The 70539-nt window shown below is 47.9% G+C and overlaps 3 protein-coding genes across 3 annotated transcripts; all 3 read left to right on the top strand.

The window, feature by feature from the left end:
• Positions 1-6381: 6381 nt before the first annotated feature.
• cnpy4 (canopy FGF signaling regulator 4) lies at positions 6382-17393 on the top strand. The gene is made up of 6 exons (XM_078533841.1): positions 6382-6508; positions 9374-9500; positions 11606-11702; positions 13022-13144; positions 13447-13564; positions 16175-17393. Exons 1-6 carry the CDS (start codon positions 6385-6387, stop codon positions 16363-16365), a joined length of 780 nt encoding a protein of 259 aa, XP_078389967.1. The 5' UTR covers positions 6382-6384; the 3' UTR covers positions 16366-17393.
• An 8282-nt stretch (positions 17394-25675) lies between these two features.
• mblac1 (metallo-beta-lactamase domain containing 1) lies at positions 25676-29220 on the top strand. Its single transcript, XM_078533842.1, has 2 exons — positions 25676-25775; positions 28485-29220. Exon 2 carries the CDS (start codon positions 28563-28565, stop codon positions 29217-29219), a length of 657 nt encoding a protein of 218 aa, XP_078389968.1. The 5' UTR covers positions 25676-25775; positions 28485-28562; the 3' UTR covers position 29220.
• Positions 29221-44314: 15094 nt separating this feature from the next.
• Positions 44315-65718, top strand: tm4sf21b (transmembrane 4 L six family member 21b). Its single transcript, XM_078533843.1, has 5 exons — positions 44315-44584; positions 53572-53637; positions 59591-59748; positions 62304-62505; positions 65419-65718. Exons 1-5 carry the CDS (start codon positions 44405-44407, stop codon positions 65428-65430), a joined length of 618 nt encoding a protein of 205 aa, XP_078389969.1. The 5' UTR covers positions 44315-44404; the 3' UTR covers positions 65431-65718.
• Positions 65719-70539: the final 4821 nt, after the last annotated feature.

Here is a 70539-nt window from a genome sequence, read left to right as displayed (position 1 = left end):
AACCCACCCCCAACCTGATTGACTCCCCCCCCCCCCCTCCGCGTCACGGATTGGTTGCGCCCCCTCCCACCTGATCGCCTACGCGTCACGCATTGGATGCTCCCGCCTACGTGGTCCCCTCGAGGCGGCTCCGACGTGAGCACGTCCTGGCCTCCGATTGGCCGATCCTCACGTGACTTCCACCTACCCTTGCTCCCCTGGAGTTGTCTTCATTTGGAGTTGGGATGGCGCAGGGTGTGGACAATAGTGGGAGCCGCTGGTAGGGAGGCCTCAGCAGAGGGAGAGAGATACCCAGCCTGGCTATTGAGGAGAAAGCAGACGACAACACTCAAGAAGCTTTAGAGTGCTGACCCTTGCCCTGCTATTATCACATTCTGCATTCTTACCTTTGCCGCTATCAACACCTCCTTTAGTCCTTAACACCACCATTGACACCCCCTTTGTCCTTTAGTTCATGACGTCTCTGTCAATCTCTCCTTTTGCCCCCACCTAGCACTGGCCTTACATCCAGCTCCACACCTGCCTCCTCCCCACCCCCCCCAAAATTATACTTTCATCACATTCCTACTTCCCTGTAACTCTATAAGAGAAGAATCGTATGACGTGGCAACGTCAACTCTTGTTTTTTTCTCTCCGCAGGTGCTGTCAGACCTGCTGAGTTTTTTCCGGCATTTTCTGTCTTCCTCTGCGGATAAAGGGGAACCTGTGGATGTGGAGTGCTTAGATTTCCAGAAGGTATTTGACAAGGCGCCACGTCAAAGGTTGCTACGCAAAACAAGAAGTTTGTGGGGGGAGGGGGGGGTTAACACGTCAGTGCGGATAGAGGATTGGTGAGCTAACAGGAAACAGGCATAAATGGATCATTTTCGGGTTGGCAAGAGGGGGCTCGAGGTGCTGGATCGGAGACCCGCCCAAAGGTTGGAATTATTAAATACCCACCTAATCCCACGGCTACATCGTGCCCTGACCCTGACTGAAGCTTTGCATGCGGCACTTGCAGATCCGGGCACGTTGACTAAGAAGTCGATAAAAGAGACACTGCCCCTGACTGATGGTGTCACCAATGGGATCCTGTATGTGGATAACAGATGTCCGGGGGAGGGGTGGGAGGTATGCCAAAATTGGAGGTGCAAGTTCCGCTGGCAATCATCCAAAAATGTGAATCCTGCAAAGCGTTCTCGGCATGTGCTCGTTCAGTTTCGGTACTTTGGTAAGAGGGGTGCTGGTCAGATTGCGGTGCTGGTCAGATTGCAGAGCTGGAGGACACGCAAGTCGTCAGGGAGGTTGAGTGATTCCTCTGGTTGGCACAGAAGCCCCCAGCCGGGACAGTGACCGATTAAATCCGGTTACGATGCCAGAGGAGAACATGGGTGTGGTGGCAGCGCCCAGCAAGGACACAGAGTTGGGGAGGTAGTGGTGGTGAGTATGAAGACTGGAGGTGGGCAGAGTTGGCAAAATGGGTGGCCCTCCAGGGGAAAGTCCTTCGCATCAGGTATTACCAGAACAACAGGACATCCAGCTGTAACACTGGCACCTACCCAGCAACGTGGAAAATCTGCCAGGTATGTCCTGAGCACACAAAGCAGGACAAATCCAACCCGGCCAAATGCCAACCCATCAGTTTACTCTCAATCATCAGTAAAGTGATGAAAGAGGTAATCAACAGTGCTATCAATATCAAGCGGCACTTGTTTAGCAATAACCTGCCCACTGACGCTCAGTTTGGGTACCACCAGGGCCACTCAGCTTCTGACTTCATTACAGTCTTGGTTCAAACATGGAAAAAAGAGCTGAACTCCCGAGGTGAGGTGAGAATGACTGCCCTTGCTCAAATGTTGCCTTGATGTCGAGTTTGGTATTGAGGAGCCCTAGCAAAACTGGCATCAATGAGAATCAGGGGAAAACTCTCCGCTGGTTGGAGTCATACCTAGCACAAAGGAAGATGGTTGTGGTTGTTGGAGGTCAGTCATTTCAGCTCCAGGACATCACTGCTGGTGTTCCTCAGGGTAGTGACCTCGGCCCAACCATCTTCAGCTGCTTCATCGATGACCTTCCTTCCATCATAATGCATGTTTCTTTCATAAGATGATAGTTTATTCAGAAACTGAACTGGACTAGCCATATAAATACTGTGGCTACAAGAGCAGTCAGAAGCTAGGAATCCTGCAGCAAGTAACTCACCTCCTGACTCCCCAAAGCCTGTCCACCATCTACAAGGCATAAGTCAGGAGTCTGATGGAATACTCTCCACTTGCCTGGATGAGTGCAGCTCGAACAACACTCAAAAAGCTTGACACCATCCAGGACAAAGCAGCCTGTTTGATTGGCACACCATCCAGAAACATTCACTCCCTTCACCACAGTGGCAGCAGTGTGTACCACCTACAAGATGCACTGCAGGAACTCACCAAGGCTCCTACAAAAGTACCTTCCAAACCCATGACCATTACCATTTAGAAGGACAAGGGCAGCAGATACATGGGGAACACCACCACCTGCAAGTTCCCCTCCAAGCCCCACACCATCCTGACTTGGAAATATATTGGCCGTTCCTTCACTGTCGCTGGGTCAAAATCCTGGAACTCCCTCCCTAACAGCACTGTGGGTGTACCTACACCACATGGACTGCAGCGGTTCAAGAAGGCAGCTCACCACCACCTTCTCAAGGGCAGTTAGGGCTGGACAATAAATGCTGGCCTAGCCAGCGATGTCCAAATCCCGAAACTAAATTTTTAAAAATCTGGATGAACACTCAACAACTCTCAGTCCCAGTTCATTAATGGAGTTTTGCTTTGGTGCACCCTATATCCACCCGAATTCAGAGCAGGAGTAGGCCACTCGGCCCTTCAAGCCTGCTCCACCACTCAATAGGATCATGGCTGTTCTGATTGTAACCTCAACCCCACGTTCCTGCCTACCCCCGATAACCTTTCACCCCCTTGTTAATCAAGAATCTATCTAGCTCTGCCTTAAAAATATTCAAAGACTCTGCTTCCACCGCCTTTTGAGGAAGAGAGTTCCAAAGACTCCCACCCGCCTGTGAGAAAACCCTTCTCATCTCTGCCTTAAATGGGTGACTCCCTTTTTAAACAGTGACCCCTGGTTCTAGATTCTCCCACAAGAGAAAACATCCTCTCCACATCCACCCTGTCAAGTCCCCTCAGGATCTGAAAGGTTTCGATCAAGTCGCCTTTTACTCTTCTAAACTCCAGTGGATGCAAGCTGAACATGTCCCACCTTTCCTCATAAGACAACCCTGCCCATTCTTGGTGTTAGTCTAGTAAACCTTCTGAGCTGTTGCTGGTGCATTTACATCTTTCCTTAAATAAGGCGGGGCCATACTGTTCAGCACTCCAGATGTGGTCTCACCAGTATCCAGATGGCTCGACCATCGGCTGCAGTGGGGATGATACGCCAACATTATGCAGGTGAGAGAGTCTGTACCAAGGGACAGAACCGGATCCTGCATTTCCATAAGGATAAAAGTGTCCAGTTACGGCTGAACTGCTTATGTGGAGCCCAAAACGAAGACGTAGGACAGGACCCTGGGGAAAGGGCAGCAGTGCTCGTCACGGTGAGTTACAAAGACAACAGCGTGCCCCTGGACGGGACACGGGACGAGCAGCACAAAAAAAAATATAATGAACCTTCTCGGATTGTCAATCTGACTGACTGATCGAATTCTTTGGCTTCGAAAGGGGAGCCAGAGGGAAATGGCTCAAGAAGAATTACGAGCTCGTGAATTACTTGTGACTCGAGAGAGACGAGGCCTTCGCGGCACATTTCCTGCAACACCCTCTCGCTCACTCTGGAAATGCCGGGTAGATCCATGACTTTGCAACACCTGCCACACTAAAACAGTCAAGAGAAACGCACTGGGCACACAGCAGTGACCAATCTTTTACCAAATTAGACGGACTGGATAGAATTCCCAAGCAATTCCAAAGGGTTGGGAGCCACAAAGAGGTCTTCCAGTCGGACGTTGGAGAGAGAGTGCATGTCCAAAAGTGACGCATTACTGTAGTATTAGAGCCCCTGACTGTGGGAAGAGTGGACGAGAGTCCCTGTTTCTGGGTATAGTACCCCGTGTTAATGTGAGAGTTAGATTCTTTTTATTGCCTTTTTTCCAATGTTTTCTATAATAAACCATCAATGTTTCAATGGATAGCAGTTAACTGATGATGTTTTGATGGGGAATAGTGGAAATGCCGCTAACCATTTGACAATGACAGAGTTGCCTCCCTTGTTTGGTGGGTGATCCTTTTCTTGCTGAAATCTGAAGGTGGCTGGTATCACAGTCAAGATCTACCCAGCCTCCCTGAGAAGCGACAGCCCTCCCTTGGCCTGTGATGACTGGCTGGACCAGCCATAAAAAGACTGGAAATAGGGAGCTGAATATGCCATCTTGGGTTGCCTGTGTTTGAGTCCCCGATTCACACATTGCAAAATCAGAGTGCATCAGGAGGTCTCATGGCGCAGTGGGTAGTGTCCCTGCCTCTGAGCCAGAAGCTCCCGGGTTCGATTCCCACTCCAGGACTTGATGGCCAAGGGAGGGGAGTTCGTTACATGGTCAAACAGGTCAAGTATCGACCTGAAAATCCTTCCAACACATGCCAATGGCAGGTGGTAAAAGCAGGAGAGACTCCTGGTCAGTCATGTGATGGAAAGAACGTTGGATCCTCTACTATCACTATCCATAGTTCCAGACTACAACATGCAGGTTGCTACAGCAACTCGGACTCCCTGAGTGATCTGTAACACACCAAAGGGGCAGTGGGCCAAGAAGGTTAAGATGAGGAGTTGAAAGCAGTTTCAGTAATTCCACAAGGCTGAAAGGTGTCCTGAGCTGCATCTGTATCTCCTCCAGCCGCACAATCCTCTGGCTCCTTAAAAGTTATGAAAGGATTTGATAAGGTAGAAGTCAAAGTGTTCCCAGTGAGATCAGAACATGGAGTCACGAATAGAAGGCAGTCACTCAAATTCAAAAGGAGAATTTTCTCTTCTACCCTATCAAATCCTTTCATAACTTTTAAAGAGCTCTGTCGGGTCACCCCTAGTCAGGTAAACCAGACTAAATGTTGTGTTGGGTGATAAATTGGGTAAACAAGTTTCTCCAGAATCCTCAACTGGATTTATTAGTGACAATATATTGATGGGAGGCCTTGTGGTCCAGTGGGTAATGTTTCAGCCTCTGAGCCAGAAGCTCCGGGTAAAATAAATTGCAGCACTTGATGGCCATGGAAGGCACAATCATAACACCAGCAAACAGGTTGACCATCAAACTGCAAACACCAATGGCAGGTGGAAAGCGTGGGAGAAAATCCTTGTCAGTCGTGTGCTGGAAAGAACGCTGGAGCCTCTGCCATCACTATCCATAGCTCCAGACTATAGCATGCGTGTAAAAGTAAATGTTGTCACAGCAATTTGAAGTCCCTGAGTGAACTGTCACATCACCATACTCTTATTTATGCACCGTACCTAATGACCATTTTTCAAATGGAGTGAGTTTTGGATTTGGATGGATATATGATCAGTTGTTGAGCCAGTTAAGAGTTTATAATCACAACTGGTGAATGGTTGGGGAATGACGACCATCTGAATTATTTATTCGGATAGATGGTGGTGTAGCGGTAATATCACTGGACTAGTAACTGAGAGGCCCAGGCTGATACCCAGGGGTAAGGGTTCAAATCCCACCATGGCTGCTGATGGAATTTAAATTCAATTAAGAAAATCTGGAATTAAAAGCTAGCCTCATGGTGACCATCGGTTGTTATAAGAGCCCATTTTGGTTCACGAGTGCCCTTTAGGGAAGGAGGTCTGCCCCCCTCACCTGGTCTGGCCTGCATGTGATTCCAGACCCACAGCAATGGTGGTTGGCTCTTAACTGCCCCTCTGAAATGGCCAAACAAGCCACACAGTTCAAGGGCAATTAGGGATGGGCAATAAATGCTGGCCTTGCCAGCGATGCCCACATCCCATGAAGGAATAAAGGAAGCTTCAGAATGATGAAGGGAATCAGCAGTACATCTTATAAAGAAAATAAATTGCTTTTATTCATGTCTTGAGTATGCAGCACTTCCGGTTTCCAGAAGGGCGGGAGATTCAAATTGAAGCAGCAGCCAATAAGGAAGCGGGTCTAGCGGGGTAGGAGGTGGAGGAGTGGGAGCAGGCCACGTCAACTTGAACGTGTTGACGCGACGACGCAGGCGGTGGGGTGGGCCACGTGGGGCTGGGGAGGGCGTGGTTAGCGTCGCCGCGCTCGGTGATTGGCTGCTGCCAGGGGGGGGGGGGGGGTGTGGTGGTTGGCGGTGCTACGCTTGGTGATTGGCTGCCGCCTGCCAGCTCGAGCCGTGGCCCCCTCGGTAGGGGGAGAGGTGGGGGATGGCGTTGGGAAAGATGCTGCGTCGGCTGCTGGTGCTTTTTGTCCTGTTGCTCGCCGGCGGAGCGGCAGCGGAGGAGGAGGAAGAGCAGGGGGAGGCTGAGAGGCTGCCGACCAAATGCGAAGGTGAAGGAGGGAGAGAGGAGGAGGAGGAGACGCCGGTCCCCGGGCTGGTTCAAAGGGTGTGGGAGGGGTGAAAGGTTAGACCTGGTTGCCCCCAGCAACTGAGCATCCAAGATGGCGGCCACTGGCTCCCATTGGAGAGAGACTCACCCTGAGAACCAGTGACTCAGGGGGTAACACTCTCACTCAGACGCTGCTGGGTCTGAGTCCCAGAGACCTGAGCACAAACATCGAGCCCGATACTCCGGTGCAGCGCTGAGGGAATGCAGCACTGTCAGAGGGTCAGTGCTGAGGGAGTGCTGCACTGTCAGAGGGTCAGTGCTGAGGGAGTGCTGCACTGTCAGAGGGTCAGTGCTGAGGGAGTGCCGCACTGTCAGAGGGTCAGTACTGAGGGAGTGCCGCACTGTCAGAGGGTCAGTACTGAGGGAGTGCCGCACTGTCAGAGGGTCAGTACTGAGGGAGTGCCGCACTGTCAGAGGGTCAGTACTGAGGGAGTGCCGCACTGTCAGAGGGTCAGTGCTGAGGGAGTGCTGCACTGTCAGAGGGTCAGTACTGAGGGAGTGCTGCACTGTCAGAGGGTCGGTGCTGAGGGAGCGCCGCCCTGTCGGATGGTCAGTACTGAGGGAGCGCCGCACTGTCAGAGGGTCAGCACTGAGGGAGTGCTGCACTGTCGGAGGGTCAGTACTGAGGGAGTGCTGCACTGTCAGAGGGTCAATACTGAGGGAGAGCCGCACTGTCAGAGGGTCAGTGCTGAGAGAGTGCTGCACTGTCGGAGGGTCAGTACTGAGGGAGCGCCGCACTGTCAGAGGGTCAGTACTGAGGGAGAGCCGCACTGTCAGAGGGTCAGTACTGAGGGAGTGCTGCACTGTCAGAGGGTCAGTACTGAGGGAGCGCCGCACTGTCGGAGGGTCAGTACTGAGGGAGTGCCGCACTGTCGGAGGGTCAGTACTGAGGGAGTGCCGCACTGTCGGAGGGTCAGTGCTGAGAGAGTGCTGCACTGTCGGAGGGTCAGTGCTGAGGGAGTGCAGCACTGTCAGAGGGTCGGTACTGAGGGAGTGCAGCACTGTCAGAGGGTCAGTACTGAGGGAGTGCTGCACTGTCAGAGGGTCGGTGCTGAGGGAGCGCCGCACTGTCGGATGGTCAGTACTGAGGGAGCGCCGCACTGTCAGAGGGTCAGTACTGAGGGAGAGCCGCACTGTCAGAGGGTCAGTGCTGAGAGAGTGCTGCACTGTCGGAGGGTCAGTACTGAGGGAGTGCTGCACTGTCAGAGGGTCAATACTGAGGGAGAGCCGCACTGTCAGAGGGTCAGTGCTGAGAGAGTGCTACACTGTCGGAGGGTCAGTACTGAGGGAGCGCCACACTGTCAGAGGGTCAGTACTGAGGGAGAGCCGCACTGTCAGAGGGTCAGTGCTGAGAGAGTGCTGCACTGTCGGAGGGTCAGTACTGAGGGAGTGCTGCACTGTCAGAGGGTCGGTGCTGAGGGAGCGCCGCACTGTCGGATGGTCAGTACTGAGGGAGCGCCGCACTGTCAGAGGATCAGTATTGAGGGAGTGCAGCACTGTCAGAGGGTCAGTACTGAGGGAGTGCCGCACTGTCGGAGGGTCAGTACTGAGGGAATGCCGCACTGTCGGAGGGTCAGTGCTGAGGGAGAGCCGCACTGTCAGAGGGTCGGTGCTGAGGGAGTGCCGCACTGTCGGAGGGTCAGTGCTGAGGGAGCGCCGCACTGTCGGAGGGTCAGTGCTGAGGGAGCGCCGCACTGTCGGAGGGTCAGTGCTGAGGGAGCGCCGCACTGTCGGAGAGTCAGTGCTGAGGGAGTGCCGCACTGTCGGAGAGTCAGTGCTGAGGGAGCGCCACACTGTCAGAGGTGCCATCTTTCAGATGAAGCATTAAACTGAGACCCCATCTAGCACTTGGATGGACAAAAAAGATCCCACAGCTGCTATTTCAAAGAAGAGAAGGGTCTTCTCCCCATTATCCTGGGCCAATATTTTTCCCTCAATCTGCATCACTAAAACAGATTATCTGGTAATTATCACATTGCTGTTGGTGGGAGCTTGCTCTGTGCAAATTGGTTGCTGCGTTTCTCACATTACAACAGTGACTACACATGATGAGAATGTGGGACTGCCACTTCCAGGAGTAGCTACGGTGAATGGCACAGATGCATTTAGAGCAAAGCTTGATAAGTGCATGCGAAAGGAAAGTAAGGAGATGCTGATAGGCTCAGATGAAGTGGGGTTGGAGGTGGCTTTTGTGGAGTCTAAACACCAGCATGGACTGAATGGCCTGTCTGTGCTGTAAATTGTACAGATGTGAGATTTTGATATATCGGTCAGATTAAATGTCTCATGTACAGCATGCGCCTCCCGAGCGAGTTTTGATGGAACTAAATGTAATTTACCAGTTGGCACGGGTTAGTAGCCCTGTACCTAATGCCATTATTGTTACTAAACAATAAAAACAGAGGTTGGGCCTTTCTCCTTTCTGAAGCAGAAGCAGATTTCAGACCCAAGGATCGAGCTCTCCCCATCCCCCGACCCCCCACTGTCTGCAATAATTCTTTCATAGTTTTGAAGATTAAAATAAAAATGCAAGTTTTTTTTATGTTATGGGAGTAATTTTTCCAGGCAAAGACTCCATGTTGATTCAGTGCTTTTAAGTTGTGAGGTGGAAAGAAGGCAAATCTGTCAGGAACATGTTAGGTGCATCCTGTAAATCTCCATATGGGTTTTAATTGCCCCCTTGCAGGGCTCACACCTCTCGTTTGGTCAGCGGTGGTGGACCATGAGTATGTGGGAGGTGGGCATTTTAAACCGTAAGCACGATATTGCGTGGTCCCTAACTCCTGTTTCTCCCTCGTGTGTGAAGTGTGCAAGTTCCTGACAGTGGAGCTGCAGTCCGCACTGGACAAGACAAAACGTTCCAAAGAGGTACTGGAGCTCGGAGAAGTGCTGGACAGTGGGAAACGCAAGAGAAAGATAAAGTACAACACATCGTGAGTATGGCGCGATAATCTACTCTGGGCCCACTAGCCCACATTCTGTGTTTTATGCTTTCCTTTCAGTCTTTAAAAAGTTTCTCCAAAAGCTCGGTTTATGGTTTACAAGTTCCTTGGTGGCCTAATGATAAGGGATCGGTGCTCTCAACACCCCAGCATGGGTTCAATCCACAGCCCGCTTTAGGGGCTCGACAGGGTACGCAGCTGACAGATTGGTTCCGCTGGTCGGGAAAGCTAGAACCTGGGGCACAGCCACAGGATATAAGGGGCCAGTCATTTAGGACTGAGATGTAGAGAAATTTCTTCACTCAAATCTTTGGAATTCTCTACCCCAGAGGGTTGTGGATGCTCCATCGTTGAACACATTTAAGGCTGAGATTGACAGATTTTTGATCTCGCAGCGGATCAAGGGACCTGGGGAACGGGCGGGAAAGCAGAGTTGAAGCCCAAGATCAGCCGTGATCATGTTAAATGACAGAGCAGGCTCGACGGGCCGAATGGTCTACTCCTGATCTTATTTCTTAATGAGACAATCCAATATATCACCAAGACATGGAGCGTTTTTACTTCTCTCCTGCTGACACGTGGCTCTCCAGTCAGCAAGACCCCCCTCAGCAGCAACTAAACCAGCCTCCATCCCTTTTTTTTTCGTGACCCTGCCAGTCAGCTTCTGGGACATAACTGCCCCCTCGGGGGGTATCGGCATGCTTGCATCATAATGTTTGATAATGCACCCCTAGGCCCCTTAGGCATCACTTTCCCATAACCCGGCTTTTAATGTGAAGGAAAGGTAAGGCTCCCAATCCGATTCCCAGTCGACCAGCCAGAGGCAGGACAGGGTCAGGCCTGGCCACACATGAAGTCCAGGCATTTGAGTGAAAGTTATTGGGATCCCAACAAATGTGATGGCCTTCCAGCGTGGGTGAAGGGAAGCGTTGGCATGCCGCTGTGATTTTTTTTTTTAAACAGGTTTCCGAATGCCCCCCCCCCCGCCCCAAAACCATGTGAGTACTGCATGTTCCCACCCCCTTGTGAGGCACTGGGACATTGGCCTGGAGTTTGGCAGGGGCGGAGAAGTGGCTGTCTCTTCCTCCCAGGTAGGAAAGGCTATTTCTGGAAGGTTCTGGAATGCTGCACAGAGAAGCCTGGGAAGGTTCTGGAATGCTGCACGGAGAGGCCTGGGAAGGTTCTGGAATGCTGCACGGAGAGGCCTGGGAAGGTTCTGGAATGCTGCACGGAGAGGCCTGGGAAGGTTCTGGAATGCTGCACGGAGAGGCCTGGGAAGGTTCTGGAATGCTGCACGGAGAGGCCTGGGAAGGTTCTGGAATGCTGCACGGAGAGGCCTGGGAAGGTTCTGGAATGCTGCACGGAGAGGCCTGGGAAGGTTCTGGAATGCTGCACGGAGAGGCCTGGGAAGGTTCTGGAATGCTGCACGGAGAGGCCTGGGGAGAGTTTGCCTGATTTTCATATAAAGTTAGCCTGTAGGTACAGGAAGTAACTAGGAAAGTAAATGGAATGATGGCCTTTATTGCAAGAGGGTTGGCATACATGAATAATGAAGTCTTGTTACAACTGTACAGAGCACTGGTAAGACCACATCTAGAGTACCATGTACAGTTTAGGGCTCCACTGTTAAGGAAGGATAACATTGCATTAGAAGCAGTTCAAGGGAGGTCCACTAGGCTGATTCCTGGGTTGAGACGGTGTTTATGTGTTTATCCAGCTTCCCCTTAAACGCATCCATCTTATTTGCCCTAACCATTCCCTGTGCTAACTAGTTATCCGTTCTCGCCATTCTCTTAAATGAGGCAGCGGAAGATTAATGTCACTCACGAATTTGGACTTCCGTTAGAGTCAGCACCTTCAGGAGAGGGAGAAAGGTGAGGGGAAAAGAGGAGAGAGAAAATTTGAGAACGATTCTGACCGCGGCTAACTTGCGTAAAGCAGAGTGAAGCAATAATTTGGTTTTTTTGGTCACAGCCTAACGACACTGCTCTTTGAGGGCTCTATGCGGTTCAGTCAGTGGTGAGGACTGTTCACTCAAAGTGACTTTCTGTTTCTCTCTCTCCCTCTCTCTCTCTCACTCCCCCCTGCTCTGATAGGGAGACTCGGCTAGCGGATGCCATGGATAACATCTGTGAAAGGATCCTACAGTACAATGTACACGCTGAGCGACCCGGGAGCTTACGCTACGCAAAGGTAGAAGCACGATATTTTCGAGAGCGAGAAACGCCAGCGGGTGGCTGAGAGCGTGTGCAGCTCAGCGTAGCCGAGATGCGCGGGATCCCTGTTTAAAGGGGTACTTGCGCGTGTTTTGACCAGGCTTAACGGCCCTTGACCAGCTGAGTGGGTAAATCGAACAAGTTCATTAGAAAGGAAAGAAAATGGGGGAAGTGGTTATGGGCGAGGTGCTGTTTTCGCAAAGCTACCGGCAATCGGACAGCAACTTGGATGACCCTGCGTCTGTCCCTTGTCTGACTTTGCTGTACAGTTTACGTGAGCACCTTTAGCCTTGCCGTTATTTTGACTGAAAATTCTGGCCCAATAGCCTTGATATTCATTGGCCAGAGATAATTGCAGGATATGACGCGTCAATGATGCGCCGGGTAGAAGCCGGTTGCTCCAATCCCTGTGCTCTCCTGCATTGTGTCCATCTGATGGCACCAGAGTGTTTAGCGCACTGCTCATCGACACTGCCTTGCAATCTAGACCACACTCGCCTACTGTTAACCAGGAATATTCTGAACTCATTTAGACCATGAAAACTGCTTGCCACAATTAAGTAAGGAAAATGAAAAGAAATTATAATTTATGCAATCTCTCAGAATAAAGTATTAATATTCATAATGGTATGACTTAAATGCAGAACACAGTGTACTGTGTTTGTGTGTATCCTCACCACAGTGTATGTGTGTGTTTACTGGTGTAACTTTAATGAGCAGTCATTCATTGGTATGACTGTGTGGACTTTCACTGCTGTCCTAACTCGTACCATTCACCCCGTGCTTGCTGCTCTACATCAGCTCCTGGTTAAGTAATGCCTCGATTTTAAAATTCTCATCATTATTTTCAAATCCCTCCATTGTCCCCGACTGCTCCCTATCTCTGTAGCCTCTTCCAGCACCAAGATCTCTGCGCTCCTCCAAGTCTGCCCTCTGATTTTATTCCACTCTCCCTCCCGCCATTGAGCTGCCTGGGCCCTAAGCGCTGGAATTTTCCTCTCTAAGCCTCTCCACCCCTCTCTCCCCCCTCCTGTAAGACACTTCTCTAAACCTGCCTCTTTGAACAAGCCTTTGGCGACCTGTTGTTAATATCAGCCTTATGTGGCTCGGTGGCAAACTTTGTTTGATAATGCCTTGGGACGTTTTGAAGGCGCTATACAAACACAAGTTCTGGTTGTTTTAATGTTTGTGTGTATAAAGGTGTCACTGCAGTCAGGAGCGGGAAAGGCTTGTTGCAGGAAAGCTGGAGGCCACCTGTGCTGTGTCCCTTCAGCGTTTTGTTCTGTTGTTCTGCAGGGCACCAGTGAGACCATGATGGCCCTGAAGAATCTGGTGAACAAGGGTGTCAAGGTGGAGCTGGGGATTCCGTTCGAAATGTGGGATGAGCCCTCAGCCGAGGTGACGGATTTGAAAAAACAGGTAAAAGGCTCTTACGCCGTTTGTATGGGTGTCCCTTTTCATCTCCCCTGTCCCTTCATTTCTCTGCTGAAGGCGTTAGGTCCTCGGGCACTGGACAGGTGACCAAACCCCGCACACGTTATCCTTGACAACAAGAACTGTCAGACTATTCAACTGCAGGGGAAACAAAATGGGGGGGAAGAGATTACGATGTAAAATTGTTGAACTCGATGCTGAATCGAGAAGATCACATTCTGACCCAGCACCGTCTGACACAACTGTACTCGACCCAATAACACACGGCTTGGTGTCTCTCCTTCCAGTGTGAGAACATGTTGGAACGGTACGAGGAGGTAGTGGAGGATTGGTACTTTCACCATCAGGATCTCAATCTGGAGAGGTTTCTCTGCATGTCCCATGTGCTGGCAAAAGATGATCAAGGTCAGTCTGGGGTGGGGGGGCGCGGTTTAGTTTTTTTTTCGGGCTTTTTGCCCTTTCCTCCTCATTTTGGGGCACTGACTCCTGGCTGCGATACAGTCCCATCGATGGTTTGTGCTGGTTAAGGTGTAGTTGGTTTTGAAGCGGGATGGATGACAAAGGCCAAAGATGCGAGAGCAAGAAGAGAGCTCAAGGGGGCATGTAACCTCTCCTCGCACAAGAACCGACCAGTTAACGAATGACTGACTGTGTTTGTGCGGATTTTTAATTTTTTTTTTTGTTGTTTTAAGCGCTGCTTCTCCCTTAGCCTTTTGCTTTCCCTTTTCCACCTCCTTTGCCTGGCACTGAATTCGCCCCAGTCTCCTAGAGGCTGTCCTTACTCGAGGACTCTGTGGCATGGGTCACCCTCACTCCGAGGGACTGCCATGAATTGTGCAGGTGAAGGAGGCAACTGGGCCCGTTTGTGTCTGCATCCGATGCCCCGCGCCCCCTTTGTTCTGTTAGAAAACCAACTTTGCTCAGTCATTAGGACTCTTGCACCTGGGTTGCAAGACTGGCTGGCTGTTCAAAGCCTCCACCCTAGAACTTCAGCACAAAGTGTCAGCTGACACTTCACTGCAGCCCAGAGGCAATCCTGGAGTCAGAGAGAGAGCCACCCGTGGGATAGTATGCACAGAAGGAAGTCATTCGGCCCTTCGAGTCTGTGTCGGCTCTTTCGAAAAGCACTCCCTCGCTCTTTTCCCCCCGCCTTACCCCTGCAATTCCTTTCCTTCTCCTTGAAGTATTTATTCAATCCCTTTCTGAAAACTCCTATCGAATCATCTGCAGGCAGATTCCAGATCCTAACCATGCGCTGCATTAAAAAAAGGTTTCTCCTCATGTCACCTCTGACTTTTGCCAATCCATGTCCTCTGGTTATCGATCCTTCGAGCGATTGGAAGCAGCTTCTCCTTATTTACTCTATCAAAGCCCCTCATGATTGTGAACACCTCTATTAAATCTCCCCTTAACCTTCTCTGCTCCAAGGAGAACAATCCCAGCTTCTCCAGTCTCTCCATGTAACTGTAATCTTGCATCCCTGCAACTGTTCCAGTAAAATCTCTTCTATACCCCCACCCCGAAACCTTTCACATGCCCCAAGAATTGGACACAATAGTCTCGCTGGGACCGAACCAGTGATTTATAAAGGTTTCATATTACTTCCTTGCTTTTGTACTCAGACTCTTTATAAAGCCTGTAACCCATACACTTTATTAACTACTTTTCTCCAACAAGAGAAAATCTAACCATCGCCCCTTGGCATTCAATGGCATCACCATCACTGAATCCCCCACTATCAACATCCTGGGGGTTACCATTGACCAGAAACTGAACTGGACTAGCCATATAAATACTGTGGCTACAAGAGCAGGTCAGGGGCTAGGAATCCTGCAGCAAGTAACTCACCACCTGGCTCCCCAAAGCCCATCCACCATCTACAAGGCACAAGTCAGCAGTGTGATGGGATACTCCCCACTTGCCTGGATGAGTACAGCTCCCACAACACTCGAAGCTCAGTATCATCCAGGACAAAGCAGCCCGTTTGATTGGCACCCCATCCACCACCTTCAACATTCACTCCCTCCACCACCGCACAGTGGCATTACAAGATGCACTGCAGCAACTCACCAAGGCTCCTACAAGAGTCCCTTCCAAACCCATGACCATTACCATTTAGAAGGACAAGAGCAGCAGATACATGAGGAACACCACCACCTGGAAGTTCCCCTCCAAGCCCCACACCATCCTGAAAATATATCGGCCGTTCCTTCACTGTCGCTGGGTCAAAATCCTGGAACTCCCTCCCTAACAGCACTGTGGGTGTACCTACACCACACGGACTGCAGTGGTTCAAGAAGGCAGCTCACCACCACCTTCTCAAGGGGCAATTAGGGATGGGCAGAAAATGCTGGGCCCAGCCAGCAACGCCCACATCCCATGAAAGAATTTGTAAAAAAAAATACTTTGTTAACCTGTCCTTTGTGCACATACGTATTAAGCAGATGCTGAACTGAGACCCTTGTTTGAGTGAATGTAAAAGACCCAATTGCAACATTATAATAATTGCATCCATTTTGACATCAGAAAAATGATTAAAACCCAGGTCTCCCCATCAGTACTTGGCTGCTCTTAAAAATAAAATGTTCTTTGGTGTGCGGTATTCCATTTTCTTGGAAGTCTAAACGCATCCCAGTTGAAAAGATAGAAGTTACCTGGGTAACCGCAGCTTCCGATCTTGTAAAGTCGCGACTCGAGTCGCCAATTTAAAAATTAATTCACAGGACATTGTGAGCAAGGTTCAGGAGAACAAACGGCAGGACCACTAGAACAACTGCGTGGTTTTCATTTCCTTCATTTTATTTTTTTGCTTGTTTGTCAAAAAATATTCATATGCAACAAACAAAACTGTTCGACTGGGTGGGGGCGGTTGGGGACAGGAGGTCACGTCGTAAACCCTCCCCCCCCCCCCCCCCCCCCCCCCACCGGAATCTGTCCGATCGCAGTTGGCAGCCCTCGCGGCATTCCAACTTTAATCCCTGACCCTCCGCCAGCTGAAATGTCTTCCGTTTGCAGATTGCCTGACCGAAGTGTGGACAGGACGGAAGGGGGACCCGGCTGACGGCCAGGAGACGAGGAGACGGGCGGCCGCAGAGGAGGAGAAAACGCGGGCCGGTGACCTGCCCGGCGAAGGAGACGTGCCGGCGAGCGGAGAGGCTAAAATGGCCGATCGGGAAGCCGGGCGCCACGACGCTGCTGAACTCTGACCCCCCGTTGCCTCACGGCGCTGCTGAACTCTGACCCGGAGTTGCGAACTTGGATCGGAAAACCCTGGCGACGCCTGTCACTGGCGTCCAAAACGACGCGAGCTCGGCTATCCTCATCAGTACAGTAAACGGAGACCATTTTAATCTTAACCCAGGGCTGGCCAAACACGGTGCAGCCTGTGCTCTGACACTCCGGCCTGCAAGGTCTGCCTGTAGTTCTGCCTCTTATACTCAGCAACACGGGAGTATTGGGGAATGAATTTATGATTTTAAACTTCCTACGTGACCCATTCAGCTTTGAGCAGCCCCCTCCCCCAAAGATTAAAAATCATGGACACTCATTTTAATAAGTAGCCCCCCCTCCCTTTTCCTACCCCCTGTAGCTCAGGTTAGAGTCTCTCAAAACTGTCAGCTAGCTGGAGATGTTTTATCCTCATCCCAGGATACAACGTGTGTTGTTTTTTTAATCTTCCCTGACTCAACAGTGGAGATAGACAGGGAGCAAGGATGTTCTTGTAATGACTATTTCAATCCGCAAAAAAAACTGTACCAAATCTGGCTCAGATTTACCGCTACCCGGGGAATCCACTTGATCCCAGATCCCTGTGAAACAGGTGTCCTCTGAGACCAACTCTGCTCTGCTCAAACTCCATATTAAACCAACAAACCCGATAGGCTCGTGTTTCTGGTACAATCTGGAGAGCTTCATTGCATCCCGGCCTCATCGGACTCTGCCAGCAGCAAATCGACTTATTAAACTAGCAACCGTGCAGAACGAAATACACCTCTGGTGTCAGAAGAAAACGTGTCCTTTGTTAAATGCTGAGCTTCTCTTGGCTGCTCATGACCCCCCCTGAACAATGCACTTGACAAGGTGAGCAACCTTCTCCCAGTGCTGTCCTTAGACTGCTCGCTGGGGTCTTCCCCCCAGCCTCGAGGCTGCTCGCTGACCCCACCCCCTCCCCCCGAGGCTCTCGCTGACCCCACCCCCCCGGCCTCGAGGCTGCTCGCTGATCCCACCCCCTCCCCCGAGGCTCTCGCTGACCCCACCCCCCAGCCTCGAGGCTGCTCGCAGACACCACTCCCCGGCCTCGAGGCTGCTTGCTGACCCCACCCCCTCCCCCGAGGCTCTCGCTGACCCCTCCCCGAGGCTCTCGCTGACCCCACCCCCTCCCCCGAGGCTCTCGCTGACCCCACCCCCTCCCCCGAGGCTCTCGCTGACCCCACCCCCTCCCCCGAGGCTCTCGCTGACCCCACCCCCTCCCCCGAGGCTGCCCGCTGACCCCCAACCTCGAGGCTGCTTGCTGACCCCACCCCCTCCCCCGAGGCTGCTCGTTGACCCCCACTCCCTGCCCCAGCCTTGATGCTGCTCACTGGGGTTCCCCTCGGCCTCGCTGCTCGCTGGGGTTCCCCTTGGCCTCGCTGCTCGCTGGGGTTCCCCTCGGCCTCGCTGCTCGCTGGGGTTCCCCTCAGCCTCGCTGCTCACTGGGGTTCCCCTCAGCCTCACTGCTCACTGGGGTTCTCCTCAGCCTCATTGCTCCCTGGGGTTTCCCTCGGCCTCACTGCTCACTGGGGTTCCCCTCAGCCTCGCTGCTCACTGGGGTTCCCCTCAGCCTCGCTGCTCACTGGGGTTCCCCTCAGCCTCGCTGCTCACTGGGGTTCCCCTCAGCCTCACTGCTCACTGGGGTTCCCCTCAGCCTCGCTGCTCACTGGGGGTCCCCTCGGCCTCACTGCTCACTGGGGTTCCCCTCAGCATCGCTGCTCGCTGGGGTTCCCCTCAGCCTCGAGGCTGCTCGCTGGGGTGCCCCTGGCCTGAGTTGTGGAAGACCCTTTCTTCTCCCACACCCCCACCCATCCCCACAACCCGAACCTAACCTGCTACAGTATCAGGTGGGCTGGAAGAAGTACAGTCCTAAATCCGAGGTTTAAATCCAACGTTAAAATCAGCATCAGCAGTGCCAAAAGCCATGCAGCAAGTTTTGAAAAGGGGTGAAGAGCATCTTCTGTTTGCAGAGTTTGCAACTTCATCCTATTTTTTTTAACTTGTTCATGGGATGTGGGCATCGCTGGCAAGGCCAGCGTTTGTTGCCCATCCCTAATTGCCCTTGAACTGAGTGGCTTGCTAGGCCATTTCAGAGGGGCAGTTAAGAGTCAACCACATTGCTGTGGGTCTGGAGTCACAGGTAGGCCAGACCGGGTAAGGACAACAGATTTCCTTCCCTAAAGGGCATTAGTGAACCAGATGGGTTTTTACGACAATTGATGATAGTCTCAGTGATGGTGACCATGAAACTAACTTTCAATTCCCGACATGTTATTTAATTATTTGAATTTAAATCCCACCCCTCTGTCCCCAGAGGATTAGCCTCAACCTACTGGACTACTGGTCCAGTGACATTACCGCTAGGCCACACAGGAACAGGAGTGGGCCAATTGGCCCATCGAACCTGCTCTGCCATTCAATTAGATCATCTACCTCAATGCCACTTTCCCGCACTATCTCCACGTGCCTTGATGTTACTAGTCTATTGATTTCTGTCTTGAACATGCTTAATGATTGATCTTCCGTCCGGGATACAGAATTCCAAAGATTCGCCACCCTCTGAGTGAAGAAATTCCTCCTCACCTCAGTCTTGAATGGCCTGCTCCTTATCCTGAGATTACATCCCCTGGTTTCAGCCACCCTCTCCGCATTTCCTGGATCGGGCTGAGGTGATACCAATGCCTTTTCATAAGCAGCAGTAAGTTACTCACCGGCAGAGTGTGAATTTATAGTGACCTGCGTTTTCTGCAGTGCCCTTCGGGAAGTAAAAGGCTCCACTAAAACGATGGTCAAGCAAACCTTCACACTGTGCCGTGTAGAGAGGGATTAGGACAGGTGACCAAAGAGGACTGGAGCTTTAAGGAGGAGGGTTACAGTGTACTGGCGATAGTGTGTCCAAGCCAAACCACAGATGAAGTAATACAGTCACTAAAGAGGCTCCATTGTGTCAATGACGAAGAAAGCATTAGTGACCTGCCTTATTCACCTTGCAGTCATAGCTGTTGTTAGACTTGTTCATAATGATTATTTTACACTAATCTTTTTATATCAGACACTCAATGAGCGAGTGAGTGAAATCCAGATCCTTGCTCTACCTGCACATGTTTGGCTTTGTGTTTGATTATACTTTTTTTTTTAATTCTTGGCTGGGTGCCAAGTTGCTGCTGCTGGGTCTTGAGTGACAGCAGCATTGGGACAGGTACTTTCTGTAACTCCCAGCATCACTCACCCTCAGATGAGTTGGCCTGTTTAAGACGCTGGTTTATTCCATAACGGTCCGCACCTCGGAAAACTTATTTGGAAACTCACTCCTTCGTCAGACAACATAACAATTGGCAGCAGGCGTAGGCCATTCGGCCCCTTGAGCCTGCTCCGTCATTCGATAAGATCATGGCTGACCCTGATTGTAACCTCAACTCCATTTTCTTGCCTGTCCCCCATAACCCTTGACTCCCTTGTAGATCAAAGATATAACTCAGCTTTCAGTGACCCAGGCTCCACTGCTCTCTGTAGAAGAGAATTCCAAACACTAACAACCCTCTGAGAGAAGAAATTCCTCCCCCTCTCCATCTGAAATGGGAGACCCCTTATTTTGAAATTGTTCTCGCAGTTCTAGATTCCCCCATGAGGGGGACATCCTCTCAGCGTCTATCCTATCAAGCCCCCCCTCAGAATCTGATACGTTTCAATAAAATCGCCTCTCGTTCTTCTAAATTCCAATGCGTATAGGCTGAACCTTTCCTCAGAAGACAAACCCTTTGAACCAGCCGAGTGAACCTTCTCTGAACTTTTTCCAATACAAATCTAATGCAGACTGACTGATGATGTTCTCTGACCTCGTTGTGTCTGAACATTCAGTGAGCTGAAAGAACATAGGACGCAGGAGTAAGCCCTTCAAGCCAGCTCTGCCGGTAAGATCATGGCTGATCTGATTGTGTTCTCAACTCCAAAAAGGAGAGAGGAGATTGCACTTCTTTTCTTCCCCTCTAACTTTGACACTACAAACCTGAACTGTGTGTGTGTAGAAAGGCAGATATCCTGTTGCTGGATCCTAGATATGCTACCTCATTCACCGGAGCCTTTTAAATGGGCCGGTAAGGCCCATACTGGGCTGCTCCTGGCTCACCAAACACGAGTCAACTCAAAAGGGTGAAAGCAAAAGAGTGCGGATGCTGGAAATCTGACAAAACAAAAAGTGTTGGAAAACTCAGCATCTGTGGAGAGAGAAACAGAGTTAATGTTTCCAGTCAGTGTGACTCCTCTTCAGAGCTCTGAAGAAGAGTCCTACGGACTCGAAACGTTAACTCTGCTTCTCTCTCCACCGATGCTGCCAGAGCTGCTGAGTCAACACGCGAGGGCCCTGTTTTAAGACACCACTGATATAGCTAAGAAACACGTGCTCCAAACTAATATAAGCTAAATTAAGCAACCAAGCCCCCAACAGAAGTAAAGGGAACCGTTCCAGTTTCATCACTGAGTTGTCAAGGTCTGCACGACGCTCAATGCTCTGCGGTGACTCACAGAAGACATCAAGCAGCACCTTCTGCGGGGACATCCTGGGCGTGGACCTCACTGGCTTAGGGAGCTGGCGGGCACAGTGAGTCAGCACGCGACGCCTTTCGCCTTTTTTTTTTGTTTTAAGCTCTGAAGCTATCTCTTCAAGGGATCTCTCCGAGAAACACATCTTCAGAAGGAACGGCCGGGTACACAGTAGGGAAAAACGTCTCAGGAGGACCCAGCGGTAACCATGTCCTCCGCAAGTCCAGAGCCTTATTTCGTCGCGGTGAAACCATTATCAGTGCTCGTTTACGTCTGTCCAATGAACGCTCAGCAGTATCTGCTTCATTGTGTAGCAGTGTGTGGTGGTCCAGCTAAACACATTGTTTAGACCCACATGGTACCACGTTACATTTTTATAATACCTTTCCTTATAGCCACCGGAATTTTATATTTTGTATTTTTAATATGTGTTTTCTTAAAATATGTTTATACTTATATATATATATAAACAATAAAGGGTTTCTCAGAATATATTGTGTCTTTTGCATACACTTTGCTTTTGAAGTACTTGGACTAAGAACCGAAGGGTGGGTATATCCAACAAGCTGTTCACTTGTAAATGTAGCCAATACAATTACAATATTTAACACAATTAACAGCAGAAAATAAACGCCACCGATACCAGAATCGTCAAATAGTATAAAGCAGGAGGCCATTTAGCCCATTGAGTCTGTGCTAGCTCTTTCGGAGAGCAATCCAGTTAGTCCCTCAAGTATTTATCCAGTTCCAGTTTTGATAGCAGTTGCTGAATCTGCTTCCCCTGCCCAATCTGAATCTAATGGTTATTTGAGACGCGACGAGAGTATGAATGGGAACTATTTATACTGGGATCCAGAAAAACAGTTTTTTAAAGAATGATTTGGAAATGTGGTTGTACAATGACGATGCCCATCTGATGTAGAACCCCGCACACCGAAACCTGTCTGCTTCTCGTGGGTGCTGTGATGACTCTGCCCACTTCATAGCTTCAGGTGTAACTTCACTGCCTTACGTAGAACTGCGCGTGCGAGTACGGTCCCAGGTTTGATTTGGACTGAGTCGCCGAAAATCATAAGAGCGGTTACGGCATAGGAGGAGGCCATTCGGCCTGATGTGCCCATTCTATCCCATGGCAGGATCGGTTCACCTAGTGCCACATTTTTATTCTTTTTTCCCTTTTCAGATTATGATACAATTCCCTTTTGAAAGCCTCGATTGAACCTGCCTCCACCACGCTCTCAGGCAGCGCATTCCAGATCCTAACGGCTCGCTGCTTGAAAACACGGTTTTCCACATTGCTTCCTTTTTCCTTTGGTTGGTCATGAAATGTGGGCGTCGCTGGCTGGGCCAGCGTTTATTGCCCACCAACTAATCTGCCAATGATCTTAAATCTGTGTCCTCTGCTTCTCGATCCTTCCACCCGTTGGGAACAGTTTTTCCCTATCCCTCATGATTTTGAACACCTCTATCAAATCTCCCCTCTCCAAGGAAAACAGTCCCAACTTCTCCAATCTATCTACAGAATTGAAGTTGCTCGAGCCTGAACGTGGTGAGGATGATCCAGTTGGGCTCTGTGTCCTCCTGGGAAGCGTGGGCAACACTGGTCTTGTGGTGATCAGGCTTTTGTGGAGCGAGCTGTCCAGTAATTTTAACCTTGGAATAGGAGATGGCAGCTACCTGCGTGCACAACTGGATTCATTTAGCATTGAGACCTTTTGGCCCAGTATGATTAGAACCCTGTATGATTCCCACCTCAGTCCCACCCCTCTCCCCTTAAATGTATTCACTTCAACCACTCCCTACGGTAACGGGTTCCACATTCTCACCACTCTCCAGGTAAAGAAGTTTCTTCTGAATTCCCTATTGGATTTCTTGATGACTATCTTATATTGAGGCTGGCTATCTCAGTTGGCTAAGTAGCTGGGGGTGTGGTTCTGACTAATGCCAACAGTGCGGGTTCAATCCCTGTCCTGACTGAGGTGGACTTGGGACTTAGCGCCGTGCCGTGCCCTGCCCTGGAAAGTGAAGGCAATGGCAAACCAACACTGACAACAAACTGCCGTGAAAATGGCTCAAGATGATGCATCAGCAGGCAATGAGCCCAGGACCTGCTTTCAGGCAGAGTTAGGGTTGCCAACTCTGGCTAGATATATTCTGAGAGATGTCGCAGAAAGCTGGTCGTGTGGGTGTGAGCAGGTTCTAAGGCTGCGCAAGAGAGAAAACACACACTCAAGGCCTCTATCCAACCCACTCAAGAGACCATTTCATACCAGCTAATAACTTCCTTTATAAGTTCACACAATAGTTCCATTTTTTTGTTAAATCAGCTAGGACTAAATCCATCTCTATAACTTTCAACCTACCTTCTGCTCGTCACGGGCTTATGTAATTTTTCTAGCAGTTGGTCCTTTTATTCCTCAGCTCTGGAAAAAATGGGCAACGACCTTCAGAAGCGCAGTACGTGCGGTCATCAGTACTATTTTACATTTATCACAGAATCTCAGAATTCTAACAGCACAGAAGGAGGCCATTCGGCCCATCGTGCCTGCACCAGCTCTCCAAATGAGCATTGTGGCCTAGTGCCACTGCCCTGCCCTCCCTCCCCGTACCTCTACACATTGTTTCTATTCAAATAATCATCCGATGCTCTCTGGAATGCCTCGATTGAACCTGCCTCCGCCACACTTCCAGGCAGCGCGTTCCAGACCCGAGAAACTCACGGTGTGAAAAAGTTCTTTTCTCATCTGCTTCTTTTGCAAAATCACTTTAAATCTGTGCCCTCTCGTCCTTGACCCCTTTACGAGCGGGAACAGCTTCTCCCCATCTGCTCTGTCCAGCCCCCTCGTGGTTTTGAACATCTCTATCAAATCCCCTCTCAGCCGCCTTCTCTCCGAGGAGAACAGTCCCGGCCTCTATAATCCAACCTCAAAACTGAAGTTTTCTCATCCCTGGCACCATTCTGTGATCACTCTGCCAAGCGGCACACAATCGTTTTACAATGATTGAACAAATTACGTGCGCTACATTAACTTATTTGCTTAAAACACTGTTTCGAAATCTCCCGGATTGCTTTCAATAGCCACTGGGAGACAGATGCCAATTCTGGTAGACCCTTGACCATCCCAGAAGGGTTGGCAACCCCCTGGCAGAGCACGCACGACAGGAGATCCTTTCTTGACAGCCCCTAGTTGTGCTCTTCCCCCCACAAGAGAAAATGTTCGCTCTGTATCCACTCTATCAAAACCTTTCATAGTTTTAAAAAATCTCTATCGGGTCCATTTTTGCTCTGAGAGGAGACTCAATCCTTTCCTGATAATGCATACCCACGCATTTCTGGTATCACCCTCACAAATCCTCTCTGCACCCTCTCTATAACCTTTTTATAAGACAGTGACCAGGACTTGCACACGCCACTCTATAAAGCGCGGTCTAACCAAGATTCGATGCGAGTTCAGCGAGTCCCTACTTTTCAATTCTATCCCTTTGGAAAGAATGCCTGTTGCTTGGTTTGCTTTTTTTTTTCGTGCGGCCTTGCTAAACTAGAAATCAAAGCTGCTCATAAATAATAATCAGGTTCCGGCGCCCTCCCGCTTTTCAATGGATTATGAACCAAATTTCAAGAGTTTGGCTGTCAGATGGTGGGGCTTGAGTCAGAGTAACTTGTATTCATCAAGCACCTTTAACCATAAGACCATAAGACATAGGAGCAGAAATTAGGCCATTCGGTCCATCGAGTCTGCTCCGCCATTCAATCATGGCTGATAAGTTTTTCAATCCCCATTCTCCCGCCTTCTCCCCATAACCTTTGATCCCCTTACCAATCAAGAACCTATCTATCTCGGTCTTAAATACACTCAATGACCTGGCCCCCACAGCCTTCTGTGGCAATGAATTCCATAGATTCACCACTCTCTGGCTAAAGAAGTTTCTCCTCATCTCTGTCCTAAAAGGTCTTCCCTTTACTCTGAGGCTGTGCCCTCGGGTCCTAGTCTCTCCTACTAATGGAAACATCTTCCCCACGTCCACTCTATCCAGGCCTTTCAGTATTCTGTAAGTTTCAATAAGGCGTCTTAAGAGGGGCGCTAACGAGACAAAATTTGACACCCAAGGCACTCAAGGGGTGTGGGGTAACGTTTAGCGATTGATGTATTTGTGTTCCGTGATCCAATTGTTCCTCTACCCCGCCTAGATTAATTGTTTGACTCTGAAAGAGTTACCCATACCTAGACTCGCACCTTCCAAGTGAAAAGTGACCTTCCTATTCTTCCGGCCAAAATGTACTGCCTCGCGTCTATCTGTGAAATTTCATTTGCCAATGATTTGCCCATTCTGCAAGTGTATTAAAGGTCCTGTACTAATTTGTTGCAGTTCTCCTCAGTGTTGACTATCCCCCCCACAATTTGTACGGTCATTGACCTGAAACATTGATACCCTTGTTGCTGCCAGAACTGCTGAGTATTTCCAGCTTCCACTGTATTTGGCTCTGCTTAAGTGCCTTGGTGTCAAGTTTTGTCTCATTAACGCCCCTCTTAAGATGCCTTACTCTGTTGAAGGTGCTCGATGAATACAAGTTACTCTAAGTCAAACCCCACCATCTCACAGCCAAACCCTTGAAATTTTGTTCATAATTCATTAAAAGGCGGGAGGGCGCCGGAACCTGATTATTATTTATGAGCAGCTTTGATTTCTAGGTTCACCTTTGGATTCCCAGACTGGGTAAGGCGGGCGGGCGGATTTCCTTTCGTGTCTTCAGGCCGGCGCCCAATTTCGGACCGGGAGCAGGAACAGGCGGCGAGGGCGCCAGTTTTCAGGCGGGACCCGGGCTCAGGTCAGTCCCTGGGGCGGGGAGGGGGGTGTTTTATCTGATGGGAATAATCTTTGGTTAAAGTTTGGCCTCCGGCCGGACCCGAGCCCCGGCTTCAATTTCCCCCCAAACCCCGCCTGAAGGAGCCGCTTCCCGGGGCATCAGGAGGGAAAATAACCCCCAAAAACACCCCAAATCACCCCTAAAACAACCCAAATAACCCCAAAAACACCCCAAATCACCCCTAAAACAACCCAAATAACCCCCAAAACACCCCAAATAACCCCTAAAACACCCAAAATAACCCCTAAAACACCCAAAATAACCCCCAAAACAACCCAAATAACCCCCAAAACAACCCAAATAACCCCTAAAACACCCAAAATAACCCCCAAAACACCCAAAATAACCCCCAAAACAACCCAAATAACCCCCAAAACAACCCAAATAACCCCCAAAACACCCAAAATAACCCCCAAAACACCCCAAATAACCCCCAAAACACCCCAAATAACCCCCAAAACACCCCAAAAACGACCCAAAATGACTCCCAAAACACCCCAAATAACCCCTAAAACACCCCAAATAACCCCTAAAACACCCCAAATAACCCCCAAAATACCCCAAATAACCCCCAAAACACCCCAAATAACCCCCAAAACAACCCAAACAACCCCCAAAACATCCCGAATAACCCCCAAAACACCCAAAATAACCCCCAAAACACCCCAAACACCCAAAATAACCCCTAAAACACCCCAAACACCCAAAATAACCCCTAAAACACCCCAAATAACCCCTAAACCACCCCAACTAACCCCCAAAACACCCCAAATAACCCCCAAAACACCCAAAATAACCCCCAAAACACCCCAAAAACCACCCAAAATGACCCCCAAAACACCCCAAATAACCCCTAAAACACCCAGAATAACCCCTACAGACCAAAACTCGTCTATTTCTTCCTCCCCCTCTTCCCCTCCCTCTTCACCCCATCCCCCCCTCCCCCATCTCCCCCTCCCCCCACCCTCTTCCCCCTCCCTCTTCCCCTCCTCCCTTCTTCCCTCCCATCTTCCCCCTCCCACTTCTTCCCCACCCCCTCCCTCCTTTCCCCCCTCCCTCCTTCCCCCCTCTCCCTCCTTGCCCCTCTCCCTCTTTCCCCCTCCCCCCCTTTCCCCCTCCCTCCTCTCCCTTCCTCCCCCTCCCCTTCCCCCCTCCCCGTCTTCCCTCCCTCCCCCCTCTACCCTCCCTGTCCCCTCTCCCCCTCCCCCCTATCCTCCCCCCTCTCTCTCCCCCTTCCCCCTCTCTCTGCCTTCCCCCTCCTCTCCCCCTCCTTCCCTCTCCCCCCCCGTCCGCTACCTCTCTTTCTCCCCAAGTATAGAGACCGAGAGTGAAGGGAGAGCTGCTCTTTCCTTTCTCCCCCCTCTCACTCCTCCCCACAGAGATTAATGCAAAGGAGCTGAACAGTTGAGGTTAGCTAATTCAGCAAAGAGCAGAGGTTGTGACGATCCTGCTGACTGTGGCTCTGACCCTCAGTGACTGATGTATTCGGTCTAATCTTTATGGTAAATCTAAATGAGAAAGAAAATGATGAAGCGAGCAGCAAGTTGCCTTCTCACTGATTCGAGGGCATCGAACAAGTAGAATCCTGGTTAGACCCCTCCACCTGTGTCTAGAAGCCCCCGCTCCCATTCCAAGGTCAGATGAGATGTTAAACAGAAGCCTCGCCTGCCCTCTCAGGTGGACGTGAAAGATCCCACACAGCCATTATTCAAAGAAGAGCAGTGGGGTTTGACCCTGTATCCTGGACAATATTCATCCCTCATCACCCAAAACAGAAAATATCTGGTTCTTATCTCACTGTGGGATCTTGCTGTGTGCAAATTGGCTGCTGCATTTCACAAGTTACAGTGGCGACTAAGCTTCACCAAGCACTCCGTTGGCTGCAAAGCGCTTTTGGGTGTCCTGAGGCCGTGAAAGGCGCTCTATAAATGCAAGCCTTCCGTTTGAAGAGGAAGGCTACTGAAGCCTCACAGTGAGTGGGGCAGTGACCAGGGATTAACCGCTGGGCCCACCCACAATCCCATTGTTGGCGGGTGTGGTATCGCAGAGACCTGTGCAAGTTCCATGTCTGCTACTCCTGGCAATGAGCCTGCGTGGCTCAGCTCTGCAACACGCTGTCCCCTCGCCCAGAAGGGCCTGGGCTCAAGACCCCTTTGCAGGACTTGAAAGGCCTCATCGGGCTGAATTTCGGGAAGAAGGTGACGTGGCGCCTAATGTGAACCGGACGAGTAACCCAGAGGCCCGGGCTAATATCCTGGGGTCGCGGGCTCAAATCCCAAATCGGCAGCTGGTGGAATTTAAATTCAGCTAACAAGCCCGGAATTGAAAACTAGCCTCGGTGATGGTGATTGTCGCTAACACCTGTCTGGTTCAGTAATGTCCCTTTAAGGAAGGGGATCTGCTGCCCTCGCCTGGTCTGGCCTCCACATGACTCCAGACCCACAGCAACTTGGTTGATTCTGAAGTGCCCAGTGGCATCCCTCAGCTGAAGGGCAATTAGGGATGGGTAACAAATGCTGGCCTTGCCAGCGACACCCTCATCCCACCAAGGAATTTTTTAAATGCCATTGGTCCCGGGTATGTAAACAATTAAAGTACATTTAAATGTGAATATGTTCAGTTTTGAGCAGTGAATCCATTTGTTTTTGTTTCCTTTTTTTTTTGTTGTAGGGTAAGAACCGGATCTCGACGTCACTTCGAGGTTTCTCTCGCTCCTCGGTTATCCCGGGCCGCCGCTGCCACTCGGCCATGAGCGTCGCCTCCGGAATACGGACACAGCCCCTGGGCTCATCCACCATCCGTGGAGACCCTTACTCCGTCTTTGTGATCAAAGAGGGCTACGCTTACCCAGACAGAGACGGCAACACCAAAGCCGATGGCTCGATAACGCTGCTGAAGGGGAGGCAGGCCGTTTTGGTGGACACCGGCAACCCCTGGGACAAGGGGGCGATCTTACAGGGCCTGGGAGGCCACGGCCTGGAGCCCGAGGACGTCTCATTCGTGGTGTGCACCCACGGCCACTCCGACCACGTGGGAAACCTCAACCTCTTCCCCCAGGCCACCGTCATCGTCTCGTACGACGTCTGCCGCAGGGACGTCTACCTCAGCCACGACTTCCGCGCCGGCCTCCCCTTCAAGATTGACGACGGCGTGGAGGTCTTTGCCACCCCCGGGCACTGCAGCAGCGACGTGAGCGTGCTGGTGAGGGGCACAGAGGAGGGCACGGTGGTGGTGGCCGGGGACCTGTTCGAGAGAGAAGACGACGACGGGAGCTGGCAGCCCCTGAGCGAAAACCCCGAGCTTCAGGCCAAGCACCGGGACAGAGTGCGGAGCCTGGCTGATGTTATTATTCCTGGGCATGGTCCACCCTTCAGAGTAATAAAGGAACGTGAGCCCATTTTATGAAGCAATCCACCCTCCTGTCTTTATTCCACTGACCAGAAACTGAACCGGACCAGCCACATAAATACTGTGGCTACAAGAGCAGGTCAGAGGCTGTCACCCAGTGTGTGGTGGGGGTCTGGAACTCACTGTACGAAAGGGTGGTAGAGGCGGAAACCCTCATCGCATTTTCAAAAAAAAATATTTGGATAGGCACTTGAAACGCTGTAACAGGCAGGCCGACAGACCAAAGTGAGACTAGCCCGCATAGCTGGGCCTCAAGCCAGCACAGACATGACGGGCCAAATGGCCTCTGGGCCATAAATTTCTATTGATTCCACAAATCCATTGCAAATCAATGACGTTTTATTGTACCAGTGTCAGCTGGTACCTGGTACACACGCAGGGAGTACTTTATCGTGTAACTTGTCCAGGTGAGACCTTTTCAACAGCAAACTTTAATACGAATAGGGGGGGGATTGATGTGTGTGTGTGTGTGTGTGTATCGATACGAGGCCTCCCCCCCTCTTTTAAGAAAGGGGATTTTGCTGCTTCTGCGAACGCACAAGTTGTAGGAACAAAACTGGATGTGGAAACCTTAGGCAATCGAATGATAAGATTTAATGACTTTAATGGACTTTAAGTGGGCAATGAAAGTTACCAGTCCCAGGGGACACAGATTACTGTTTGTGACACTGCCATAGTTCTTTTGCGTATCTGTGGAGGACTTTCCCTCATTTTATTACCTACTGGCCTTTTAACATATTTCGAACTTCCTCCTACCCTCTCAAAGGTGCTGGAACTCGGTGGGAAACCCTCAATGGATTTAGAATTGTTGGGAAGTGTGGTTCTGGGTTGCAGCACAGTGTGTGTGCATGTGTCTGCCGAGACATTTGAGTAAAAATTAAACTTCAAGTTCCATTTGATCATCGATCCTTTTGAACCTGCTCTGTCACACCTTTCACTTTGATGACTTACTGTGGTATCCCCTCAGTTTCTCTCTTCTGGATTCTCTTGCATCTCGTTGGGGAGCAATTCAGATTAAGGCGTTTCGGATCAAGACCCCCTTCAGCATCTTTGGAAAGGACAGATTGACAGGTCACCTTGGAACCTCTTTTCAATGTTACCTGTGGTTCAGTGGCTAGCACTCCCACCTCTGAGTCACAAGGTTCACGGTTCAAGTCCCACTCCAGAGACTTGAGCACAGAAATCCAGGCTGACATTCCCCAATGCAGCGCTGAGGGAGTGCCGCAGTGTCTTTCCAATGAGATGTTAAACTGAGGCTCCCTCTACCCTCTCAGGTGGACGTAAAAGATCCCTTGACACTCTTTTGAAGAAGAGTGGGGTGCGGTTAAGGTGGGGGGCGTTCAGGATAGTATGAAATTGAAAGAAAAAACATACATTGTGGCAAAGATTAGTGGTAAACCAGAGAGTTGGGAAAGTCTTGGTAGTAATCTTTCAAGAATCCTTAGATCCTGGAGAAGTCCCAGAGGATTGGAAAAAGGGAGGGAGACAAAAAACAGGTAACTATAGTCCAGTTAGCTTAACATCTGTCATTGGGAAAATAAGGTCCTTAGGGAGCTTGACAGGGTAGATGCTGAGAGGTTGTTTCCCCTTGTGGGAGAGTCTAGGATCAGAGGGCATAATCTCAGAGTAAGGGGTCGCCCATTTAAAACAGAGATGAGGAGGAATTTCTCCTCCCAGAAGGTAGTTAATCTGTGGAATTCTTTACCGCAGAGGGCTGTAGAGGCTGGGGGTCGTTCAGTATATTCAAGGCTGAGGTAGACAGATTTTTAATCAGTCAGGGAATCAAGGATCAAGGGTTTTGGGGAAAAGGCAAGAAAGTGGAGTTGAAGATTATCAGATCAGCCACGATCTCATTGAACGACGGAGCAGACTCGATGGGCCGAATGGCCTACTTCTGCTCCTACGTCTTATGGGGTGTTCTCCCTGGTTTGTGGGCAAATACTTATTCTTCAACCAACATCACAGAACAAAAGTATCTGGTCATTATCATGTTGCTGTCTGCGGGATCTTGCTGTGCGCAACTTGGCTGCTGCGTTTTCTACACTACAACAGTGACTGCACCTCAAAGAAAGCACTTCGTTGGCTGTAAAAGGCTTCGAGACGTCTGGTTGCTGCTAAAGGCGCTACAGCAATGCAAGTTTTTCTTAACTCTTGATACCTGCCCTGCGTGGGGGTTTCATGAGTGACAGTCAAAGGGCAGCATGTTCATCCTCTTTATTTGTTGGGTTGACCCTCGAGAGAGAGAGAGAGAGAGAGGGAGTTTACAGGCCCTCACCCCATCCACAATAACCTACTGGCCCTTACCAATGCAGCAGCGACTGCCCCATGAACACTGAAACCTGGGCGATCCCAGCTACCGGGTGTTATTTTTACTGAACTCGGATGGTTAAAGAGTGACTGAGCAGCATTACACAGACACGTTCCAATCAGTTTGTGCCTTGCAGAAAGCAAAGTGGGTCAAAAGATGCTGAAGGTGAAGCTAAAAGCGACACAGGATCAAATACGATTTAGCGCACTTTCCCTTGAAGAGGCCTCCTACCACCCTTCATAGGTTTCTGTCAATAACCACCGGCCTGGCTATTTATACAGATGAGATGAACAGAAGGAAAGTGAAAACTAGAAATCGCATAGGCTGCAGCAAGATTGGTTAATTGTTACTGAATCTCAGTAAAAGATGGGAAAACATTCCCTGGGGTTGCTTGTGGCTGGAAACAACTCCTGTTAGTAACAACTTGTAGTGACATAATACATCCCAAAGGTGCTGCACAGGAGCAGGATCAAACAAAATTTGACACCAAAGTACCTTTTCCATTCTCTCAGTGGGCGTCGCTGGCTGGGCCCAGCATTTATTGCCCATCCCTAATTGCCCCTTGAGAAGGTGGGGGTGAGCTGCTGCCTTCTTGAACCGCTGCAGTCCCTGTGGTGTAGGTACACCCACAGTGCTGTTAGGGAGAGAGTTCCAGGATTTTGACCCAGTGCATCTGCCATGCACATGAAGGGGTATTAGGGCAGATGGTTAAAAAGCTTGGTCAAATAGTTGGAGATAGTTATAAGGAGTACCTCAAAGGAGGAGGGAGAAGGGGAGAGGTTTAGGGAGGGAATTCCACAGCTTAGGGTCCAGGCAGCTGAAGGCACGGCCGCCAGTGGCGGAGCGATGGAAATCAGGGATGCACAAGAGGCCAGAATTAGAGAAATGCAGATATCTCAGAGGGTTGTGGGGCTGGAGGAGGTCACAGGGATAGGTTTGAAAACAAGGATGAGAATTTTAACATCGAGGCGTTGCTTGACTGGGAGCCAATGCCATGTCAACGAGCACTGGGGTGTTGAGGATTTGGTGCATGACAGAATACAGGCAGCAGTGTTTTGGATGAGCCACTAAGCTTACAGAGGGGTAGAACAGAGGAGGTCGGCCGGTGGAGGGGTAACAAGGGTACGGATGAGGGTTTCAGCAGCAGATGAGCTGAGATGGAGCAGTGTCGGGTGATGTTGCAGAGGTGGAAATAGGCTGCCTTAGATATGGTTGGAAGCTCGTAAAAACGAAGCTCAATATAGTGAAGAAAAGCAATGATTGTTAAGGATCAGCACTCGAGTCATTCGTTTTTGCATCCCAGCACTATATGTAAATCAATTACATCAGCAGCTCTGATAATGACTGCAATGTTCTCATTCACAGTGATTAGGTACTTAGTAAGGTGTATATAAAATGTATTAATAGCTCACTGACATTTCAAAAAAAGGCATTTCATAAACAAGATTATAACGTGCAATTATTTGAAGCGATTCAGTGTTTATGGACAAAGACAAAGAGAAGAAAGAGTCTTAGGTTGAGTAAAATAAAAGCAAAATACCGCGGACGCTGGAAATCTGAAACAAAAACAAAAAATACCTGGAAAAACTCAGCAGGTCTGGCAGCATCTGCGGAGAGGAACACAGTTAACGTTTCGAGTCCGTATGACTCTTCAACAGAACTAAGGAAATATAGAAATGTGGTGAAATATAAGCTGGTTGAGGGGGGTGGGGGGTGGGACAGGTAGAGCTGGACAGAGGGCCAGTGATAGGTGGAGGCAAAGAAGAGATTGCCAAAGATGTCATAGACAAAAGGACAAAGGGGTATTGACGGTGGCGATATTATCTAAGGAATGTGCCAGTTGTGACACTAAGGGTAGAAAGCAGGACAAGCTAGTGGCAAATGGCCCTGGTGGGGGTGGGGGGAAGGGATCGAAATGGGCTAAAAGGTGGAGATAAAATGATAGATCGAAATACATTTAAAAATAGGTGGGAAAAGAAAAATATATTTTTAAAGTTATAAATTACTAGAAAAAGGGGGGATTGGAAAGGGGGTAGGGATGGAGGAGAGAGTTCATGATCTGAAGTTGTTGAACTCAACATTAAGTCCGGAAGGCTGTAGAGTGCCTAGTCGGAAGATGAGGTGCTGTTCCTCCAGTTTGCTTATGTGTTTTGTGACCAAGACTCCAAGATGGATTACTTGACTTGCTCGTGCCCTAATACACTGAATTAAAGTTAGTAAGCCAAACTCTGTCTGGTAAGTAAACGATGGACCTTTTGAAATGTTGCCGTATAAAAAATAAGACATTTTCATCTGTTTGGCAACACAAAAGGACAGACCGTCAGTGTGATACAGTCGATAAAGCTTCACAGAAACACAGCACAGGAGGAGGCTATTCGGCCCATCGCTAACTGTGGCGCTGACTCCGCACGTATTGAGAGTGGGGACTGGGCTGTTTCCCTCCTGTCCCCCCCAGGGAAGGAGGTTGTTAAAGTGTCACCCTGGCTGAAACAAGGCGGCACTTTGACCTGGAGGGGAGAACCTAGGGGAATTGGTTCTTAAGTGGCTTAGCGGGACACACTGTGGCATGATCATCTATTGAACGATGGGTGCTCATCGTTAATAAACACGCAAAATGAGCATCAAAGTGGCAAATTTATTTTGATGTAGATGAGTGTAAGGTGATGCCTTTTGGTAAGAGGAATATTGCTTGGAAGATGTGTCAAAATGGGGTGGAGGAACAGAAGGAGCGAGGGGTACAGATATACAAATCAATAAATGTAGCAACGCAGGTTAACAGGGCCATAAAAATAAAGTACTGGGGTTCATTTCTCAAAGAATACAATTGACGGAGAGGGGGTGGGGTGAGGGGTTTGGGGGATGAGGGGTTGGGGTGTGAGGGGGTTGGGGGTGAGGGTTTGGGCGGTGATCTCATTGAAGCATACAAAATTCTTACAGGGCGCAACAGGGTAGATGTAGATGTAGGAAGGACGTTTCCCCTGGCTCGGAGGTCTAGAACCAGTGGACACAACCTCCATAAGAGGCAGGCCACTTAGGACCAAGATGATGAGGAATGTTTTCACTCAGTGGGTGGTGACTCTTTGTAATTCCCTACCCCAGGGGGCTATGGAAGGTCAATCTTTGAGCACATTCAAGTTAGAGATTGATAGATTTCTCGATATTAAAGTATCAAGGGATATGGGGAGAGTGCAAGAAAATGGCGTTGAGGTAGAAGACCGGCCATGATCTAGTTGAAAAGTGGAGTAGGCTCGAGGGGCTGAATGGCCTACTCACTCCAATTTACTATGTTCCTTTGTACTTGTACAGAACCTTGGTTTGACCACACTTGGACAGTTTTGACCTGCTGGGCACAAGTGCTGATCTCCATGACTATGAAAAGGACATAAGAGGCACTAGAAAAGATGTAAAAAAAAAGTGCTACCAGGACTATTAGGTTATTAACTTACCAAGAAAGACGAACAATCTGAGGCTATGTTTTTCCCTTTTAAAAAAAAAGACAGGGGTGAACTGATGGTGACCTTCAAAATTTTGAAAGGATTTGATAGGTTGGATGTAGAAAAATTGTTTCTGTTAGCGGGGAGGCTTAAACTAGGGATCATAGGTATAAGTAAATAAATACTTATTTATTTACCACTAGTAAATCCAATAGGGAGTTCAGGAGAAAATTCTTTACCCAGAGGGTGGTGAGAATGTGGAACTCGCTACCATTGGGAGTGGTTGAGGTGAATAGTATAGATACATTGAAGGGGAAGCTGGATAAACACACAAGGGAGAAGGGAATAGAAGAAATGCTGACAGGGTGAGATGAAGAGGGGGTGGATGGAGGCTCCCACCAGCATGGACCAGTTGGGCTAAATGGCTTGTTTCTGTGTGGTGCATTCTATGTAATGTCTAGAGAACATTTATAACGGTTTCAAAGGGAGATGGGCACACAATCACTTTCGAACAGTAAATGCCCTTTGAACAACAACCACCCCTCAGCATGTTGCAATACTCAGGTTCAGCTCCACCCCAGAATGGCCTTTATTCCAGTTCCTCTAGAAAGGCTAGATTGAAAAGAATGAGGAAGTAGTGGAACCGTTTTACAGTAAGTAATGGACTGTCTGTTTGGAGCTAGAGGGTAGAGTTACAGGAAGGCCGTCAGCCTTGAGGAATGCTACAGTGAGGTTTCATGAGGATCTATTTCAGGACCAAAGCAAAAACTTTCTGTTTCTGTTTTTGCTTTTGTTTTGGATTTCCAGCATCCGCAGTTTTTTTGCTTTTATTTCAGGACCTCGTTAGTTAAATACAAATGATCTGAAGCTAGGAGTCATCAGCAATAACTAAATTCGATACAGAGCCAATGGTAAGATGGATACAGCACAGAAGGAGGCTATTTAGCCCTTCTTGTCCCTGCCGGCTGTCAGCAAGAGCAGCTCAGTTAGTCCCCACCCCCCCTTCCCCCATCTCCACCTTTCCCAGGTAATCAACCAATTCCCTTTTGAAAGCCACGATTGAACCTGCCTCCTCCACACTCTCAGGCAGTGCATTCAGACTCTAACCACTCACTGTGTTTATAAAAAAAAAGTTTTTCCACACATTGCCTTGGCTTCTTTAGCCAATCATCTTAAATCGGTGTCCCTTGGCTCTCTAGTGGTAAGACTCCAGAGCTGAACTGGATAATCTACAGGAGGATTTGAATATATTTGGGCCTCGTATTGAGCCACAATCGCAAAGCTAATTCTGCCACTTGTTGCATTCTTGGCGTGGCCACATTGCAATACTGAGTCACATCAGAACAGAAGGGATAAGGTAGCTATTGAACGGATGCAGAGGAGAGTAACAAAAATGATCGAGGACAATGGAGGGATTGGATTCTTAGGAGTGGATTATGTAAATTGGGCATCTTCTCACTGGAACGCAGAGGCGACACAGTGCTGATTTTAGGATTCTAATCAAGCTAGATAATGTTGACTCTGACAAGCATACAAATTAGGAGCAGGAGTAGGCCACTCGGCCCCTCAAACCTGCTCCGCCATTCAGTAAGATCATGGTTGTTCTGATTGTAACCTCAACCCCACATTCCTGCCTAGCCCCGATAACCTTTCACCCCCTTGTTAATCAAGAATCTATCTAGCTCTGCCTTAAGAATATTCAAAGACTCTGCTTCCACCGCCTTTTGAGGAAGAGAGTTCCAAAGACTCTCAACCCTCTGTGAGAAAGAATTTGTCTTCATCTCTGTCTTAAATTAGCAACCCCATATTTTTAGATTTTCCCACAAGAGGAAACATCCTCTGCACATCCACCCTGTCAAAATCCCCCAGGATCTTAAAGGTTTCAGTCAAGTCGCCTCTCACTCTTCTAAACTCCAGTGGATACAAGCCTAACCTGCCCAACCTTTCCTCATTAGACAACCCGCCATTCCTGGTATTAGTCTAGTAAGCCTTCTCTGAGCTGCTTCTAACGCATTTACATCTTTCCTTAAATAAGGAGACGAGTACTATACACAGTACACAAGAACTAAGAGCTGGAGTTAACCATTCGGCCCATCGAGCCTGCTCCGCCATTCAATGAGATCATGGATGATCTGATTGTGACCTTAGCTCCGTTTTCCTGTCTGCCTCCTGTAACCCTTGACTCCCCTGTCGATCAAAAACCTGTCTAACTCAGCCTCGGGTATATTCAATGACCCAGCCTCCACTGCTGGCTGGGGAAGAGAATTCCACAGACTGACAAAAATTCCCCTCATCTCCGTCTTAAATGGGAGACCCCTAATTTTTAAACTGTGGCTCCTGGTTCTGATTCGCCTTGTCCGGAACAGTGGGGCATGGCCTGTGCTTGAAGTGAGAGTAAACCCAGGACTAATCATAGGATCATGGAAATTCAAGGTGTGAAAGGAGTCAGGAATTCAGTCCAACCTGGCTGAGAGAGAACCACCCAGCCTAACCGCTCTTCCCAGCTCTTGGCCACGGCCATGTAGACTATGGCACTTTGTTTCGGCGCCCTTGCGATCTTTGGGTCGGCGCACGGGCGTAAAGGGCAGGCAGGTAGGACTCATTTATATAAACCTCATCCACGGGCGGGATAAGAGGGCTCAGTGGGGTCGCGAGTGTGCTCTGTCAAATATTGTTTTACAAAGTTACTGATACTTGCCCTTGTGTCCTGTGATACTTCAAAACCAGCTCAGGTTCAGCTCCTTGGTCTGGACTCACAACCTTCCGGTCAGCACCCTGCAGTGAGGAATCTTTTTTGGGTCTGCAGGTTTTAGGAAGCCCTCCCTTAGCCTGGGAATGGGAGCTGAACTGTCCACTGGAGGTACCTCCTCTGAGGAAGGGAGGGCTAGAATGAGGAGGAGGCCAGGAGTGCACATTCAGCCTCCAGGGGATCCACCTTTGGGAGGACAGGCACAGGCACAAGGGGTGCAGGGCCAAGAGGTAGTCCAAGGTGGAAGAGGTTGCAGAAGATGCCACTATCCTGCTGCCAGGGTATACAAGTGGCAAAGCAGCTACCTCAATATGTCTGAGGTGCAGTGCCGAAGGAGGCTCCATCTCTCAAGGGAGACAGTACACTACATCTGTCAGATGATTGGGCCTGAGATCTCCGCTAACTGTGTGGGTGGACACCCCATGCCAGTGGCTCTAAAGGTCACAGCTGCCCTCAACTTCTATGCCTCTGGCTCCTTCCAGGGCTCGGTGGGTGATCTTTGCGGTGTCTCCCAATCAGCTGTGCATACTTGTGTCAAGCAGGTTACAGACGCTCTGTTCAGGTGTACAATGACCATCATCCACTTCCGCTGGGACCAGGCAAGCCCGACACGATGAGCCAGAGGCTTTGTGGCCATTGCTGGCTTCCCCCGTGTCCAGGGTGCAATAGGCTGCACACATGTGGCCATCAAGGCGCCAGCAGGTGAGCCCGGTGCCTTCGACAACAGGAAGGGCTCCCATTCCATGAACGTGCAGATAGTGTGTGATCACAGGATGCTGATTCTGCAAGTTTGTGCAAGGTACCCAGCCAGCGACCACGACGCCTACATCCTCAGACACTCTCAGGTGCTGGGGCTGTTCAGTGCTCCAGCCCAGCTGGATGGATGGCTGCTGGATGACAAGGGCTATCCCCTCAGAAGGTGGCTCATGACGCCTCTCCGCCATCCAAGAACAGAAGCTGAGCAGTGCTACAATGGGAGCCACGCCTCCACAAGGGCTGTGGTGGAGAGAGCCATCGGTCTTCTCAAGATGAGCTTCCGATGCCTGGACCGCTCGGGGTGCACTCCAGTACCCCCCAGATCATGTCTCAGTGATAGTGGTTGCATGCTGCGCTCTGCACAATCTTGCGCTGGAAAGGGGGGACACTGTGGACGATGAAGATGTCGACACAGTGGCTCCAGCTGCACGCGATGAGTCCAGCAGTGAGTCTGAGGATGAGCACGCACAGGGAAATGCTGAGGGGTAGACGCTGACCCGGGCATACTCCAGGGAGGCAGGGACACCCAGGAGGCTTTAACCCAATAAACCTTCAGCTAGCACACCACATATGGACTTCCAGGACAAGCCTGGGCTGTAGGCTCCATACTCGATACCTAAGTGCAAAATCTGCCTGGATAGGAACAGTAACTAAGGGCCTTGTTAATAAAGCTGAATTTCCCACAAAGCACTCCAAACATTATTGGTAACCTTCCACCTGCAGAAGAAAAGAGGCACCCTCAGCATGGTCACATGTCTGAATTTAATATTACAACCAAAGGAACTTCAGAAAGCAAAATGACAAAGGTGTTAAAAATCACACCAACTCATTAAGACCTCACCTCGGGCCAACACAAAAGCATCAGTGATAAACCCGTGGTGTGCCTCAGGTGCCTTATGCTTACGTTTATGGGTGTTACGTCTTGGTGTTGCCCCCTCGCTGGGAGTGGTATCTGAGACAGCCTGCTAACTCTGTTGTCCTATTGGCCTTGATGATCTTGACGGCCATCCTCTGGCCCATGGAGCCTGTGCTGGCCCCACCTGGGAGGGATCTGGCTGGCATTTCCCCAGTCATCGCAGCCTCATGGATGCTACAGTCACTGGGGGAGGGGCGGAGGAGCTGCTGCCCTCATCCGGAGCTCCCTGAGAGGTGCCCGCAGAGACGACAGGCAGCTACTGCGCCAACGTGAGGTCACTTCAGACCTCCCTGCTCACCGTGATGGATGGGCACTGAGCTGGGAAACTTGGTGCCCACACCATCTCCCACACTGTCACTGACCAGCTGAGGTCAATGCTGATGTGAGGTACTTGCTGGTCAGAGTGCATCCCCAGGAAGCCCTGACTGGTGTCCTGGAGGAGCCTCTCCACGAGAGTCGCCACTCTCTCCATGGAAGACGCATGGTGTTCGGACATGAGGCTCATTGAATCGGCGATCGTCCATGTAGACTCCTCCACCACGGAGACCAAGCCAAGCATAGCCTCATGTATCTCCACCAGATGCTCCCGCATACCCAGCCGCATATTATGTGTTTGCTGCATTGCGGACAACTCCAGAGGCACATCATCAGGCACCGACTGAGCATGTGCCTGGTCCCCTGACTGCTGGCGCCATGGACACTCTCTGTCTCTGCCAGCTCCTCCAGCGACTGTGAAGTGCCCTCACTGCTGTGCGCTGGGACACTAGCCGATGTCCTAACTCCCACCGAGGTGCTAGTATCTGTGCTGGTGCCTGCCTGGCAGAGATGGTGTGACACTGGTGGGTCAGAGACTTCAGGGCCCTCAGGTGTGAGAGGGGGCCTCAGCTGCTCCTCCTCCCGGCCCTGCTCCGCTGATGCTGAAAGGAAGAACAAGGACATTGGATCAGTTAACGTGGAGACAATGACAAAGTGCATCCCTGTTATCCGGATCATTATGAGTTCATCCTTCCATAAGCAATGGTCAAGCCATGTTGCAAATTTCAATCACTGAACATTCAGCAGTGCCATGGCTGCTGGGAGAACAATGGTGACCTCACTGCTGGGCAAACATACCTGCCCATGGCACCCCAGCCTCACCGACACCAGTGGACCCGGGTGCATGGCGCCTCCCCAGATCCAGGGCCTCCTGCTCGAAGTGGCTGAGAATCGCTAACTGTGCCGGCCCTCCGCCAGTCCTCACCCGCTCGGCGACATTATGTGCATTCTTCTCCTGGAAATGAGAGAAGAGCATTGATTAGAGCTACTTGTACCTGGACTCTTTTCCCGCACGGCCCATCCCAACCAGAGTGGGACATTGCAGGTCTCCAATGTCTCCTCACCCCGCTGCTGCCCAACACTCACACAAAGATGCCAGGCCTGTCCCCTCCCCCAACCCCCTTGGCCAAATGCTGCAGATTGACATCACATTAGGCACCACACGGTATATCCTTCCATAGCAAGGAGGCGCAAGGGCATGGAGCACAGAGGACAGCAGATCGATCGGTGCCAACGCCACCTTGAAGCTCCCCTCCCAGCATCTCATCACCCTGACTTGGACATGTCCCGGAGTTCCAGCACTGCGCCCAGGTGTAGCTCCTCCAGGCTGCCCCAGAACAGTCATGTGGGTCTCAGTGTACCACATGCTGCGGGCGCAGAACCCATCTCTTCACCACCCTCTCAGGGTGACCTCGGCATGGGCAATATCTGCTGGCCCACCCAGCGAAGGACACATTTCGTCAATGATTCGATGCAGTCACTACACTTAGACTTGGGGTGGGGAGGGGGCAGCAGGGTGGTGGGGGAAAGCCGACCTGCTGGGTTAAGTGACCAATGCCAACATGGTTCTCACCCTTCCCGAGCGCAACAGGTCGTTGAAGCGCTTGCGGCACTGGGTCCAGGTGCGCCGCACCACATCGCGGGAGCTCACCACCTCCGCCACCTCCTCCCAGGCACGTTTGGTCATGTTGAGGGGATGGGGGGGCCTCCTCCTCCCATCCTGGGGAACCAGCAGCTCCCACCCATGCTGCCACCTCAACGGGGCAATCGTCAGAAAAACGAGGGGCACAGTGCCAACCCCTGCCAGACCCTGCTCAGCAGGAGCAGCTCCGGGGAGCCCTTCCCACTGGCTGTCATTCACAGCCTTGGAAAGGCTACAGCAGCTTTTTAAAACAGGCCGCCTGGGTCACCATTGGACCCCGCTGGTCATTGCAGTCCCGCCATCGCCCGCCCGCTCCCGCTGTCCTCAGGAGCCGCGTTTCGCGCTGGGTGGGCCTTAACTGGCCCGCCCGCGTAAAATGGCGGCGCGGACCCTGTCACGGGCGGCGATCAGGTCCACGCCCGCCTACGCCCACTCCCACACTGCCCGCCCGACAGGCAGAAAATTCTGCCCATAGAGAAGTTATGTTTAACCTTCGTAAAACATTGACCTATTCTGGATATTGCATTCTAGAGAAGGTGTCAAGGGCTTGGCATATGAGGAACGTTTGAGGACTCTGGGTCTATACTCGATGGAGTTTAGAAGGATGAGGGGTGATCTGATTGAAACTTACAGAATACTGAAAGGCCTGGATAGAGTGGGCGTGGGGAAGATGTTTCCATTAGTAGGAGAGACTAGGACCCGAGGGCACAGCCTCAGAGTAAAGGGAAGACCTTTTAGAACAGAGACGAGGAGAAACTTCTTTAGCCAGAGAGTGGTGAATCTATGGAATTCATTGCCACAGAAGGCTGTGGAGGCCAGGTCATTGAGTGTATTTAAGACCGAGATAGATAGGTTCTTGATTGGTAAGGGGGATCAAAGGTTACGGGGAGAAGGCGGGAGAATGGGGTTGAGAAACTTATCAGCCATGATTGAATGTCGGAGCAGACTCGATGGGCCAATTGGCCTAATTTCTGCTCCTATGTCTTATGGTCTTATGGCCGGGGCGCAAAGGCGATTTACTGGAATGGCACCAGGGGTGAGGGACTTTGGATACATGGAGAGACCTGTGGGGAGGAGGTGGTGGCATCGTGGTACTGTCACTGGACTAGTATTCCAGAGACCCAGGGTGATGCTCTGGGGACTCAGGGCTCCATTCCCACCACAGCAAATGGTGAAATTTGAATTCTGGAATTTGAAAATCTGGATTTTAAAAGTCTGACAATCATCGCCAATTGTTGTAAAAACCCCATCCGGTTCACGAATGCCCCTTTAGGGAAGGAAATCTGCCGTCCTTACCTGGTCTGGCTTACACGTGACTCCAGACCCACAGCAATGTAGTTGGCTCTTAAATGTCCCCTGAGCAAGGGGCAATTAGGGACGGGCAATAAACGCTGGCCTAGCCAGCGACGCCCAATGACTTAAAAAAAAAAACCAAGCTGCGATTGTTCTCCTTAGAGCGGGGATTTAATTGAGGAACTCAAAATCATGAGGTAGAACGAATAAGGAGGAAGCGGCAGAAAGGTCGGTAACCAGAGGACATTGGAAAAAAGAACAGAGAGGGTGATGAGGAGTTTACCTTTACGCAGCGAGTTGTTGTGATCTGGAAGGGGCGGGGGAAGCAGATTCAATAGGAACTCTCAAAAGGGAATTGGATAAATACTTAAAAAGGAAAAATCTACAGAGCTAAGGGGGACGGTGGGGCTTATAGGATGGTTCTTTCAAAGAGCTGGCACAGGCACGATGGGCTGAATGGCCTCCTCCTGGGCTGTCTCATTCTATCCTAGGGTCGTGTGTGAAGAATGACCACCTGTGGGGGCATACACGACAGGAGAAAGCGTTTAGTCCTCTACCTGTTTTACCTGTTTCCTTTGCAGTGTGCAGGTAACATAAAAACAAAACATTGAGGATGATGGAAATCTGAAATAAAAACAGGAAGTGCTGGAAAATCTCAGCGGGTCTGGCAGCATCTGTGGAGAGATTGGCACCGCATCCACAAACATTCACTCCCTCCACCACCGACGCACAGTGGCAGCAGTGTGTGTACCATCTACAAGATGCACTGCAGGAATTCACCAAGGCTCCTTCAACAGCACCTTCCAAACCCGTGACCTCTACCATCTAGAAGGACAAGGGCAGCAGATAGATGGGGAACACCACCACCTCCAAGCCACTCACCATCCTGACTTGGAAATATATCGGCCGTTCCTTCATTGTCGCTGGGTCAAACTCCTGGAACTCACTCCCTAACAGCACCGTGGGTGTACCTACAGCACAGGGACTGCAGCGGTTCAAGAAGGCGGCTCACCCACCACCTTCTCAAGGGGCAATTAGAGATGGGCAACAAATACTGGCCTAGCCAGTGACGCCCACATCCCCGCGAATGAACAAGCAGGAAAGAAACAAGAAGTTGACGTTTCGAGTCCAGGATGACCCTTCCTCAAAGCTGGTTCATTCAAGACCTCGGTAATCAGTCCTCACGATCATTCTGTCACTGCACCATTAGTACTTGGCACCATTATTCGCAATTAGAACATCTGCAGGGTTAATATCAGGCTTTACTGAGGGTGCACCATTTCCTACCACCAGAAAATTGCACTCCCAGTCAAAGCTCCAAGCTTACCCAGGTCAAGGGAGAGCGAGTGCTTCTGATTGACTCAATACATACGGTTCTCCCAAAACTGGGTCATGGTTCCCTTGCTGTACCATGAGCTCATTTTATCAGCATGTTAATCATTTTGGACCAAATGAATCAATTGCTGTGTTCTGCAGTTCAAGGCTTTAGCGTCTGGCCTTTGCTCTCTGGTGCTTCCTTATTGCTTGTCGACTATTTTCGTCGGTAGACATGGCAGGAAAGGAAAGCAAACAGAGATAAGGAGAGAGAGAGAGGGGAAAAAAATCCCGCTCATTCATTGGCGATGTTCGTCGGTGACGCGATTTAGAAACCCTGCTATTTATTGACAGGAAACGTAGCAAACAGCCTTATCACTAACCAGTCTATAAAACCTGAGAAGTCCCATCCAGGGCCCTCACTTAACCTGTCACGTTAGCTCTGGGAGGAGAGGATGTGCACGGGAAAATGCGCCAAGTGTATTGGGGCTTCCTTGTACCCCCTTGCCTTCTGCTGCATTGTAGCCAACATCATACTTTTCTTCCCCAGCTTCAGTGTGGAATATGTGGAGGACACCGACAAATTAACACCAGAGGTCCTGTATCTGGGTGGGATTCTTGGAGGCGGAATCTTGGTGAGAATTCCTTTTAGCCTCCAAACGGGGGCTTTTTTTTTAACTGCACCCACCCCTCTCCCTTTCTCCCCCTTTAAAATTATTATTTATTAACAGAGGCTTCCTGTTAATCTTAAAAAATCTTCTGGCAGTCGGTAAATGTAATGTTGTCGAAATGTCGTCCGTTAAAGCAGTGCCATGACCCTAAAGGGAGTGCGCCAGGGAGCAGGATAAATTGGGTGAGCTGCCTTTGTCAGGGGTTTGAGATGGAGGTTGCCAACTTGAGTTTCCATAAATTAAAAGGTTGATCTCCAGGATACCGCAGTGAGTAAACCCAGGAGAAAGAAATCACGTGGCATTTAAAAATACGTGGGTTTTTTTTTAAATTTCATTTTCATTTAGCACTTTTATTTATCCATTCATTACGGGGTGGAGGGTAGTGAAAAGGCTATTTGGCCGAGTGAGACGGTTGGAGGCAGAGGGACGTGTGTAACCTCCAGTCATCACCGGAGTTGGCAACCCAAGTTTGGGGGCGTTTCTGCTTGCGGTAGCCTGGAGTTAGAGGCGGAGGGGGGGGAGAGCAGGCGGGAAAATGAGTGGAGAAAGAATTGTATTTTCGAGCGGAGAGGAAATTTTGTAAGAACTCCCACGATCACGAGGTGTGCTTGAGGAATGGACAGTAAGTTTTATTTCAAAATTCCAAAGAGGAAATGAGACTCGATTGTGCTGGCTGATCTGTACCCGACTCCCAGCCGACAATGCCTCGATGTTAAAATTCCCATACTTTGTCTCGAAATCTCCCTGCGGCTTCACCCCTTCCCCCATCTCTGTAACCTCCTCCAGCCCCTACAACCCTCCGGGATCTCCGCGCTCCTCTAATTCTAGCCTCTTGCAGATCGCCGATTTTAATCGCTCCACCATCGGCGGCCGTGCCTTCAGCTGCCTGGGCCCCGAGCTCTGGAAATCCCTCCGTACGTCTCTCCCCCTCCCTACCTCACTTTCCTCCCTTAAGACGCTCCTTAAAACCCTATCTCTTTGGCCAAGCTTTTGGTCACCTGAGCTACATCCCCTTATATGGCCCAGTGTCATTTTTTTGCTTTATAATGTTCCCGTGAAGTGCCTTGGGACATTTTATTATATTAAGGGCACTATCTAAATATTTGTTGTTGACAGCCATTAAGCGTCTACTTAATGTTATGGCACAGCTGATGGTAAATGCTGAGTTGTTCAAATCCCACAGGGAAAATTGAAACAACTGCCACAACTTGTTTAGCAGTTTGTATAAATTTCCAGGTGTGTGCCTTGAATTCAGAAGTAATAAGACCACCAAGTCTTATAGGTTTTTTTTACAAAACTAGATTAAACATCTATTAACAAAAAAAATGATTGTTAAGCAGGACACATGTCTACAAATTACTATTATAACTTCTAAATCCCCTGCTTGATCTGACTCCCAGATACACTTTCATTAAGACAACAGTAAGACACACAGATTTTAAAAGACACAGGCAAAGAAACATGATACCCTGAACAATCCAATTCAAAGTGAGTTTTCTTAACTTCAGCACTTTATAGACAGCAGCTTGAGGCTTGGACGCTGAAGGTTTTTCATACTTGTGAGATCTTAAAATGTCTGCCTTTACACACAATCTTCTTTCCTTTATACATATTTTCCTCTTTGAATGCAAATTCCCATTGTTTCACTATGTCTTTGGACTTTACCTTTCTGATAATAAAAATCTCGCATAGTACTAAAGTTTTACAGTAATCTTTGGGAAAAATAAACACACTGCTTCTAAACTTCACCTGGCTAGGTGACATATTTCACTCCCTCTTTTGAAAACAATCTAGTCTTGTTTATTTAAAAATGCAAATGTTTAGCTACTTAACATTTCAAACCTAGCTCATCTTCTACCACATCAAGTCCTTCAGACCAGTTGTCTTTAATCCAAATAAGTCTCTCACACACACACACGTATAGACACAGATACCACTATTTTACAATATATTCCAATAATATTATGAAAATTATTATATCTTCCTGACATTAATTTAACTGATGCCCTGTGTCGGGTGATCTGCCACCTCTGGGGAGTGATATAATATTTCTACATGAATAAGTTAAGGAAAGTAGCTGAGTGACCCCCAGCCATTCACACACAGAGCCTCACGTACATGCACATTCACTCAAATTGGACACCTAGGAGTGTGGCTGGAGGGCGAATGGCTTTAGGGAGCTGAAGAGAAGATTCATGAGAAAATTGCATGCTTGTTGGGTCAAGAGATTATTTTCATACAGATGTGCATGCCCTACCCCTCAAATACACTCCTGTGGAAGCTTGTTCATTCTTTATCGTAAAGGGGATGGAGTTCTTTTTCATTCTTTCACAGGACGTGGTTGTCGCTGGCTAGGCCAGCATATTGCCCATCCCTAATTGCCCTTGAGAAGGTGGAGTGAGCTGCCTTCTTGAGCTACCGCAGTCCGTGTTGTGTTGGTACACCGACAGCGGGAAGGCGTTCCAGGATTTTGACCCAGCGGCAGTGAAGGTATAAAAGTAGGGAAGTCTTGTTACAACTGTACAAGGCGTTGGTGAGACCACACCCAGAAACCTGTATACAGTTTTGAGATCTCCTTATTTATGGAGGCAGTTCGGAAAAGGTTCACTAGGTTGATTCCTAGGGTTGTCTTATGAGGAAAGGTTGAACAGGTTGGGCCTATACTCATTGGAGTTTCGAAGAATGAGGGGTGATCTTATTGAAACATATAAGATCCTGAAGGGACTTGACAGTGAAGACTCATGAGGGAGTCTAGAACTAGGGAGCACATTTTCAAAATCAGGGATCTCCCATTAAGACAGAGATGAAGAGGATTTTTTTTCTCACAGAGGGTCGTTAATCTTTGGAGCAGTGGAGGCTGGGTCATTGAATATATTCAAGGCTGAGTTAGACAGATTTTTTAATCTGTAAGGGGGTCAAGGGTTACGAGGGGGGGTGGGGGGTGGGGGGTGCAGGCAGGAAAGTGGAGTTAAGGCCACTATCAGATCTAGAGTTGCCAACTCTGGTTGGATGTATTCCTGGAGATTTCATTACATGATCCCTTGACCAACTGCCCCACCTGGTCAAATAGCCTCGCCAGGATTATACGGATCAGGCACTAGGATCAATAAGTAATCATCAGCCAGTGAATAGACAGCGTTTTGGTGGCAATTACTCAAACTATAACAAATATTCTCTTTGGTTTCTTTGTTCTTTTACCACCTGAGAAGCCACCCTCAGAATATTACACGTTTCAATTAGATCACCTCTCATTCTGCTAAAGTCCAATGAGTATAGATCCAACCTGTTCAGCCTTTCCCCTTAAGACAATCTCTTCATCTCAGGAAACAACCTAGCGAAGCTTCTTTGAACCGGGAACCAGGAACTGCTGTTAACTTTATTAGCCAATTGGAGATTTGGCGGAATGCCAATCTAAATGCCAACAAAGAGTTTTGGATTAACTTTCGATTACTGTTGGGTAATTAATGCTTTGCATTGTCCTCATCAAGCTTATTGAGGCGCATTAGCAGAGGCAAATCCTTGCCCAGCCTCCACCCTGTTAACATCATCAGGCAGCCTTGACCCATAGGGTCATTACGACACAGAGAGGGGCCATATTGATCCACTCGAAATTGTCCCCACCAGCAGTGACTGACCTGTAGCCACCGATACTTCACCCAAGTGTTAAACAGCTCGAAACGCATTCTCCAGGTGCAGCCAAAGGTTAGAAAAGCAGAATCTTTGCCTTGGACTATCAGGGCCTCTCACAGTTAAAACTGAGCCAGAACAAAGGTTCCGCCATTACACATCTGAAATTTGAGTGATCTCTGGACGAAAGATGTTTTTCTGATATTAAGGGGAACAGATAGGGAGGAACTGGACGTCTAAGGCTGGGGACATGGAAATTAGAGCTTTTGGGAGTGAAATGAGGAAACTCTTCTACACATAAAATACAAGTTTCTTCCACATATGGCAATTGGTGTTGGATCAGTTGAGAAGAGGTTAGCAGGCAGGAAGTAGAAGTGGGAAGAAATGGGTCTTTTTTGGAGTGGCAGGCGGTGATTAGTGGTGTACCGCAGGGATCAGTGCTGGGCCCCAGCTATTCACAATGTATATCAATGATTTGGATGAGGGAACCAAACGTAATATTTCCAAGTTTGCTGACAACACGAAACTTGGTGGGAATGTGAGTGATGAGGAGGGGGGGTGGCGTTAAGACGTTTCAAGGCAATTTAGACAGGTTGAGTGAGTGGGAAAATACATGGCAGATGCAGTATAACGTGGATAAGTGTGAAGTTATCCACTTTGGTAGGAAAAACAGGATGGCAGAGTATTATTTAAATGGTGATAGATTGGGAAATGTTGATGTACAAAGGGACCTGGGTGTCCTTGTACACCAATCACTGAAAGCAAGCATGCAGGTGCAGGAAGCAGTTAAGGCAGCAAATGGTATGTTGGCCTTCATTGCGAGAGGACTTGAGCACAGGAGCAAGGATGTCTTACTGCAGCTGTATAGGGCCTTGGAGAGACCACACCTGGAGTATTGTGTGTAGTTTTGGTCTCCTTACCTAAGAGAGGATATACTTGTCATGGAGGGAGTACACCGAAGGTTCACCAGACTGATTCCTGGGATGGCAGGATTGTCGTGTGAGGAGAGATTGGGCCGACTAGGCCTGTAATCACTGGAGTTTAGAAGAATGAGAGGGGATTTCATTGAAACGTATAAAATTCTGACAGGGCTGGACAGACTGGATGCAGGGATGATGTTTCCTCGGGCTGGGGAGGGGGGGTCTAGAACAAGGGGTCACAGTCTCAGGATACGGGGTAAACCATTTAGGACTGAGATGAGGAGAAACTTCTTCACTCAGAAAGTGGTGAACCTGTGGAATTCTCTACCACGGAGGCTGTGGAGGCCAAGTCACTTAATATATTTAAGAAGGAAGTAGATAGATTTCTGGACTCTAAAGGTGTCAAGGGGTATGGGGAGAGCACAGGAGTACGGCGTTGAGATGAATGGCGGAGCAGGCTCGATGGGCCGAATGACCCACTCCTGCTCCTATTTTCTATGTTTCTATGTTAATTTCAAAACTGAGATTGATAGATTTTTGTTAATCAAAGGTTTTCAGGGATATGGGGCAAAGGCGGGAATGTGCAATTAGGTCACAATTCAGTTGTGATCTGATAGAACAGGCTCGAGGGGCTGAGTGTCCTCCTCCTGTTTCCACGTTTCATAGAGAAGCTGAGGTTGTCCTTCTTAAGGAAGCAAGGAAGGTTGAGGGGAGATTTAATAGCGGCGTTCAAAATCATGACCAGTTTTGATAGAGCAAATAAGGAGAAACTCTTTCTCACTGCCAGGAGGGTCGGTAACCAAAGGGACACAGGTTTAAGATAATTGGCAAAAGAACCAGAGGGGGAGATGAAGAGTTGCCTGTTTTTACACAGCGAGTTGCTGTGATCTGGAACCCGCTGCTTGAGAGGGCGACGGAAGCAGATTCAATGGGAAATTTCAAAAGGGGGATTTAGTAAATACTTGAAAAGGATGTGTTTGCAAGGCAATAGGGAAAAAAAGGCAGGGAGGGTGGGATTAATTGGATAGCTCTTACAGATAGCCAGCACAGGCTCCGTGGGCTGAATGGCCCTCCTGCTGTGCTGCACGATTCCATGACACCCATCCAGCAAAAAGCTTCTGAAAAAAATTGGTCCCGCGATTGTGCGTGGGACAAGCAAGATTTTTTTAGTTCATCTGTGTTAAAATATTAACATTCTTATCGCAAAAAACACATCAGTCAGTCATTGACAGCAGTAAATGCTGGTTTGCAGATTTGACCCTAAGATAGCAAACTGTTGATAAACAAGTTAGATGTGTATCTTTTCACAGTTTCTTACTCACTCCAGTGGTATTTTCACCAGGAAGAGGGAAATATTCTCATGAGTAGTGTTGTGCGACTTTTCCCAGCTATCAAGGCAAGATGATGTTGTTGCAAAGGTGATAACAAATAACAAGCCGGAGTAGGCCTCAAGCCTGTTCCACAATCCAACACGATCATGGCTCCACTTTCTCGCGCTAGCTCCATATTCCACACTTAGCGTCCAAACAAAACTATCGATTTCTTGGTCCCACAGTTCACTGGGAGTTGAAGACTAACAGCGGTCGAGATACCATCTCTTCATGGTCAACATTAACATGGACCAGTTCACGTCTTAACAAACTCTGAGCCAGTTGTCCCCAAAAAATCACATGATTGTTGCTGACAATTTGTGCCAAACATTCAAAATGTCACTTTAAAACACCGGAAAGGAAGTGGTCAAAATTACTCATCGACATGATTTGGCTGCCCCTTTAAAACCTTCGTCAAGTCTGATAAAATCTGACATGCTGGAAACAGTGACAGGCAATCATTAAAATCATAAAATAATAAAAAGCATTGCACAACTGTGAACACCTCAACGATCTTGTGGCACAGTGGGTAATGTCCCTGCCTCTAAGCTAAAAGCTCTGGGTCCGATTCCTACCCCAGGCTTTGGTGGGCAAGGAAGGCATATTTTTCATAATGTGGCCAAAACAGGTTGAGTATCAACCTATAAATTCTTCCAGTAAGCCTATAGCAGGCAGTAAGAGTGGGAGAGCCTCATGCTTGATGTGACCCTCAAGCTGTGGTGGCCTGTTCCAGGGAAAAAGCTAGCTAGGAAACAACATGTGTGCTTTGTCTGCCTCATGTGTTATTCAACACAGGAAAGCCTCTAAGCATAAAAATAACAATATGTTGTAAAATACAGATTTACTGAATAAAGCTGAAAGGTATTTTGTATTAAAGTTCATAGATCATATGTTTTCAGGTTGAGTTCGTCAAATCCTCAATCATTTGCATTCTATTCAAAGTAGAGGATTGGGCTGGCTCATAATCTATTCGTTCCATATCTTATTTTCTCCTTAATCCCATCGCACGCTTACTTTCCTGTGGAGAGAGAAACAGAGTTAACACGCCAGGCCAACGACTCTTTGTTCAGAGCTGAGGAAAAGTTAAAGATGGTTCAATTGAGGCATTCAAAAGGTGAATTAAACTTGTGTGATAAGGAAGAGTGTGCAGGGTTACGGGGAGAAAGCGTGGAAATGGCACCAGGTGAATCCTTTAAGCGGGTACAAAGGGGAAAAGAGGGGAGGAAAGAACAAAAGAGGAGGACTTTGATGGGATGGAAGGAAGGAGTGATTAAATGACAAAGGGGATGATGGTGCAAGGCAAAAACTGGGTGATAGATTCCCAACTTGGAGACCATTTTGGGGTACGAGGACCTAAAGTATCTCATCCATTTTTTAAGTGTTAACAATAAGGGTCAGAAGACTTAGAAGGGCACACCAAAGCATACTAGTTGCATTCCAGATAACCTGGGGCTGGAGGATAGAGTTGGACCCTAATCTTTAAGGGCGTTTAAGCTTTTATTTCCAGAGATGGGCATTACAAGCATGGTCCTCCAAACCCAACAATCATAGTTTCCGTCTGCTCCTACAAATAGGAGCACAAGTGAATCTCCAGTTGATGATCACCACCAAAATACAATAAAACACTTGGTGAATATCCAGTTAACAGAGCAGGGCCCAAATCTACCCTCACCCTAAAGTCCAACATGTCTATACCTGTAGGCTAGCAATGAAAGAGGGCTCTTGTTGGCGAGATCCACCCTGCAGAGGAGATGATCTTGCGCGAGAAGTTTTACTTATGAGACTGGAGCCGATAGGAACAGATAAGGTGAAGTAAGTGGAGATCCGATATGAGTATGCGAGATTATAAAAAGAATTTTACTAAGATAAACAAGGCACCAGTGTGGATCATGAAATAAAAACAGAAAATGCTGGAAAAACTCAGCAGGTCTGGCAGCATCTGTAGAGAGAGAAACAGAGTTAACGTTTTGAGTCCATGTGACTCTAGAGTCACATGGACTCGAAACGTTGTGGAGAGAGAAACAGGGTTAACTTTTCAAGTCCGGTTGACTCTAGAGTCAACTTCACATCTCCAGATGCTGCCAGACCTGCTGAGTTTTTCTAGCATTTTCTGTTTTATTTCAGATTTCCAGCATCCGCAGTGTTTTGCTTTTATACCAGTGTGGACCAGATGAATCAAATCTCTAATCCTCATCCTACGTAAAACAGAGAGAGGCTAAGGAGATTATTTTTCCGCAGAGGGTTGTTGGGAATATCCCACAGAAACAAGGGAGAAATGGAAAGTAAAAGGGAAATATATTTAAAAAGGAAAACATAATGGAAAGGATGTGGGAAATATAGATATGCAAAGACCTGTACTCCGCAAACAAAAGATACAAGCCTTGCACCATTTTTTAATTACCCGGGAGCTTGGGGAGCCTATAATTCTCCATTGCTTTCTCCCCGGAAACACCTTGGCCAATCAGAGTTGACTTTCCAACCAATCAACACCTTTTTCTCCTGAAGTATAAATTGTTGTGATCGTTTGAAATTTGGAATTCTTGCATTTGTCCTGATGAGGTGATGGCATAGTGGCATTGTTACTGGACTAGTAACCCAGAGAACCCAGGGTAATGCTCTGAGGACCTGGGTTCAAATCCTACCATGGCAGATGGTGGAATTTTAATTCAATGAAAACCTGGAATTAAAAAGTCTAATAGTGACCATGAAACCATTGTAAAAGCCCACCTTTAGGGAAGGAAATCTGCCCTCCTTACCTACATGTGACTCCAGACCCATAGCAATGCCGTTGGCTCTTAAATGCCCTCCCAACAAGAGGCAATTGGAGATGGGCAATAAATGCTGGCCTAGCCTGTGAATTAAAAAAAGCTTCAGCAACATGTCTCTCCTTTCATCAAGGTGTGGGAAATGTTCTAGGGAGCCACCACAGATATGATGAGGTCAAACTGCTCCTTTAGCGATTCTTTAGTCATTGTTTTCTTCAAGACGATCTTGAGTATTTTAACTGCCTTTTCTTAATCATTACTTCCAACAGATCTTGTTTCCAGCAATACACATCCATGCGACTGGTAATCGAGGATGCTGTGCAAACAGATGTGGGGTGAGTTGTTGTGGTTCCGGATTCTGTTGGTTGGAATGCCGTGCACAGTTCTGGTCGCCTGATTATAAAAAGGATATAGATGCAGTGGAGAAGGTGGGGGGGGGGGGGGGGGGGAAGGATTCCCAAGGATAATACCAGAACTGAGAAGAGATACTTATCAGGAGAGACTGAACAGGCCGGAGTTTTTATTCTCTGGAAAAGAGAAGGCCGATGGAGTGACCTGATAGAGGGCTTTAAAACTATGAATGGGTTCAACAGGGTAGATGTAGAGATGTTTCTACTTATGGAGGAAACCAGAACCAGGAGTCTATGAATATAAGTTCGTCACTAATAAATCAAATCGGGAATTCAGGAGAAACTTCTTTGCCCAGAGAGTGGCGAGGATGCTGTAAGTTTTTTTTTTCCGATATACCTTTCCTAGGGCTTTTAAAATTTGTTCTGAGTCCCGAAGAGGAAACAGATATTCAGACTGGGACAGAATTCTAATAAAATAATTTAAGATAAGGCAACTTAATCAGCTAAATCCTTAGATCTTTATGGTTCCAATGAGACTTAGGCCCACAGGGTAAACCCAGATAGTGAACTCAAAGGAGTTTATTTAAAGAGAAGCATAAATCAGTACAAAGTACAGTATGCTAAGAATTACACAACCAATTTAAGATTGTTAGCTGGGGTCACAACATAGTTCACGTACACTTGTTGGAAGCTACATATATTCATATACAGGGACCTCTCCTCTGCAGTCAAAAGGAATATGTCCAGGCATTGTACCTTTTCGGATTAAACAAAAGCTTGGGGGGCCAATAGTTCCCTGGTGCATTTGCCATGGCAACATCTGAACCAATCAGATCCAACCTGCCAACCAATCATGCAGTGTAAGTTGTTGTTCTCTTTGAAATTTGGCATTCTTGCATCTCTTCTGATGAGTGCAAGACAGAAAAACTTCATCAGCATGTTTCTTTTTTTCAGGAATAGTACAGAGTTATAACACAAAATTATCGAGTTTTAGGCCTTCAGACAGATCAAAGTTAATTTACTGCTTTCTATATGTATTGTAATAAAACACCTCAAAAATATAAGTATACTTATCACATTCGACAGTCTTTTTGTGACTTTCAGTGATTGATCAGGCCCTCAAAATCCCCTTCCTTCGTTCGAGCAGGTATGCCTGTCAGACCATGGCTAGCAAAGTTATTGATTAAAAACTGGAGTTTATATCGCCAACGAAAAAACAAGGTCCCTCCCTCTCCACTTGGTAAAGGAGTTCTTGCTGTTTCATAACTGGCTGACATACTCTTCAATTTAGCCGAAGTGGGTTTTGGCCTATGTATTAAATGTAATTAATCGCGATCACGGACTTTTTAATGCGTTCTTCTTAATCTGATTTTGAACACAACTTTTCTAGCATTCGTACAAACTTTAGTTTCGAGGATGGTCACTGTCCTTTTATCTCATTATTGATGCATTCTTTGCAGCCATTTTGTGTTTGCAGATTCTAACCTAAGGTGTGTAAGAAGGTTTTAGATTAATCTTTAACATAAAACGCTTTACCAAAAACACTTCTCATGTGAATCTGTGTGAGAGTTTGACGCCTGTCCTTAAAATAGAACTAATGATTATTGTTAATCCTTCAAACATATAACTGAAGCTTAAAGCTTAGCAAATAATCTGAAATAAAAAGAGAAAATGCTGGAAGAACTCAGCAGGTCTGTCGGCTGGACAGTCGGAGAGAGGAAACAGGATTAATGTTTCGAATATGGTTACTGGTATACATATCCTTTACTGGCAAAGTACGTGTAATTTGCTGAATTTGACAGAAGTTTATATCGTTTTTCAAAATTGCAGTATCTTTTTTAAAAGAAGATATTTGAAGGAGTTTTAGTTTCCCAGAGTGGTTTTGTTGCTGGACTAGTATGCCAGAGACCCAGGGTAATTCTCTGGGGACCCGGGTTCGAGTCCCGCCACAGAAGCTGATGGAATTGAATTCAATAAAAACCTGGAATTAAAAGATGACCATGAGACCATTGTTGTAAAAACCCACCTGGTTCACCAATGTCCTTTAGGGCCCCCTTACCCGGTCTGGCCTACATGTGACACCAGGCCCACAGCCAGGTGGTTGACTCTTAAATGCCCTCTGAACAAGGGCAATTAGGGATGGGCAATAAATGCTGGCCTGGACAGCGATGCCCACATCCCCGTGAATGTTGAATGAATGGAAAATAAAAACAGTTCGGACCAGTACTCTTATTTCCCAGTTTTTACTGATGTTCCATTTTAAGGTATACAAGACCAGTTCGGACCAGTACTCTTATTTCCCAGTTTTTACTGATGTTCCATTTTAAGGTATACAAGACCAGTTCGGACCATAACTCTTATTTCCCAGTTTTTACTGGTGTTCCATTTTAAGGTATGCAAGACCAGTTCAGACCAGTGCTCTTATTTCCCAGTTTTTACTGGTTTTTTTCCCCTTCTGGGTTAGCCAAGCCTTTTAAAAGAACTATTGATTTATCTAAAGTCTTCAATTAAAATTAATTGAGTTGAGCTATATTAGAGTTGATCTGTTGCAGGCTTGCCTAATTCTTGCCAGTATAACGATATATGAAATGGTTGCTCTCAGGAAACCACATGTTGCTTCTAAGATGGCTTCCTTTGGCCCTATTAGCTTATTCAGCAAGTTTAGTCAAAGAATGATTGTCTTTTTTTTACTAAAAATCACCATCTAAGCTCACTTACAATGTGGAACATGCTACTACAGGGGGGTAGGTGAGATGAATAACATAAAACCAGAAATCACAGAATCACAGAATCTCACAGTGCAGAAGAGGCCCTTCGGCCCATCGAGTCTGCACTGACACGTGAGAAACGCCTGACCTACCTACCTAACCCCATTTACCAGCACTTGGCCCATAGCCTTGAATGTTATGACATGCCAAGTGCTCATCCAGGTACTTTTTAAAGGATGTGAGGCTAACCCGCCTCCACCACCCTCCCAGGCAGCGCATTCCAGACCAAAATGTTAGGTTACACCTATCAGGAGGGAATGAACAAGCCGGGGCTCTTTTCCCTTCATTGGAAGGTCGGGGAGCAATCTAATAGAGGCATTTAAAATGATGAAAAGTTTTGATACGGTTGAAACAGAGATACCGGGCCGGATTTTCCACTCCCGCCCACTGCCGGGATCTTCCGGTCCCGTCGCAAGTCAATGGATTCCTGGCTGGGGCGCCGCCTCGCCCCACGGCGGGTTCCACCTGTAACAGGGCCGGAAAATCCCCGGCCCACGTTTCCTCTTGAGGGGAAGAGCAAAACCAGAGACCACGAATATCAGATAGTCGCTAATAAATCCAATAAGGAATTCAGAAGAAACTTCGGTCCCAGAGGTTAATGAGAATGTGAAACTCGCTACCAAAGAAAGTGGTTGAAGCGAATAGTCCAGATGCATTTAAGGGGATCTGGATAAACACACGAGGAGGAAAGGAATAGAAGAAATGCTGATGAGGTGAGATGAAGGGGAGTTGGGAGGAGGCTTCTGTGGAGCATAAACACCAGTTGGGTTGAATGGGACAGGCTCTTTCTGTGCTACATAATTCCCTATGTATTTTTATTAGTTAAATAACAAAATGCATAGAGTAAATACGTTCTATGTATTAACCATTAGCTGAATCCAAGAGGTGAGGTGAGAGTGACTGCCCTTGACATCAAGGCAGCATTTGACCTAGTGCAGCATCAAGGAGCCCTAGCAAAATTTAAGTTAATGGGAATCGAGGGAAGACTCTCTGCTGGTTGGAGTCATTCCTAGCACAAAGGAAGATGGGAAGATGGTTGTGGTGGTTGGAGGTCAGTCATCTCAGTTCCATGACGTCACTGCCGGAGTTCCTCAGGGTTAGTGTCCTTGGCTCAGCCATCTTCAGCTGCTTCATCAATGACCTTCCTTCCATCATAAGGTCAGAAATGGTGATGCTTACTGATGATTACACAATGTTCAGCACCATTCGTGACTCCTCAGATACTGAAACAGTCCATGTCCAAACGCAGCAAGACCAAGACAATGGTCTTGGGCTGATGTTATGATATAACCGATGTAAAGGCTGAGCTGCTCAAATCACAGAGGGAAACTTAAAACAACTGTCATGATCCATTTTTGCAATTTGTATGTTTCGAGATGCAGGCTTTGAATTCAGTAGTAATAAGACCACTGAGTCTCAAGGGTTTTCTTATATAAAACTAAATTAAACATTTATTAATTTAACAACAAATTAAACACATACACATGTCTACAAATTACTACCATAATAACTTTTAAACAAATCCCCAAATTAATGACTCCCAGGTAAATCTTCACCAAGGCAACAATAACCCATAGACTTTAAACACCAGGCAAAGCACATTTGACCTTACGAATTCGAGGTTCCTTGCAATTTGGTTCCTTTGCCGACACAGCTGTAGGGCTTACAGGCTGGTTAGATCTTAAATGCTTTACAGATACAAACTCCTTTTTGTTTATACCTAGCTTTTCCTTTGAATGTAAATTTTCCATTGTATCACCAGGCTTTTAACGTTACATCTCCTAACAATAATATTTTTATCCCGCTAATTTTATTAGTAATATAAACACATTGCTTGGTGTCCCCAAGCTAGGTGCAAGATTTTACTCCCACTCTTAAATGCTTTATTCAACAAATGCAAATTTACACTTTACCTTCTATCCTCCTTACATTTATCTAATTAACATCTCAAAACTACCATACATCAAAGCACCCAGGCTAATGGCTTTAATCCAATTAAGGCACACACACATACATACACCACAAAACTCTATTTAAAAAAATAATTTCCAATAATATTATAGACATTAATCTCTTCATGACAGTTGATATGTGGCAAGTAACATTTGTGCCACACAAGTGCCAGGCAATGACCATCTCCAACAAGAGAGAATCTAACATCTCCCCTTGATATTCAATGGCATTATCATTGCTGAATCGCCCATTACCAACTTCCTGAAACCAAACTGGACCAGCCATATAAATACTATGGCTACAAGAGCAGGTCAGAGGCTGGGAATCCTGTGGTGAGTAGCTCACCTCCTGATTCCCCAAAGCCTGTCTACCATCTACAAGGCACAAGTCAGGAGTGTGATGGAATACTCCCCACTTGCCTGGATGAGTGTGGCTCCCACAACACTCAAGAAGCTCGACACTATCCAGGACAAAGCAGCCTCCTTGATCAGTACCCCATCCACCACCTTAAAAATTGACTCTGTCCACCACTGATGCTCAGTGGCAGCGGTGCGTACCATCTACAAGATGCACTGCAGGAATTCACCAAGGGTGCTTTGACAGCACCTTCCAAAACCACGACCTCTACCACCTAAAAGGACAAGGGCAGTAGATGCATGGGAACTCTACCATGCAGCTGTTTGTTGATAGCATGTGGGGTGAATCGAATTGGCTGAAGGCTGGCACCTGAAATGCTGGGTGACCTCAGGAGGATACCAAGATGGATGGTCCACTTGGCACCTCTGGGCTGAAGGTGGTTGCAAATGCTTCAAGCCTTGTCAATTACTCACGGGGATGAAACTGATGAGGACTCCGAAATTCCCAACAACATCTCCCTCACCACAGTGGCTCTGACAGTATCGGCCCCCTGACCACCCTCTCCGCCTGTCACCCAGAGAGTGCAGACCATAGATCATGCCAGTGCCTGAGCGCTGTGCAAAAGAAACCTAGCCCTGCACTTTGGACACAGAATCAGGCCTGGGCAATCGGCTATATTAGAAATTGTTACTTGTCGAAAACAAACCTGGCTTCTGTAAACAGAGTTACCCCGCAAATTAAAATGTGAACAAAATGATGTACATTTATTCATAATGTGCATACACAGGTGAGCCTTTGCACTGAAATCTTCAATAACCTCTTGAATGTTCTAATAAACCTGTCTCCTCACAATCTTTCAGATGTTCCTCTCCATAATCTTTGCTGCTTTGGGAGTCGTGGGTTCAGGGTACTGCCTGGTTGTTTCGTCACTGGGCTTGGTGAATGGACCAGTATGTGATGATGGAACAGGGAATTGGACGAGACCTTTCATCACTGACTTAGAAGAGTTAGAGAAGAAGTAAGACTCGCAAACATATACATCTTGCCTTTGCCGGGCGGGGAATTCCAGACTCGCATTCCGACACTCCACGGTTGTTGTTTGCACTCAGCACGGTGTATGAGTTGGTGAAGCTCTGGAACCACTTAGTCACAAGGTTGTAGGTACAGTTCCCAGTCCAGGGGGGGTGCTGCACTGTTGGAGGATAAGAAGTCAAACCGAGGCCCCCATTGCCCTCTCAGGCGGGCACAATAAGATCCCACAACTATTATTTCGAAGAAGAGCAGTGGATTTTTCCCCCTCCCCACCCCCCCTACCTCCCCACTGTCTATAGTAGGCAGTAAGAGTGGGAGAGTCTCCTGGTCAGCCATGCTTGATGTGACCCTCAAGCTGTGGTGACTGGCCAGTAACCTGTTCCAGGGAAAAGCTAGTTATGGAAACAACATGTGTGCTTTGTCTGCCTCAAGTGTCATTCAACATTCAATATTTATCTCTCAATTAGCAATGCTTACAACCAAATTTGTTCATTATTGCATTCCAGTTTGTGGGAGCTTACTACTGACTGCTGTGCTCTCTCCATTATATCAACAGTGACTACACTTTAAATGCATTCATGGATTATAAAGCTTTTTGGGGCATTCTGAAGACATGGAAAGCACCGTATACGTGCATGTTTCTTTTATAAGATGATATTTTATCCAGAAACTGAACTGGACTAGCCATATCAATACTTTGGCTACAAGAGCAGGTCAGAGGCTAGGAATCCTGCAACGAGTAACTCACCTCCTGACCCCCCAAAGTCTGTCCACCATCTACAAGGCACAAGTCATGAGTGTGATGGAATAGTCCCCACTTGCTTGGATGAGTGCAGCTCCCACAGCATTCAAGAAGCTGGACACCATCCAGAACAAAGCAGCCCCGCTTGATTGGCACCACATCCACAAACTTTCACTCCCTCCATCACCGACGCACAGTAGCAGCAGTGTGTACCATCTACAAGATGCACTGCAGGAATTAACCAAGGCTCCTTCGACAACACCTTCCAAACCCATGACCACCACCATCTAGAAGGACAAGGGCAGGTGATACACGGGAATACCACCACCTGAAAATTCCCCTCCAAGTCACTCACCATCCTGACTTGGAAATATATCGGCCGTTCCTTCACTGTCGCTGGGTCAAAATCCTGGAAATCCCTCCCTAACAGCACTGTGGATATACCTACACCTCATGAACTGCAGCAGTTCAAGAAGGCAGCTCACCACCACCTTCTCAAGGGCAACTAGGGATGGGCAATAAATGCTGGCCTAGCCAGCGAATCCCACATCCCATGAATGAATAAGTTAAAAAAAATTTGATATGACATTATGATATTTTTATAGGAGTGTATATTGATGATTATTAACAGAAATACTCAGCAGGTCAGGCAGCCTCTGTGGTCGATGACCTCCTGTCAGTAGTTCTGGGAGTCCTTAAGGGGAATCTATAAGGAAAGGCCATAAATATAGCATAGTCACTAATAAATCCAATAGGAGCTTCAGGAGAAACTTCCTTACTAAGGTAAGGCAAGAGTAGTGTTACAGCGGAGACAAAACAGGATAGGGTGGGATGAGCAGGGGTAGAATCAGAGAATCACAGAAAGGTAACGGCACAGACAGAGGCCACATGGCCCATCCTGTCTGCTCTGGCCAGAAAACGAGCCACCCAGCCTAATCCCACTTTCCAGCGTTTGGTCCATAGCCCCGCAGGTTACGGCACCTGAGTTGCAGATCCAGACACCTTTTAAATGAGTTGAGGGTTTCTGCCTCTACTGGCCTTTCAGGCAGTGAGTTCCAGACCCCCACAACCCTCTGGGTGAAAAAAATTTTCCTCATCTCCCCTCGAATCTTTCTACCAATCACTTTAAATCTGTGCTCCCCAGCCACTGACTAAAGTAAACAGGCCCTTCCCATCCACTCTATCCAGGCCCCTCGCAATTTTGTCCATCTCAATCAAATCTCCCCTCAGCCTCCTCTGTTCCAAGGAGAACAACCCCCAACCTATCCGATCTTTAGGGGCAAGGACTAGCTGAAGAGAGGGAGGCATGATGAGGAGGGAGAAGGGGAGGAGAGAGAAGGAAAGATCAGGAGAAAGCCAAGCCTGGGTCAATGTTGAGGGTCAAAGCCAAGTCAAAGGTATGTCTGCATTTATTAAAGCATAGCTAAGCTATTCCACTTTGACAGAAGTGCCCGGGGTGTTGACAATAATTGATCGAATATTCCTTTTCCCTATTTACCCGAATGGAGCTTGCTATCCCTTGAGGTGAATCACATGGATGTGTTTAAGGGGAAACTAGATAAACACATGAGGGAGAAAGGAATAGAAGGTTATGTTGATAGGATGAGATAAAGAGGGGGTGGGAGGAGGCTCGTGTGGAGCATAAACACCAGCACAAACCTGTTGAGCTAAATATGATGTAACATAATGTATTGTTCTCGTTTTCTGCACCCTTTAGACGATCACATCACTTGCTTTAACTTTTCAATTTCCACTAATTTCCTGCAAGGGAGCATTTCCTAACATTATCTCATGTGCAGTTTCACCATCAGTGAGAAAAATTATCTCTTCCATCAAGAAATGTGGGACGAGTGCAAGCAGCCGAAAGACGTGGTCCTCTTCAATGTGGTCCTCTTCGCCGTGCTGATAGGCTGCAGCCTCATTGAGCTGGTGCTGTGTCTGCTTCAGATGATCAATGGTCTCTTTGGGTGCCTCTGTGGGACTTGTGGGAAAAGGAGAACGGTGAGTCCTAGGTTTTAACATCGGCGTTTCTGCATTGACCGGGGAGCAGGCGCCTATTGGGCTGATGTGGTGGGTCACTCCAGGCGCACACCTGGTGCCTGGCTGGTTCACACCAGCGTACGGCAGCCTTGCTTCTTGAACAGGTCCGTGGGGGCACGTGAAGTTGATGGGGGGATGTTTTAAGTTGGACCACACCTGGAGTACTGTGCTTGGTAGGGCATCTTGTAGTGGAACGTGCTGCTGCCACTGTGCGTCGGTGTGGAGAGGGAGAAAGGGTGGGGTGAAATGAAGAGGATCGTGTGGAGCTAAATACAATGCAACATAATGCATTGTTCTTGCTCCCGCCTCCCCTTCTCCCTCCTCTCCATGCCTCCCTCTCTTCAGCTAGTCCTCCCTCCTAAAGATCGGATAGGTTGGGGGTTGTTCTCCTTGGAACAGAGGAGGCTGAGGAGAGATTTGATTGAGATGTACAAAACTGTGAGGGGCCTGGATAGAGTGGATGGGAAGGTTCAGTAGAGAGGTTCAGTGACTAGCTGGCTTAGATTTAAAGTGATTTGTAGAAAGATTAGAGGGGAGATGAGGAAACATTTTCCTAAGTTCACTTGGGAAGGATATATTCGTCTTGGGGAGAGTGCAGCACAGATTTACCAGAATGATACCTGAATTCCAAGGTTAAATTATGAGGACAGGTTACATAAGCTAGTATCTTTTCCCTTGCAATTTAGAAGATTAAGGGATGAATTAATCAAAGAATTATCAAGAATACTGATAGATAGAAAATATTTCCACTGGTTGGGGAGTCTAGGTCTAAGGAACTTAGCCTAAAAAATAGAGGCAGACCTTTCAGGAGTGAAATGGGGAAACACTGCTACAAGCAAAGGGTGATAGAAGTTTGGAACTCTCTTCCACAAGTGACAATTGATGCTGGATCAATTGTTGATTTTAAAATGGATAGATTTTTTGTTATCCAAAGGTTTTAAGGGACATGGTGCAAAGATGGGTCTATGGAGTTAGGTCACAGGTCAGCCATGATCTCATTGAATGGCAGTACAGGCTCAGGGGTCTGAGTGACCTCTGCCTGTCGCAAACAAATCTGGAAAAAAAATCTCATTAAGGGCATTGAAAACATTGTGGGGTTTGAACGCTTTCATTTATTAGTTATGACAATGTATCTAATAGCCATGGTTAATCTAGTTGGATAGCAAAGAGCTTGCTCCTTTTCCAATTGGCTGTGGGATGGCACTGTGCCTGGAGGATGCACCAATGGCAGGCTTGAAGTGGAAAGTCATGTGATGACACCTCCGCAACAACGCCCAATTCGAGTTGGCAACCTTAAATCGGCATGTGGTTTATCCAATCAGCGTCAGTATGGAGATGACCGTGCCCTTTACTACACAGTTTCATTGAAATATCTTCTGTTCATATGTTCATGGAACACTGCACCCATTTCTGGGCACCGCACTTTAGGAAGGGTGTAGAGGCATTAGAGAGAGTGCAGATTCACAAGAATGGTTCCAAGGATAAGGAACTTCAGTTATGTGGATGGAAACATAGGCCCATTCGGCCCATCGAGCCTGCTCCGCTGTAGTAGATCGTAGATGATCATCTACCTCGATGCCATTTTTCCCACTATCTCCATATCCCTTGATGTCATTAGCATCCAGAAATCTATCAATTTCTGTCTTGAACACGTTCAGTGATTGAGCTTCCACAGCCCTCTGGGGTAAAGAATTCCAAAGTATTCACCACCCTCTGAGTGAAGAAATTCCTCCTCATCTTAGTCTTAAATGGCCTATCCCTTATTCTGAGACTGTGTCCCCTGGTTCTAGACTCACCAGCCAGGGGACACATCCTGACCACACCTACCCTGTCATGCCTTGTAAGAATTTGTAGGTTTCAATAAGATCACATCTCATTCTTTGAAACTCTAGAGCATACAGGCCCAGTCTCCTCACTCTCACTTCATAAGACAATCCCGCCATCCCAGGGATGAGTCTGGTGAACCCCCGTTCACTCCCTCTATGACAAGTATATCATTCCTTAGATAAGGAGACCAAAACTGTACACAGTACTCCAGATGCAGTCTCACCAATGCTCTATACAATTTCAGCAAGACATCTTAACTCCTGGACTCAAATCTCCTTGTGATGAAGGCCAACATACCATTTGCCTTCCTAAGTGCTTGCTGCACCTGCGTGCTAGCTTTTAATGACTCATGAACAAAGACACCCAGGTCCCTTTGGACATCAACTCTTTCCAACCTCTCACCATTTAAGAAGCACCCTGCCTTTCAGTTTTTTTCCTACCAAACTGGATAACTTCACATTTATTCACATTATATTCCATCGACCATGTTCTTGCCCATTCACTTAGCCTGTCCAAATCCCCTTGCATCCTCCTTACAACTTACATTCCAACCTAGTTTTGCATCATCAGCAAATTTGGAAATATTTCATTTGGTCCCCACATTCAAATCATCGCTTGGTGAACAGATTGGAGAAGTTGGGACTGTTTTCCTTGGAGAAGAGAAGGCCGACAGCAGATTTGATAGAGATGTTCAAAATCATGAGGGGTCTGGGCACAGTAAATAGGGAGAAGCAGTTCCCATTGGTGGAAGGTTCAAGAACCAGGGGGCACAGATTTAAGGTGATTGGCAAAGGGAAGCAATGGGGAGAAACTTATTCACACAGGGAGTGGTTAGAATCTGGAGAGCACTGCCTGAGAGTTTGGTGGAGGCAGATTTTAACTGTGGCTTTCAAAAGGGAATTGTATCATTATGTGAAGAGGATATAAAGTTCAGGGCTAAGTAGGGGAGTGGGACTAGGTGAATTGTCCTTGCAGAGAGCCAGCGTAGATGGGCTGAATGGCCTCATTCTCTGTTGTAATCATTCTACCATTCTAATCTATTTACAGAACACCGTGTAACACAAGCCGAGTCAAAAAAGCCGTGCACTGTTTTGCCGCCGATAAAAGTCATGAAGTCAAATCACACAGAATTTCTTGCAAGAGAAATAATTTATCTTCGTCTTAAACATGGTTTCCCCAAGCGAGCAGTTCCAGATTTCCTTCGCTGCCAAGGTTCTTACAAGTCCCCTCCTTCCCTGCACAGCCCTGTTCTTAATGTACCGTGATTCCTATTTGTGCAAACTGCCGAAAAATGCTTAAAATAATGGAGCAATCGATAATAAAGCAAGGATCCTGATGTTTGGCTGAGGTCTTGAATTTGCGTGACTTTATTTCCCATTCAGGCTGGGGTTTTCCGGCCTTGTCGTAGGGGGTTCCCGCCCATGGGAGATTCGACAGCCCAGCCGAAAGTCCATTTGCGGCGGGACTGGAGGGTCCCAGCGACGGGCAGGGCTGGAAAATCCCCACCCCTTAGCCTTTGGTGAAGGATATTAGTCCTGGCTCAGAATACGTAGTCGCTAAAATACATAGTCGCTAGCCTCACCTACTCCCAAATCAGGCCCAGCACTAATTGTGGGCCGTCGGTTCAAATCCAATTGGGTAAAAATTGGCTGCTGCGTTTCCTACCTTACAACAGCTTCGTAAAATGAATGCTTCGTTGGCTGTGATGCCACCGAGGGCAGAATTTTCCCGTTCTCGCTCCAAGTATGGAGACGGGACCAGGAGTCAGCATTGAAGCCGCTCCTCGGTGGGTGGTGTGAACTCCTGCCATGATGGGCCTCTCAGCTCACTGCTTATTCACGTGCGGGCAACACAGCGAATCTTGAAGTGGGGCGGGCGGGAAGTCAACACCGATCCCACTACCTCTTTGGGTTCAAAGGAACTGGGCACCATATTTAAAGGATGCCCGGGGAGGCATTCATTGTCTGCGCCACAAGATTAAAATAACTAAGCGGGTCACGAACGATGAGTGAGAAAACGCACCGTTTAATAACTACAGGACTCTCAGCTAGCAGATCACCCACGTTGAGTGACAAACTGCAGCGTTTAACAAGTATAGACTGTCAAACCGCATGATGGGGCTAATGATGCTCATTGGGTGCAGTCGACCTGTCACAGGGGACTGTGACCATCTCAGTGATCAGCATGGTTAGCCATCCAATAGCATTCTGAAATCCGAACACCAAGGCTTATTTAAGGTCTGTCTTTCACTCCAGGTTGCATCAGGGAGATGATGGTGTAGTGGTAATGTCAGTAGACAAGACGAATGCTCTGGGGACATGGTGGAGTTCAAATTCAATTAACAAAATCTGGAACATCAGAATTGCTTTCAGTGATGGTGACTGTGACAACTATCATTGATTGTTGAGTGGTCCACTAATGGCCCTTTAGGGAAGGAAATTGGCCATCCTTACCTGGTCTGGCCTACATGTAATTCTGGCTCCACAGCAATATTTTTGACTCTGAAATGGCCCAAGCAAGCCACTCAGTTCAGGGGCAACTAGGGGTGGGCAACAAATGCTGGCCTTGCCAGCGATGCTCACATCCTGAGAAAAAAATGAAGAGATAAAATAGCTCAGTGGGTAGCATTCTTGCCTCGGAGTCAGAAGGTTGTGGGTGCAAGTCCCACTCCAGGGTACTTGAGCACAAAAAAAAATCCAGGCTGACACTCCCAATGGAGTACTGAAGGAGTGCTGCACTGTCAGAGGTACCTTCTTTGGGATGGGATGTTAAACTGAGGCCCAAGTGAGTGCTGCACTGTCAGAGATGCTGCCGTTCTGTTGAGAAGGCTCCATCTACTCTCTCAGCTGGATGGGGGAAAAAAAATTCCCAAGCCATTTTTTTGAATAGTTATCCCCAATCCATCAGTCAACATCACAAAAAACAGATTATCTGGCCCATTATCGTATAGCTGATTTAGGGACCTTGTATATAAAGTGGCTGCTGTGTTTCCTATATTACAAGTTACTACATTTCACAAAAGAAATGCTTCGTTGGCTGTAAAGACACTATGGTTGTGAAAATATAATATTGCCGAAAAAAGACATATGTCAAAGCTTTTCATCTTGCACTTAGCAGGACATTCACAAGGATTCCAAATGTAAAGGGAGCAACAATTTAAACTTCATGAGAAGAGACTGCTGATTGGCTGGCAAATGGACTCATTGATTTTTTGCAGCAATTATCAGAGTGAAATGCAACTTAAACCTTGATCATCAGGGGAGTCAAATGCAGAGTCAAAGCCGCCTTGTTTAATAACATCTACAGTATGCAGAATTTTATATGTCGCAATGCTGCATGAGATAATTCACTAGATAAAAGACATAATTAGGTTCATGGAAAGTTATTGCTGCAAAGTACTCTCAAATCTTTTCATGAACCTAATTATGTCTTTTATCTAGTGAATTATCTCATGCAGCATTGAGACATACAAGATTCTGAGGGGGTTTGACAGGCTAGAATGAACATCGGAGCAGGTGGGATTTGAACTTAGGTCCCCAGATCATAATCCTGGGTTGCTGAATCACCAGCCCAGTGACAATACCACTGCCTCACCTCCCCACCACTGTCAAATTCCAAAATGCTAACATAAAAGCAAAATACTGCAGATGCTAGAAATCTGAAATAAAAACAGAAAATGCTAAAGAGCTCGGAAGGAGTCATATGGACTCGAAATGTTAACTCGGTTTCTCTCTCCACCGGTGCTGCCAGACCTGCTGAGATTTTCCAGCATGTTATGTTTTTATTCCCCAATGCTAACCTTTGTTGAAAGTTATGAGGGATTCCCTTTGTGTTCCATTACAGTGTATGTCCATGCTTTCACATACAAAGCCTAAATCAGCTCATTTTGAACATAACCCTGTCTAAAAGATGATAATCATCAACTAAGAATAGTCTGTCACCAGCTGGATTATCAGAGTGAAATGCAACTTAGACCTTGATCATCAGGGGAGTCAGATGCAGAGTCAAAGCCGCCTTGTTTAATAACATCTACAGTATGCAGAATTTTATATGTCGCAATGCTGCATGAGATAATTCACTAGATAAAAGACATAATTAGGTTCATGGAAAGTTATCACTTGGTTTAGTACTGAGACAACAGTAAAATGAAAGGGACAATACCAATAAGAGGTACACCCACAACTGGAATACTGTGTCCAACTCTGGGCACTGCACTGAAAACTTTAGAGTGGGTGCAGGAAAGATTCAAGAGAATAGGTCCAGGGATGAGAGTTATGTGGATAGAATAGAGAAGCTGGGGATATTCTCCTCAGAGAAGAGAGGGTTGAGAGGAGATTTGATGGAGGCGTTCAAAATCAATGAGGGGTCCGGACAGAGTAGATAGAGAAAAACTGTTCCCGTTGGAGGAAGGGTCAAGGACCAGGGGGCACAGATTTAAGGCGATTGGCAAAGGAGTCAACAGCAACATGAGGAAAACCTCTTTAATGCAGTGAGTGGTTAAGATCTGGAATGTGCCGCCTGAGAGGGAAGTGGAGGAAGGTTCAATCAGAGTTTTCAAAAGGGAATTTATTATTTTTTTTAAGTACCTGGGAAATAAAAATGGCAGGGCTATGGGGAAAGGGAGAAGGAGTGGGACGAGCTGAGTTTCTCTTGGAGAAGGCTGGCACGGACGCAACGGGCAGAATGGCCTCCTTCCATGCTGAAACTGTCTCGTGATTCTATGATCATAAAAAGGTCTTGCCAGTAGCTCTGCACTTTGCTCAGTAAACGCTGTGGCACAATTACATTTGAAGAGTCCATGGTTACAGTCGAGGTTTAATAAAGTTAGGTTCACAGTCCATATTGTTGGTCGCTTTCCAGTGTTACAGCTGTTCTTTGGTAACATGACCATAAAACTAAGCTCTCTCTTTTCTTGATTAGTCATGCCACCTACTGCATTTGGGGCAGTTCTACTTTTCTGAGGGATGAGCTGGTTTCACCTCTGGGTCCTGACCAGTCGCCGTTTTCTTCCTCAGGTTGTTGGTTGGGAGTGTTGGGGGGGTGGGTGGTGGTAGTTACTGATTCTGTGCCAGCCGTCTGCCCCCCTGTTACTTTCCATCCATTAAAGGCAATGCAAAGACAGGGACCGGCAAAAGTGGCAAAATCCCAGGTACTGTATTTCCTCCTGTACTTTAAAACTTAGCTCACTGAATTATTGCAAGAAGGGATAGGAGCTGGAAGAGACCATTCGGCCCTGGAGCCTGCTCTGTCTTTCAATACGATCATGGTTGACCTTTTACCTCAACTCCACTTTCCCATCCTAACCCCATATTTCTATGTTCCCTCAGTATCCAAAAATATCGATCTCAGTCTTGAATATACTCATTGGCTGAGCACCCACAGTTCTCTGGGGTACAGAATCACATAAGATTCACAACCCCCTGAGTAATGAAATTTCTCCTCATCTCAGTCCTAAATGGCCGACACTTTATTCTGAGGCTGTGACCCCCTAGTTCTAGACCCTCCAGCCGGGGGAACCCATCTCCCATTGTCTTCCCTGTCAAAACTCTCTGAGAATCTGGCGGGTTTCGATGAGATGACCTCTTATCCTTCTAAACTCCAGAGAGTATGGGGCCCATTCTACCCAATCCCTCCTCTTAGGGCAACCCTCTCATCCCAGGAAACTGTCCAGTGAAGAACGAGGGAATCAAAACATCCTTAAGGGTAAATGTTGAGAAAATGTTTCCCCCTGGCTAGACCATCTAAAACATGGGGAGACAGCCATTTAATACTGAGATGAGAAATTTCTTCACCCCAGAGGCTGTGGATGCTCAGTTGTTGAGTCTAGCCAAGACTGAGATGGATAGGTGATTGGGCACAAAGTGATATGGAGATCGTGTGGGAAGACGGAGCTGAGTAGAAGGTCAGCCATCTTACTGAATGGCAGGGCAGGCTCAATGGGCCAAATGGCCTCCCCCTGCTCCTATTTCCTATGCTTTGAAGTTGCTGTCTTCCAAAAAAGTATGCAACAAGCAAGGAGGGTAAGATTATAAACAAAAACAAAAATAGCTGGAAAAACTCAGCGGGTCTGACAGCATCTGCGGAGAGGAAGACACAGTTGACGTTTCGAGTCCCAAAAAGTAAGTAAAAGTAAAGTAAGATTATTCCCACTGAGGTAATCTGGAACTT

This window comes from Cetorhinus maximus, chromosome 34 (genome assembly GCF_964194155.1).
Source record: "Cetorhinus maximus chromosome 34, sCetMax3.hap1.1, whole genome shotgun sequence".
NCBI lineage: Eukaryota > Metazoa > Chordata > Chondrichthyes > Lamniformes > Cetorhinidae > Cetorhinus > Cetorhinus maximus.
The sequence above is the reverse complement of the archived record's forward strand: the minus strand, read 5'-3'. Positions and strand labels throughout refer to the sequence as shown.

What these genes read in the sequence shown, in the direction of transcription:
- cnpy4 (XM_078533841.1), top strand. Translation starts at nt 6,385, where the DNA reads ATGGCGTTGGGAAAGATGCTGCGTCGGCTGCTGGTGCTTTTTGTCCTG. An exon ending in GGAGCTTACGCTACGCAAAG is followed by an intron (nt 11,703 to 13,021) that starts GTAGAAGCACGA and finishes GTTGTTCTGCAG; the next exon opens with GGCACCAGTGAGACCATGAT. An exon ending in TGACGGATTTGAAAAAACAG is followed by an intron (nt 13,145 to 13,446) that starts GTAAAAGGCTCT and finishes CTCTCCTTCCAG; the next exon opens with TGTGAGAACATGTTGGAACG.
- tm4sf21b (XM_078533843.1), top strand. Translation starts at nt 44,405, where the DNA reads ATGTGCACGGGAAAATGCGCCAAGTGTATTGGGGCTTCCTTGTACCCC. An exon ending in GCTGTGCAAACAGATGTGGG is followed by an intron (nt 53,638 to 59,590) that starts GTGAGTTGTTGT and finishes ACAATCTTTCAG; the next exon opens with ATGTTCCTCTCCATAATCTT. An exon ending in TTAGAAGAGTTAGAGAAGAA is followed by an intron (nt 59,749 to 62,303) that starts GTAAGACTCGCA and finishes TCTCATGTGCAG; the next exon opens with TTTCACCATCAGTGAGAAAA.
- mblac1 (XM_078533842.1), top strand. Translation starts at nt 28,563, where the DNA reads ATGAGCGTCGCCTCCGGAATACGGACACAGCCCCTGGGCTCATCCACC.